The following is a 53,484-nucleotide window of genomic DNA, read 5'->3' as shown; positions in this document are numbered from 1 at the left end:
TGTAACTGTTTTTCCTTATTCAGCTGCACAGTGCATGGCCTGATCCTGTGCCTTCATCTGCAACCCTTCCCCTCTTCTTACACTGAAGCAGGACTGTGTTTAAACAGTCACTGGTCAAAAGTGAGACCACCACTAACCAGGATGGTGTCGCTCCACTCCCTAGTTAGCCACCTTACATCAAATGCAACAACTTTAACAAGTGGGGTGGAGAGCACCCCAACCCAAAACGCCAGCAGCTGGTGCACTCCCAGCAGGCCTGCGAACAAGCCTCTGCCCTGATAGAGGCTGTGTGAGGCCCTCAACCCATTGCAGGTACATGCATCGTAGCCACAGGAAGAGACTCCAGGCACTTCAGTGCCACCTCAGGCACTTCTGCCAAGGCGCACACACACATACTTTTGAGAATCTGGCCCCACCAGTAAGTCTGTGAGGACCCTTCGTGCAGCTTCTGATTGCTCAAAACAGCGTGTCTGTGGCAGAAGGTGGAAGTCAGGTGCAGAGCACTCAAACCACGGTCTCATGCATTCCAAACAGGCAAATTCCAAGTGATTCTTCATAAATTTCCAGATTCACAGGCTTAGAGGCAACAAAACAGAATAAAAAAGTAAAAATCAACCTCTATCAGGTAATTCATCCACTCAGAGGGAAAAAAAAATATCCTGACACTTAAGGAGAATCATCAGGGATCTCAGGGAAGAGATCAGGAAACTCTCAGAGATCTGAGGAATCTGGTAAGAGAGCAGAGAAGGGGAAGAGGCTGAAAGTACAGTATTTGAAGAAGCAGAATACTGGATGGAGCTGTTTAGTTCAGCAAAAACTTCAGTGCTTTAATCCCACCACCAAAGTTCTTGCTGCAAGCTGACCATATGCCTTCTACTAATCCTACATTTAAAGGTACAGTCTTCTGCCACCTGCACTCACCTTCTACATTTTTGATCAATTAAGTCTGATTTACAGGCACGGTAGTATGGAATAGATCTGGAGAGGTGCTTGCCGTGAGTTAAGGTGCACCAATGTAAAGGTATCCAAACCCCTCATTTTGTACCAGTGCACAGGGGACGTGCTTTCCAACTGCTCATCACAGACAAAAATCCTGTTCTTGAACAGGATAACCAAGAACACTAGAAAAGGACTAGCCATGTGTTAGTTCTGGTTCTCTAATGCTAAACCCCTGGCCTAATAGTAAATATTAATACTACCACCCACCCCCAGGAACATTCTCAGATGTTCTGGACTTCTTCTCTTTACACTGTGCTTCACTCCTCAATGCCAGAACATCTGCTCCTTCACTTGTCTCGAAACCCTCCCCCTTGTCCCCAGTGCAGCCAGTTCTCACCGCACAGGTCAGGAGCTCAGATCTTCCACCGTGGGTTAAGCGGCCCGCAGGCCATCCACCCCGGCCACAACGGTTTGCTTCAACACCCGCGTGCTCTCTTGCAGCAGCAGCGTGACACCCACGCTACGCAGACAGGTTAATGCACTTCAGGAGATATGCCAGTTTATAAAATGAAAAAAAGAGCAAGTATATATTTCATTAAGTCTCTAATTTTCAAAATAACCCTATGTGCAGCATTACTGTATCTGTAGTATGACTTCTGGGAATCTTGTGCTCCATCCTATCAAACAATAGTTTACTTCCTAATGGGAAGTGATGCTTGACTTGTTTTCCTTTATTTGTCCTGTTGGTTGCCAAGTTTCTGTCCAAATGCTCAAAAGATAAACTGTTTACAGGCACTAAACTGAAGGCAAGTCTGTCTAAAAGTGGGTGTCTGTCACGAGAGAAACAGCAAAGATTAGGTCTTTATGTAATCAGAGATGATGTCTGCGCATATGTGACCCGAAAAAAAGCTACTAGAGGACAAGTACAAAAATAAAACAAAGCAAAGAATAATTAATATTCATTATCTGTCACATAAGAAAGCTTTAGCAGGAAAACAAACAACCAAATACAGTACTTGGACTCTGGATACATGAGTCTCCCTTCCTTTCTCCAGCACAGACACATGCACCACAGTATTTTCTCTGTCCCTCCAATACCAGGAGCATTCAGCAGCATAATCTTGTGGAGAATCGCAAGACTCCTGGACAAATAAGATGCTCCAGACAACAACATTTGGGGGTTTCAAGGAAAGGGGTACAAGATAAGGCAGGCCAGAAGACATTGCTAACTTAAAGGAATGGTTCTGTATCAAATCTGAGCTGGTTTACTATACAACCTCAAAAAATTAAACCACCCAATTCTCTGAAAAATTATTAAAAAACTCAACTGTTCAGTTACGTCTTCTCAGTACAAGGGGGTTAGAGCAACCAGAAAGCAAAATATCACGATTATTTTCAGTAGTGGACAAACTAGTCTTACAAAATACAACTGTGCATTTTTCTCTGCAGAGGGTAATGCTTTTTCTTTCCCAATAGCAAACTCACAGTTCAAAGTATGTTATTAAGCTTTCACTAGTGTTATTTGGGTCTCAAGAGCACAAAAATTTAAGTGCTAGACAAGCTTTTACCAGATTATTATGGACTTGAAAAGAATATAGTCACTTAATAGAATATAGTTTCTTGCATCTTTTAGTAAATACTGGACACAGAATAGGAAAATTTTCTTCCCAAATACAGAGCAGGTATTTCTTTATTCAGTACCAGTGATAAAATTTGGTAAATATCATATGAAAAAAAAATCTTCTCCTTACACTTTGTTTACTATTAGATATTTCATATAATTTTCTATTATTTATATCCCTATTTTTTGTTTGTTTTCATACTCAATTACTTTGTAAGTACAGAAGAAGCATTTTTTTCTGCTATTACGCTGGTTGCACTTAAAATAAATGCAACTTTCTCCTTTCAATTTCTAAACTGGGTTCTTAGCCTATCTTGTCTGATTCCCTGTCTTGTATGGTACAGACATGCTACAAGAAATTTTTGAGAGACAGGCAGACATCTAATGATACACATACTATGACCAGTGACTAAGCCTTTTAGGAAATTGCTTCTTCTTCATACTGCTGGTTTTATTTCCCAGACACAAACTAGCAGGCACTCAGGAAAAAAAATAAAAATCAGTAAGAACAGTTTTGATATGCAAGAAACAGCTAAACAAGATGAAAATTCATGTTCTTTTCAGAGATAGGACCTACAGTTTTGTCATCTGACATTCATATACATTAACAAGCATTTCAAAAAGTTTTGGAAATTTGAGACAGATGCCAGGCCAAATTCAGCTGGGCTGTGGGAACAGCTATGCTCAAAATTTGGCAGGGTCCTTTGGCAGGGCCCTGCACTCCATCTCACCTGCCCAGATGTGCTCCTGACCCACCTGGGTACAGTCAGATGCATCTCGATATAGGGGCTTTTTTCCCCTAAGAATCTAACTTGTATGAATAACATTTTCTGCTTCAGCTAGTTCACACACACTGATAAACGTTTTGCCTAAATGTTCCCTGCTAAGTCTCTTTAGACAACAGCAAAGCCAGCAGTCTGGAGTGGAAGAACGAGAAGCTGACAATGCGCTGCCTTCTATTGCTGATCTACCGGTAACAGCGGCTGCATCCCACTTTTGTCACAGTCCAGGACGTGCAGGTCTCACCTCGTTATGGGGCCAGTGTATGCAAAAGTATTCCTGGTCCTCCAGTTTACATGTAGCTGGTGAAATCTTTAGGGAAAGAATGCTGCTCTGCCCAAGCTTTCGTAACAGCCAATAAATTTTTTTTAAAAATGTTTAAACCAATAAATACCAGTAAAACAAAATATTTGCAGTTTGTCAAAACCAATGAATTCTTCCCACTCTGAAAGCAATGGGTGATGCTTTAAATCTAGGATGCTGCAGCTTCTGAGACGGCATGATTCACCGAGCTTGGACAGACACAGCTATTACTTTCTTGGCTGTATTCTACAATGATGCAAGTAACGTCCACGCAGATGGAAACAAATTCACATGTCAAATAAAACGGGACCAAAAAATATCAAAGAATAAGGCATTTCAGTTCAAACTAAATCTTTATTCATATGGAAAATACTACTTTTCTTTTTGCAAATGATGCTAATAAATAAAAATACTCAGAAGGAACTTTGCTTAGAGTTAAGTGACTAGTTACAGCCACATGAAGCTTTTAATTCCCGTTAAAACCACGCCAACAATCATGCAGATTGGCTACGAGAAAGCAATATAAACTATATTTTATTTTGTGCAATCTTATCATACAATCTTAATGCTACCTTCTTCTAAACCATTTCACATAGATTGAAATGCAATTTCAAAACAAATATTAAGGGACATATTCTACACTTATTCCACATATGGAGCTGTGTATAGCTTAAGCCCATAAATGTATAATGTAGTTAAGCATCTAAAGAAGGTAAAAGAAAAGAAGACCCCATTCTGAAAATTCAGACAAGTTTATAAACATAAGAGAAGAAAAGCTCACACCAGTGAGTTCTCAAAAGACAAATACATTATTAAAGCATAACAATAAATTATATTAAATTTAATAATGTTCATCCTTAGAATGGTTATTTCTGAGGAAATACCACTTTAAAAACACACCAAAACCTTCATCACTAAGAGTTAAACTGTAAGTTTACATATCTCAATTTCCCACTTGGATGCAATTTTGTTTTGTAATAGGCTTCAACTTCATGAACATATTCTTTATCATACATTTAAAAACAAATTGAAAAATGTTGCGGTTAAGCTGTGCATCAAACACATCATCAAGGTGAGAAACAGGCACTTGACAGTATAATGTGCAAGGCAAAACCTTTACTGGTCACAGTATAAATAGTGTCTTCAGGAGAGAAATTAAAAGTTCTCTGCCCATCTTTGAGAGCAAAATATTGAGGGCTACTAGCAGATCTTTTCCTGTTCTTCCAGGTCAGCACCAACAACCAAACTAAATACTAGCTCATGCCTTAAAGGGTATTCCATAAACTATAAAATGCAGCATACTTTACCCAAGAACACTAATTCTTTCCTATAATTAACCTCAGCATACGTACTTGCCAGAGGCAAATACAGAGTTTACTCACAGACTAAATGATGCGATACAAATGCTAACCCTTTCTCCTCTATTAGTATTTTTTTTAATATATAAAATGCCAATTTTACAAATATATTTGCCAGTTACAAGATCCTGTTTTGTAGCACAAAACACTGGTGTTCGTTTATATAAACTTGAGAACAATGTCTTTTAACATCCTATTAATACCAGAAAAAAAACCAAAACCAACACCATTTTGCTACAGTTTCCCTCCAGGCACATCTCAACAGGAATCTCCAAAAAATAGCTGTGCAAGAACTGTAAGCCAGAAAACTATACATGAATTGGAAGAGAGAGGAGAAAGAGTGAGCTAAGAAAGGAGTAATGTGGCAGTAACAGAAACAAAGTACAAGCTTAGAAGAAAATTGCATGCATCCCTTTTCATCAGCATAAGCTTCTTGCAAAAACATGTTTACAAGACATCCATTATCTAAAGGTATAAGCTTTCTTGTAAAAATGCTGATTATCTCTGAAATAACAACTTGATCTTCTGACTGTACTGGCCATATTGCTAGGCAGTCAACAAGTTTTCAGTTCTGCTGCACCAGTTTAACAATCAGGAGAGAAAAGGCCTACTGTTCATTTCTTACGAAACTTTTGGTTTGATTTTTTTCCATGAATGTTAAAGTAGTATTTATATAAACAAAATGGAAACCAACTTTGGATCTGACATCAGCCGCACTGCTAATGAGAGACAATATGCTAGAAAGAGGCACTTTTAGTATATTCTTATATACATCTCAAATCTCAAGATTAAACACTTCACCTTCTTTTACCAAAAAATTAAAATATCAGTAGCTAATAAGACGGAGCTTTATAACAAAAATGCTTCAGAAGTTGTGTGCATGCACATACTTGCAATGGCTCAGTTACTCAGTTACCCTGCAAATGCCAGAGTATAATTCAATCACTACTTATGGGTCAGGGGGGGAGGAACAACACAGTACAAAACAAAAAAAGTTGTTTGTAGAACAAGGATCAGCTATTGTAAAAATGAGAACATATACCCTTCCATAAGAGGCAACTTATCCCTAGATTCAGAACTACAGATACTGAATATCGAGATGTTCTTATACTCTACTCACTGCTGCTTTCCAAATTTTCAATCATTTTTATTTTTGGCATAACATGCATCTTAAAAACTGAACAGCTTAGCTTTGTCAAACAACGTACAATATAAAAAAAACAAGCCTCTGGAAGACCCATTTGACCTGACTATTGGTGAATATATCCTGTGATGGAAGGAATTACATTAGAATAGTATTTTCCCATTTCATACACAGTATAGCACATTGTGACAGGTGAGCATCTTGGGTGCACAAGCTGAAGCATATGCTGAGGCTGAAGATTTGGAAAACAGTCTAAGTATAAGCATTCTCCCTGCAAGCAACAGATGAGTATTCTTAGTTCAAACGGGACAGCATCAAAACTAAAATTTTGAATCGCCCTCAAATACCAGAAAAAAAAACCAACAAATGGACCTCAAGCTAGTGGAAGTTCCTACATAAGGCAGTCAAATTTACAACCAGTGTATACATTCACTAAGGAATTACATTTTTTTGGTAAAACCAACAATCCAACATACTGCAGAGTCTGAATGTGAAATATAGGCACAAAATAGATTCTCTACTTTTTTTTCAGTGTGGAAAACATAGCTATTTAACAATGTAATAAGAAAATTTACTATCAGGTGAGCAAAAATTTGTAACAATCTGAATAAAACAAAGTACTGTATAAAGGTGCAATATTGAGCAGATTTGATTTTGGTTTAAACATACGAGTAAATCATGGAACCCTTCTCTTCTCATATATAAAGTATTTCACCTTACCAATATCATTCTAGTTCTTCCCAGTTGTCAGTAAGGTTACCTTTGCTTTGACGTCTAATACTAACCAGCTTTCCAGCTGATTTGATACTCCACCTGGAACTGTTTCCTGAGCTGGCCAGGTTTGTATATTTTGTGGAGCCTTTGGTTTCATCTTCCCAGCCTGACCAGGCTGTATAGTCACTTAAAGTAGTTGCTGCATCACTGGCAGAGTCAGCAGCGGTAATCTGCGGCGGTTCCCATCCCTCAATCTCATCTGGTTTCCTAGACTGGACATTCTGCTTTATCACCAAACTGTCCCAAAAACCTGGCTTCTTTTCAGACTTCATCTCTTCCTTTAGCTTTAGGTTTGTTCTAGAAAATAACAATGATGAGGTGATTAATGTCTTCATTTAACAATGCATGTAATAGTTACTAATAAACATTCATTTAATTTATCATGTTTATAGTAAGGAATGCTAGTTAGTCGTCAGCCTACAACAGTACATCCATTACTATCAACTTCAGGAAAAACACCCTTGTATACATGTAAACCTAAACACAGTAGAATCTTGCAGTGATAAATCAGAAGTGGACTAGGTATGGCCATTGCCTGTTATTAAAGAACTTACACATTACCCCACACCACCCCCAGTGAATGACTAGAATTGCCTTTGGAAATGTATGTAGTATTTTAGAACAACTTAGGACTTAAACCAAAAAATCACAGAAAACAAACCCAGAGGTAGGATAGTAGAAGAAATATGAAAATGTTTTGTCTACCAACAGCTTTAATGATCACTCACTATGTTTCTCAGTTTCATATACTTGTTATCACCTTTCCAGTTAAAACTTATACCCTAAAATGTACGATGTACACAGTATTAGGACTTCAAAGATACCAGCATTTTTTTCATAAAGATCTGCACAATATTTTGAAAACAGCTGTTCTGTATTTCTGGTAAGAACCCCCAAAATTCCCCTAGCAAAACCAAGACAAGACAACCTCTGTTGTAATTTCTCTCTCAAAGAGATATTTGAAAGGCTACTCTATTATATTTCTTATCCCATTAAGAACATTCAACCTATATTTTTCATATTTGCAGTGTGGAGTATTTAAAATACAGAATGTCAAACGTTTATGATAAGTTTATATACAGGGTTATGTATGTAATCAAATAATGAACCACCAGAAAAGGCCGAATACCAGTGGTGAAACACACAAGCTTCAGGGTTCACTGAGCTAAGTAGCAAGTTGAAAACATTATCTCCTAGTAGCACACAAACTCCCTAGTCACAAATAAAGCCACCATTGAAGTTTAAGTATTTCTATTAAAAAAGCTTTTTTCCATTAATGAAAGCTTGACACCATCATATTTAAATAGAAGCAACTGAACCAATACCTTTAAAATTACTTTCCCTTTACTGAATTTTGAATGTATGATTATTCAGAATTTTCATCTTGCTAAAGCCAGTCACAGACTCCGAACACTCTTCTCATATTTCGTGAGTTGCATTTTTCTTTAAAAGTAAAGTACAAATTGTGGTATACAGTTATAGGAAAATACCCCCAAACTTAAAATACAGGCAGTTTTCATAGTAATATTAAAATAGCTTTCCAAAGTTGTGGTAACTCCATTTTCATACTTCTGATCTCTTCACTGGGTTACTTGACTCTTATATACCTAGCATCTTAATAACACGCATAACATTGTACAGGGACAGTCGCTGGCAACTTCTGGGAAATTTTATTGAACAGGCTCAAATGGAAATGGAAATATATGTATTTATATTCTAAGCTGTTTAAATATATACACACACATGCACTCACCCCGCACACATACACATTTGCATACTGAAATACATATATTTCAAAGAAAACTGGACACAAAACATACTACAGCAAGTCTTATCAAAGCTAATATTTGGCTGGAACAGCTGTACTGATACGTGGCACATTTCGTCCTGTTTGTAACCAAGGTAGCTGGGTAGCACATGTAGGTAAAGCCTACATACACGTGTAACAGCAAAATAGTCTGTCCTGGGAAGAGACAGAGAAAACAGCGGTTTTCAGAAAACAGCTCTAACAGTCTGGGCAGCAGAACCATTCTGAGTAAACACCTCAGCTCTCAGGGAAGATCTGCAGATCCTGATATAGGTACTCCACTTAACCTCTTTAGGTGTAGACAAGACATCAAAAGAGAAAGTAAAACATGTAAAAAAAGGAATTTGTAAACTGAACCATAATTATCCCCTAAGAGGAAAGGGGGAGGGCGGGAATGACCCTTTTACTGAGAAAACTTTACTCCTTTTCTATAGTAAAAAAATATTATGCAGCTAAAGTCCCTTTTCTTCCAGACAGACCTAAAAAGGTTATCAACAATATCCGTCCTTTCCTAATACAGCATGCCTTATTCATTGTAAGCTTAACATATACACAAGTTTGAAATGCACATAAACCTTTCTCTGTGATTTAACTTCCAGGAGTTGAACACTACTGCTTCTCTGTCTACTATCACTACTTTGCACAGCTATTTTCCATTCCAGTTTTTGTGTACTTTAATAGCAGATAGACCAACTGGTTTTACTTACCCTTTGGATTTTGGAGACTTGCACCCTGCTAGCAATTGCTGTTCATCATCTTTATTGAACATAGACGTCACTTCCTTCCAACCCCGAAAACTTGCACCTTGAACCTATGCAGAGAAGTAAACATCCTCATAAATGTGAATTACAGACTTACAAGCACAGAGTATGACTGCCAGTGCTGACTCTGGGTGGCTGATAGGCAACAAAAGGCCTACCTCTTGTGTGCTGTGCAGCTGGGAGTGCAGCAGCTCCATCAGCCTGCAGAGGATGGCCACTTTTTGAAAAAGAGCAGGTTGGGTTCCTGCAGCAAGAGCTCTTTCCTGCTGAGCAAAGAGTACAAAACCTTGCCAGTTTGCAGAGGCTGGCAAGTGACGTCAGTGAGTACAAATGGGCCTGGATGCTCTTCTGCAGGCAGGTGCTGCTGGCTCCATTTTAGTGTATCACAGTAAGAAGGGAGTCCAGGCAGCTTAGGAAACAGTTCAAGGGGCTTCAGTAGTCAGAAATTAAATGAACAGTCATTGCTAGAAGGGGCCACAACAGACAGGACAGCCAGTTGAATTATGAAACTCTTAAGATCTAACCTGCTTTGCATTCACTGTTCCTATTTTTAACTCATCAAAACCTACTTCTGGCCCTGCAAGCAAAAAGGCTAAGAGTATTGGCTCACCAGTGAAATGTAACACATGGCATTGGTGCACTATAGTGTGCTCTTTAAATTTATTGCGACCATTAAACATGTAGAATAAATTATTTTTTCAACATTATTAAAGGTTTGATTTCTTCTCTCCCAAAGCAAAAACAAAAAAAAGGTATTGGCTGTTTTTATTTTGATAGCATGGTAAGGGACTCTAACAGAAATGCACGTGTGCCAAGCACATAGTAACAAAGTTGCTGTTCTTCCTCACAGGGTCTAGCAAGAATGGCAAAGTGACAGTCTAACAGTGTTACTCGATTACATTAAAAAATACAATGATACATTACGAAATATAATAAACAATCAAACCAAAATTGTAGTTAACACAAGTGAAGGCTAATTCATCACCTATTATACTGTTTTATCCTTTCTGTAGAACTCATCGTTGCCAATTAGTATCAATTTGACATTTAGATTTTAATTGATTACAGTTTATAATTGCTATGTCCATGTAGGCCTTAAAACATGTTAAACATCACCTAGAAATTGAGCCCAAACACAACATAGGGAAAATACTGGTAATGCCATCTCCTCACCTTTCAGAAACCCACAACTTCTACCATTTACAGGAGTAAAACAGCACCCTTATTATTGCACATTAGCCACGGAGTATTTCCATCTTTTGTTCTCCCATTTCACTATGTCCTACACCTTCACTTCTCACTCACCTTCCCTCAGCTACTCCGACTCAGGTCCATTTTAGGATCCACTTCTGGAGGAAGGTCTAACCTAGACTCACTTTCACTTTGGTTAGATACAAACATGGATCCAGCTTTGGGCAAAGTTCTGGAGAACTCTGAAGAGGGAAGGCTGAGCAAGCCCAGAGCAATTTCCAGATCTCACTCATGGGCCATGGACAGACTGGGTACATGAGAGCCAGGTTCACCACAGCCCAGGCCTCCGCAAATGCTTTGCCCACCTCTTCCTAAACCCATGCCTAATCTTACTATAAACAACAGCATTCCTCATGGCTTCACAAGAAAAGCAAAGGTTTCTATATATATTTTTTCCACTATGCGAATAAAGTGAGTATAGATTATAATAAGCAAACCCTCATGTTTAATTTAAACATACGCTTTCTATTTTTAATTATGTTAAAAATATGTAGACAGCTAACTTCCATTTTGTATCCCTGTGACAGACTCACCATACCCATCTCAGAAGACTGGTACTATCAATAGTATAAAACAAAACCAAACAAGCTGCAAATGATACCTTAAAACAGATACCTTGCTATACAAAATCCTTGTGTTTAAACTATCAGCCTCTGCAAGTAGTACTTAATATTTAATGCTTCTGTGGTGTAAATAATGGTTTAAAACCTCAATTTTAGTCTATAAAGGCCTAATCCTGTTACCCGTTTCTGTTGCTCAGTTAAATTGTGTAACAAGTTTAACATGAGGATTTGTTACTCCGATTTGGCTTCCTCTCACTGCAAAGTACTTCATCCACAATAAACTTTCAAAAAAAGGAAGAATCTCCAAGAAGTTAGCTGCTGAAGGAAGTAGTCTGTTTAAAGAAAGAAAAAAGGAAAAAAAAAAAAAAAAGGGCGGGGGGGGGGGAAGGGGAGAAACTCTAGAAAGCACTTAGCTTTTTGTATGTTAAAAAAATCCTTCATCTTCTGTTATCTTACTCAAACTCTAGTATTTCAGGCCTTTTTGGGAAGGAAACTTTGCTACCACAGCCAAACCCACAGCTAAAAGCAACACATAACAACTCTTACTGCCTTAATGCTATACACCTTTAAACTGGAAAAAGACCCAAAGATACCTCAGTGATCTAATTTTTTTATATATATATATATATGCTTGCCTTTCTTCACTAATGATGCTTCATTAAGCCACAGCCACATAATAAATCTGCAGATTGGGAAAAAAACAAACCACCTTGTTACTGGTTTTCAGATAACAATACAGAGAACTATCTTAACTTAAATTATATGTGCCTTTAAAGAACAGCACTGATGAAAGACTATTTGGAGATAAGCATTTATACACACACGTTCAATGTAAAAAAGGATATACCTACCCATACACCTTCTTTTGATCTAGAACATCTCACATACTTCACCGATACAACTCCAACCTTTGCTGCATTGGTTTGGATACCCAAGCAATCCTCTAGCCAAAAAAAACCCAACAAACCTCACCACCCCAAAACAATTTCATAATAAAATCCTGTTAATATCTAGCCACAAGTTTTGCATATTTTTAACTTTAGGTATTTTTAAATTTAATTTTATTAAGCCCAGTTCTAATTTACAGATACCTTTGAGAATGATGATTAGCAAAGTCCTATTCAACGTCAAGCAGATAGCGTGTGCAAGTCTCCAGATTAAAATTCTCTGCACTCTTCCTACCTGTATGTAAATCAGTACCTATGTACACATTGTGCCACTCCTTCAATATTTTCATAAACAAGTACTCCCACAATGGATACATGGCATTTGGTAGGTACATACAAGGGTAATAACCATGTAGCAGATTCCGATTTATTCTTCTCTCAACTAGTCCTTAGGGCAAATGTACACTAAACCTTTAAGACATACTTCCACCACTTATTTGCAATTTCCAAAGGAAACACTGCCAGGATAAGCTACATAAGAGCACCAACGTCCAAATAGACCATATTTTGCTAATATGTGATAAAACTTGCTGCACAAAGCCTACTGCTATTAAATGGACTAGGCTGAAAGAAACACCCTAAGTGCAAGAGTAAAACCAGAATCTCCGCCTACCATGCTTAAGCCTCCTCTTCTACACCTGCCTGCACCAGCGCTGATTTTCTGAAGCATCTTTTCACTCAACTGAAAATGAGTGAACAGCTCACTCTTGACAGTCTTTTCAGTGGTACCATACTTAAGAATATAAACTTTAGCAAAGGAGGAGGTCAAATACTTATTTCGCACTTCCAGAAGCTTTTTTTCTAACTACTGAACTGTTTAAGACACCAATCTTTCTTTCTGACTACAGCTGTCATGTAACTGTCACGTATTAACAAAAAAATCCCTCAAAACAGCCTGCTACATTCCTGTATTTCCTTCCAGTGTTATTTAAAGACTTTTAACCTACAGACAAGTACCACCACCAATGCAGCTGGAACAGGTACAGCTCAGGAAGGAGATTCTGAAGTCACCATTCTCTGAAACCATCAGTTTGACATACAGCAGCTGCAAAGCCAAAAAATGCTGGGAACCATCACAAAAAAGATTAGACAAATTCAGACAGCAAATCCATAAATGGATACCCTCTATTTAGAGGGATACACCCTCTAATATCTCAAACCAGTGATTTCTGATGTTAGGGGAAGAAGCTCTAGACACTGGCCAAGCTATGCTCTCCCTGAACAGCATCTCCTGTTGTCGCAGTCAAAAACAGACTGCCAGACTAGACGGGCTTGTCTGAATCAGCTAGGAGTTTTGTACATTCTTACAGAGCATGTGGAGAAAGATCCAGATCCCAGAACAATCAGCTTCTTCCTTGCAATGGATGTCACAGGAAGGCCAATAAGAAGAGATGACACTTTGTTAAGCTGACTCCTCACCACACCAGAGTTGTTTTATGTAAAAAGACTGAAGTATGTGAAGTATGAAAATACAGTACTGACATGGTCATAAAGTATCAGTCCACTTGCAGAAGTTCTGTAATTCATTTTTATGATGTAACTGTCTATACAAAAACTCAAAAGTACTACTCCTAAAATTTTAAAAAAAGTCACATACACAACTGACTAGTCTGTATCCTCAAACCTTTAAAATATTTTTCCATGTGTCAGTGAAAAAAGAAATAATCCAGCATCCAAAGTTCACGATCACAGAGCCTTCACAGCTGGAAGGGACCTTTGGAGACCACCTAAATCCAATCACACTGCTCAAAGCAGGGTCAGCTTGAGCAGACTGACAAGGATCATGTACAGCTGGGTTGTGAACACCTCCACACCTGGAGAATCCACAACCTCTCTGGGCAACCTGTTCCAAAAAAAACGTTTCTTCTCATGTTTCTTCTATTTCAATTTGTGCTCACTGCCTCTTGCCCATTCACTGAGCACCACTGAGAAGAGTCAGACCCCATCTTCTTTACACCCTCCCTGCTGCTGGTATACATGCAGAAACCTTTCTTGTTGCTCTTTATTTTCCTCACCAGATTTAACTCTATGTGGGCTTCATCTTTCCTAACCTCATCCCTGCATACTCAGAGAGCATCTCTATATTCCCCCCAGGACACTTGACTCTGCTTTCACCTCCTGTATGCTTCCTTTTTATGTTTGAGGTTTCTCAGGAACATCTTGTTCAGGCAGACAGGCCTCCTGCCACATGTTTCTTTCTCTGCTTGATGGGTCAAGCCATTCTTGAGCTTGGAGGAGGTGATCTTTGAAAAATCAAAGCTGACTGATACCACTAGAACAGAGCCAGGTGTACTATCAAAACTCCAGGTTAAAAATAAAAAAAAAAAAAAAAAACAACAAACAAACCCCTGAACAAGTGAAATGCCTATAAGGGACTGCTAAGAAATGAGAGCACTATAAAGAAGGACTAGAATTGTAACATCGGATGTTAGAAAGTCAAAACCTTTAGAGGACCAGGTTGGATGCTGCAGTTTACTATTTTTCAGAGATTCCAATGAGAAACAAAGCAGAAACTTCTCTAGATGCCATTTCACTATTCTGTGACGTAGCACTACAGACTCTCATACCAGTTTGACTATGAGAGCATAGAGTATGCCTATCAGAACAGCCATTAATAAAGTTTCTCCTGTATCTTCCATTTCAGATTGTGAAAATCTGTGCAGCACAATGCTCTGTGAAATCACCTAAAAGGATCAGTAGAAGTGAAATTACACATACGTTCATCAACTGGCAGACTACTGAAAAGCCATCATCGTCTGTCCCAATAGGCATCTAAAAAGCTCAAGCCCAGAGCACAGATTCTTCCCCTTCGGTAGAGGAAAATCCAGCTTATTAAGTACTCTTTCTCCACTATGAGAAAGCTGCCATTTAATTAGCGTATCTTCTGAAACTGGGAGTACCAGCAGTCAATTCTAGAACATCATGTAAAGGATGCAGTCTGTATTGCTAGTCAAACTGTCTGCTGTTTCTCCTCCTCGCTCCCTTCCCCTCTGCTTTGCTGATGCTTCAGTATCAGTGCCCATCTGTCAGACAGGTTCCCTGAGAGAAGTCTCACAAGATGGCAGATCTGGTTTATCAGACACTGCTGCTGAAAAGGGTCAATCCAGTCCATTGTCTGCTCACATTAACACTGCCTGCCTTACACTATGGTTTTGTACCTGTGTGATGCTGTGCAAAACCAATTCAACTCACTAAGCCTGCAGAAATGTAACTCATTCATTTTTTGCATTCTTTTGGGTTAGTGATAAGAATAAGCTCATTCAAAGATGTCAGACAGTCACCAAAGAATGTGGAAGCTAGGGGCAACAGCACATTTTTTGAAGCAGCAACTACTGTATCAGCTCAGGTACCCTCTGAAAGTTGCAGTCATCTGTCCACTTTCTTCCACACATGCAGCTTTGTACATACAGTATGGCTTCCCCAAACTCACCCCCTAAGCTTCACTCTGTAAACTCAACCTTTACAGTAAGAGTTTTCTGCTTTGTTACCTGCATCATTCAAGTGAATCAACTGTATGCAAATTGTGTATGTTGACTACAATTTTTGTTTCTTTCTTTAGATAAAACAGGGAACAAATGTCTACTGACAGTTAACTTTATAAAGTGTCCCAGAAAGGAATAGCTCCTCTTAAATTGGAGTCTCTTACAACATTTAAGCGTTTTGTTACCAAAAATGACAAATTCTGATGACTTACATGACTCTCAGCTTCCCATACTGGGTGAACAACTGAAGAGTCTACTGGGAAACAGTAAAGCATCACTAAGAAGACTTTTCAGTTAATTTTACTGTCAGAGGTACATAGTTCATCATCAGAGCTCTGCTAGTGGGCAAGAAGGTTCATGAAAAATAAGACTAAAAGGCAACAAACAAGAAATACTGACAGCTGGGTATAAATTAAATAAGTAGATCAGTCCTAAAAGCAAATTAAAAAAGTACATTGCACAAAAAAGTATATAGCTATAGATAAGCATACACTAAAGATGAAGACTACGTATAAATTTACCTGAAAAGTTAAATCCATCCATCAGATGGATGTGGTTAATATACATGAACAACTTATTATGGAAGAAAAAAAAATAAAAATCACAGAATTCAATCAAGTCAAAGTTTAACAGCAAGGATTTGGGACACTATCTTAGAGGTATCAGACAAAGAGTTTACATTTCAAAGCAAGAGATTCAAGATTGTTCAAATATTACTCTGACTCTAAAATGGTACTGCTTTATAAGTGGATACCAGTACTTCCAATATATTCCGGTCAGACTTTTCTACTTCCCGACTGCCCGGCCAGCAGGACTCTGGAGCACAGAAGTCATTCTCTGCGGGCTACAAGAAGCCACATGACAAGAGTCTTAGCAACCAAAAAGAGCAATTACAGGGGATTCTTGCTGTATACCTGCAGTGAGAATCAGCATGTTCAATGTCACTGTGTACTTTAGCAGCTAATCCCTAAAAAGTCACTGCTCAGCATGTATGAAATGAGATTTTCAGAAATTTATATTTTGGCCAAGTTTTAGCAGACCTTCAGAAGTATTTTCACAGAGGATTGACAACTGCTAAATCAAAACTCTCCAGCAAAGTAGAGGCACTCCACAAAACACTTGCAGAAATTTTTTATAAATATAAACAGAACAGCATTTTCCTCTCAACCTTGACTGAGAAGAAACAATTGTTTGTTCTACAGCTTCCCTCCCTCCCCCCCCTGAAAAAAATGAACCTAAAATAAAAAGCTAGAGACGGAATTTTCCATACAAGTACCTTACAGTTCTATAAAGTTACAACTAAGTGTTTTATAATTAAAAAAATGCCAATCAGCTTTAATTAAAGAAGCATTGTACCCACATTATAGGAAACCTATTCATAACATGTAAGTACTCAACAGAAAGTGAAAAAAACAACCCCCTCCAAATTTGTCTTACAGATATCAACACATTAGCATAGGACAGATTTCTCAACTCAACCAACTGCTGTTGTGCAGACCAACAGTTACTCTATTCTGTGATGCACGTGAGCCAAAATGCCAGGATTCGGCCCTACTAGAATGTCCCATCATCTCCAATTTCATTATTAACATGAATTATTTTGTTTCTCAAAACTTTGCATATTTTCAAAGCTGGCCTAGTAACAACTGTAGATGAAGTCTCTGATGTACTTCTAACTCAGAAGCTCAGCATGTAGATGAGACCCCAAAGATCAGCTTTGCAGAGGCCAAAGGGCCAGGTGCAGCATGAACAGATTCCAGATTTCTGCATTTCGCAGAGCACCACTAGAGGGTTCACAGTTCCCCACTTTGAGATGTCACCAGGCTTTTTAACCAGCTACACCTGCCTTTCAGGAACGCTGTGAAGAGGGAACTAGAAAAATTCAGCACTGCAGTTAGCCTGTCCTCACTGCTAAGTGGGCAGCTTCCTGCATGAGCAAAAACTAAGACCATTTTCCAACCTCCATCTCCAACCATTAGGACTAGCTCCCACTTCTGCACCTCCAAATGTAGGTCAAAGGCCTTCCTCTGCAAATAGGCATCAGGACTGTCTTAAAACTCAGGCTTTAAGAGAATGTGAAGGCTGTCTCCCTAAAGGGCAGACATATCCTTCATCCACTGCCCCTTTCTTCAAGAACTTCATTGTTCTTCACCATACAGCTTCAATATGGAAACTGTTTTATTCATGATAAAAAGGCCACACATGTAATTCATCAGCCTTTTATTAGCATATTAAAGATTTTGGAACTTCTGGAATATCACTGTACCAACAGCTTCTCAGACGACAGGACAACCAACTAAAATCACAGAATCATAGAATACCAGGTTGGAAGGGACCTCAAGGTTCAACCTTTCTTGGCAAAAGCACAGTCTAAAGTGCACAGTCTAAAAATACAGAAGTGCTTTCAGAAACAACAATAAAGAAAGAGAAGATGAGAAGGATAAGGTGCTTTTTTGTGAATACATTTTTAAGACAAGAGGGTTTTACTTTAAAACACAAAAATACTGCAGCTCAGTGGTTTGCTGGTGACCTTTTTTTTTTAAGTCAAAACACACACTTAGCAAGCCTTCCTGAATCACTAAGGGGCAAAAGAGTTTCAATATAAAAGAGATTAATTTTTAAGATTCTTTTCCTAAACATTCATCATCTAGCATAAAATAAACAGAAATTTACATTTTCATAAAAAAGAATAAATTTCTTCTAAAAAGTAGAAAAAAGTATAGTACAATGTGACTTCTATTTTCAGTAAAAATCATGCTGCATCTGAAGTAGAACAAAAAGAAGTAACAGAGACAGATGTTCAGTTTATACATATTAATGTAAAGTATTCTATTGCACTAATGAACCTATTTTTAAATGCTTTCCTCTATACCTATGGAATTTCAAAACAAGCTCTAGCATATCATAACAACTTCCAGTTCTTTCATCTTCTACTAATGTATTTTAAGAACATTAAAAAAGATTCTTGGACACATATCAAGGTAAAAAAATTTAACTTGTATGCCTACTTTTCTTTTCTGAAAGATATGAGATAAAGTCCTTAACCTCTTGTGGTCAGAGAGCCGGTTGAGCTATATATAATGGAATAAATAACCCAAATCCCTTCTATTTTTCATGTTTTCATTGACAGTTACAGCTAGAATTTAGTGCTTCCTTCAAGTTCACTTCAGTTATTCCTGTGGCTTCTTATTTTTATTTTGTATTTTAATATAATGTGGAAAAAAAAAAGATACCTTCCCCTCCCCATTAATGAAAGGAAATAAGGCATCTTTCTAATACTGCACTGCTGATATTAACTCATTGAGAACCCCATGACCAAGGATCATAATTATAAAATCATCAATGAAGTACATAAATATCCTCCTTAATCAGTCTGTACATGAAAAACAGGTAACTTCCTAACATATATTGATTGAAATATATATAAAATATTACACTTCCAAAGAACAGGTATTTACCTTTGTTGCAAGTTGTGACACTGAAGATGAAACTTCATCATGAAGAAACTGGTCTTTATTCTCAAAAAAAGGATAAAGATAAAAAAAGGCCCATAGTCAGTTTTCATTTGACAATTAGCAGTGACACATTTTAGTGTATTCATAAATGCTTTTATTCTATTCAGCCCATCATAAAATTGACAAAATGAAATCACAATGCAAAACTAAGCGAATACCACTAAAATAAGAAATGTGAACAAAACTGCACTTAGAATGAAGAATGCTGCATCAGATATAAACACCAAAATCAAACCCTTACAAAAAAAAAAAACCCAAAGAGAGATCAAGAAAATCCTTGCATCATTTTAGTACAATTAAAGTTAAAAATTTTATTTGAATCTTAATAATTGTGTCTGTATTTTTTGGGTCTACATTGGTTTTCTGAATACCATACTAGATGTGGTCTATGCACTGTCTGTAGGCTGGGGGGAGAGGAATGTCCCAAGATTATTTCCTCCTTCACATTAAAAAGCATTACATTTCTTATGTCAAGGACAGACTTTTGCCCCATTCCTTTTCCCTCCATTTGTAACTAGAGTTCTGAAGAAAAACAAAGAGTACTGAAGATGTTACTGAAGGTAATTCAGTAGGGTAGCATTTCTGTCCATCTCTTGAAGTAAGCTGGTGTCTTAGTATGCTCAGGCCATCCTGTTGCTATCAACGTTCTCTTCAAGACAGGACAAGATCAGTGCTGGGAGTACCTTAGAGGCCAAAGATAGATATAGAAAGTGGGGCCTAGTGTACAGGAATTCTGTAGTTTTAACTTTCTTCAGTCTGCATTTCAATGAAAAAAAAAAATGTTTTTTTTTCCCTCTACCTATAACTCCAAATACAAACAGTCTTCAAGTACAAAACAAGAACAGCTACCTGTAACTGAAATTATTTAACTCCAATTCCAAGAAAAAACAAAATTACAACAGAATGGTTTATGGAAAGTGTCTCTGAAGTGGCAGTTTCACATAATCCCCTGTATTCACTTCGGTCCATTTTTTGCTTACGTCAGCCACTTATTGTTCAAAAATTGAATTTATCAACTTCCTTTTCAACTGAAGTAAGTGCTAGGGAGTGGAGATGCTCTTTGCTCCGTAAGTTTTATTTTTGTTTTAGGGTAACTCCATGTGCACATATCCCAAGATACACAAAACACACAGTATCCCAGCTCCTACGCATTACCAAAGACCTCTTTCACTTTGCTAACAGCATCAGAGAGAGGTGAGAAAGCTGGCATGAGATGTTAGGTATTTCTAGTCATGTGGGGGCCCAGATGCATCAGCTTCATTTTGAGAGACAAGTTTCAAATCCCATGCATCTTTTTTTTTGTTATAGTTGTTTTTTATAAATATTTTTAATATATTTATATTTGCATACTAATGTTTCCATTTACTTTATAGGCAATACTTTATATTATACAAGGGACAAGGATGGAGTTCAGAGCGTTTCTAGAACCAGCATGAAGACCATCAGACCATAGTTCAATAGTAACTGTACGTGGAAATACAGTGATTTGTAGATAGATAGCTTTACTTGTTGGGGCAGAACACAAAGTCAGGAACTTCTATTATCATCCCAAATGAGAATATTACTTCCTGTGGATCTTAACAAGTGATTTACCTTCCGGATTTCAGTTAGCCGTCTTTAACACAGGAGGGTATTATTCTAGATGGTGTATGAAAAATGACAAGGTTAAGATTTGTGTAGTACTCTAAAATGAAATTCAATTACTTTTTCCCTTTTTCTTTTTTTTCCTTTCTTCCCTTTTAATAGAATCACTGGCAAGGTTTTAAATGGAAATGCCACACACATACCATTTCAGAAGTTTCCTTGTTTTTCCTCAATACTCTTAACTCTCAAACTTTTGGATGAGGTTTCAAAGCCTTAGACTTGATGGCATCTATGCTTGGACACAGGGTAAGAGCTAGATAATACTTCATCTGATTTGTCCAAATTTTACCAAAAAGAAAAACAAACAAAAAACAAGAACTAGAAAAGCCTCAAGGGGAAATATGGTAAGAGAAGAGATTATCTCAGACATCCAGAGCTGGCAGAACTACCAGTTTCAACAACCAACAATACTGTCTCCAGAACCAACAAGACACTGTTAGTACCTTCCAAAGAAATAACACTCATTTTATCATTTTAATTCTTCCAGCTCTCCAAATATCTTAAGAAGGATAATAAAAATACGAAAATGCATAAAGAGACTTCATGCTCTACTACAGAGAAAAGATGGAAGCATGAAGGCATACAGCATCTAGCAAGCCAGAGCACAAGGAAGCAAGAGTGCGAAGCAGCCTTCACAGTTCAAGCTTTTAGGGGAAAACAGAGATGCAGTGAGCACCTCATGTGGCCAGGGAGTCAGCACAACAAAATGTGAATACCATTGCTGATAAAAGACGTTATTCACAATAAACAGTAGACAAAAAGGGTGTTTATTTGCTTCCTTAAAAGTGTGACTGTTTCTGTGTTAATACAGTGCTACTACTCACGGACATACAAGGTGCTACCTCATAAGGAATGAGACAGTAGTTTGCAGTAACTGTGGTCATGCCGCGGAGGCTGATGGTAGGAAGACAACACAAAGTTAAAAGATACAAAATACAAAGATTAAAAGATATGAAACCCTCGGGAAAGCAACTGGTGAGAATTCAGTACCTAAAATACATTTTTTGGGGTGGAAGACCTATCAAGCATCCATAGTATCTTTTCAAGATACACTGCCTGAGAAAAGGAGACTTGGACCACTGCGCTTATGATGTCCAGCCATACATACATCCCACGTGCTCACAGTAACTCTTGATTGAAACTGGCCAGTGCGTTTGGATTCATCAGTCTCAAAGAGACTAGATTTCAAAATATTCTGTGGAAAAGCCATTGCTAGGGAAAGCAGACACAAGCAGACTAATGCCCCACATCAGGAAGGGAGCATGAAGGAGCACATGTGGGTGTTCAGTGCCAGCCATGGCCCACATTGCAGGGAGGAAACTGTGCACTGTGCAGTAGGGATGGGTTGTGTATTGAGGAAAAAAAAAAAAAAAAAAAAAAGGCAGAGGGAAAGAAGAGAGGGAGGGAGTGGAAGTAGACCAGTGCCACCACTGGGAAGAGCTGTGGAGAAAGACAAGAAGTGGTATACAAGCCATCTTCACTTATCACCCACAGAATAATTTGCAGTTTTTAGTGATACACATTAGTACACCCTCTTCTGATATTTATTCTCTACTTTTGTTACTGTTCAGAGATGAGAGAGCCTACAATTTGGTTTTTCACATTTTCTTTAGGGGACGATCTACTGTATAGCTACATGTAAAGAGTGAAGATGAGCTTTCGATATCATGCTCCGTAACACATGCTGATACTGAACACTTACAAATTATTTCAGTGTATTTTTATCTGGGCGGTTTACAGTTACAACAATTCATTTTTTACTTCAATTTAAAAGACAAATGCGGACCATATTATAGTATTTAGTAACTGATAGGTGACTGAATGCTAACGCTAGTGAGAAATGCTGATCAGCAACTTGAATAGCCTTCCAGTTCTGGCAGGGGAAGGTTGGTATGCACAGTGTGTTTTCATAAGGAAACAAGTGCCCTTTTGTTGGACATACTGCAAACCGTAAGGTACTCAAGGGATTAATTCAACTAACACACAAACCTTTTTGTACAGAGATCAAAATTGTAATCTACTTCCCTCAGCTTCCTTTGTGGTAAAGTAATTAATTAGTCTCTTTAGATCATTCACTTTCATAGTTCAGGCCAAGATGAATAACACTGGACATCAAAGAGTTAAGGCAAATAATAGCATCACCTGACCCTGCATGCCCTTCTTTTGCTCTAGTACATAAAATGGTGTATTATCGATTTTCTCTACCAGTTGTGGAACCTTCCTATCGTACACACTAGCTGTCAAAGCTGAGCGCATGTAAGAGTAAACAAGTTATTATTAAGAGTAGGACCTTTTGGTGCAAATTCTCACCCTTCTACTGACCTATTACTTCCCCTCTGCTTATCATCACATCTCATCAAGGACTGAGTGTAATTTGAAGTCTAGGTTATCATGCCTGTAAGTGCAAATTAGATTATGAACCACAAATGTAAGTGGAAAAAAACCCAAAACAAACACCACCTCAAGAGATACACTCCAGGGTAGAATTTAACACAATTCCCAGTATTCCACAAACCCCACTAAATAATTTAGTGATGGGATAGGGGAAAGTTAAAAAAAAATTTTTTTAAAAATCACTCAGGAAATCACAAACCTGAAAGTTAACCTCTGAAGTTGGAAAGATTCCCAAAACACTGATTACAAACCAAACAGTTGAACAATTGTATATACACAGCCTGACCAGAAACAGCACAGATTTGGAAGAGAAGATCACACTGACAGATCACCATCTTAAAATACAGCTAACAAAACAAACCGATTCCTTGGGTTTGAGTAGGGTCTTGCTATAACGTCAAATGAAACAAGACTAAAGCAATTACCAGCAGAAGTAGGGAGGTGATAGTCCCCCTGTACTCTGCACCGGTGAGGCCACACCTTGAGTACTGTGCCCAGTTCTGGGCACCTCAATATGAGAGGGATATCGAGGTGCTGGAGCAAGTGCAGAGGAGGGCAGCAAAGCTGGTGAAGGGCCTGGAGAACAAATCCTATGAGGAGTGATTGAAGGAGCTGGGACTGTTCAGTTTGAGGAAGAGAAGGCTGAGGGGAGACCTCATCACTCTCTACACCTACCTGAAAGGACACTGTGGAGAGATTGATGCTGGTCTCTTCTCACAGGTGATTAGTGACAGAACAAGGGGGAACGGCTTTAAACTCCAACAGGGGAGGTTTAGACTGGACATTAGGAAAAAATTTTTCACAGAAAGAGTGGTCAGAGAGTGGAATAGGCTGCCCAGGGAGGTGGTGGAGTCACCATCCCTGGATGTGTTTAAGGGTCGTTTAGATGAGATGCTGGGGGATATGGTGTAGGGGAGAACTTTGTAGAGTAGGGCTGATGATGGAGTAGGGCTCGATCCCAAGGGTCTTTTCCAACCTGAATGATTCTATGATTAATGCAAAAGTCACTCTGCTTATCTAATTTTAGAACTGAATCAAAAACAATGCAAAATGTACTCAAACATAGGTAAGAAGAAACTTATCAGCAGAAGATCAGTGGTATTGGGCCTCATTTTCTTTGCTGCACCTATAATATACACCAGAAAAATTCAGTGTGTGGATATATGCTTTCTGAGTCAGGAAACTGTTGAGACAAGTGATCAAATGTAAATAGGCACTGAAACGACTACACTATTTTCAACATATTCTTTTAACACGGCTGAAAAATAAAGCTGAACTGTACCTGAACACTCATACAAAACTGAACATGCCCTTTAAGGAAAAACGAGGTTTGCAATTTTAACAAATAAAGGATGCTTTACTCAGTCATACATAGCTTTCTTCTGGGACACGAGGCTATGTGTTCAGCAGACATAACTCCCGTGCTGAACCATGAATCGTCTCTGTTCCTTTCTGGCAGAGGTAGCCAAGATTGAGGTTAAGATCATTTCATTAGTCTTGTCCATATTTCATCTACTGCGAGATCTCAGTCTTCCATTTGTATGTCCCTAAAGCAAGTGAGTGAACCAAACTAGCCATCTGGGCAGATGGTGTAAGTTGAAAATTTCCTATTACTATCTCCAATGAAAAATATTAACCTAGGCATTCTTGAAGTCTGTTCATGCTCAAGAGTAATTCAGTATTTTAAACTCATTTTTCTCTTCTATAAAAAAATACTTTTCCACTCCAGAATGCTCACGACACTTAGAAGAACATCTGTATTATCACAATACACTATTTTAAATGCCACTGCATCTAAATAGTGACAGTGACTCCTATCCTGCAAGTTTCCTCTGTCAGTCTTTGGCAAAACTTGAAAATACTTTGTCCATAAAGAAAAGGAAAATGTAAAATTTAAGTATGTTAAAGAACTGTACTTTTATCTTGGGATATATTTAATAGACAATACTGATCTTGAAACATTCTCCTAAAATACAATTCATCAGACCATTTCTAGAGGAACTTATTTCACTCCACTATTAAAAAGTCCAGATGACTATTTCAGATAGACAACCCACCCAATGTATTTAAAAATGCTTCCATCTTCTAGGCCCCAGTCTTTCATAACTACCTATTATTTACCAGACCAACCGAAAGATGAAAAACAGTTTTCCTATGCTCTCAGCTTTCAAATTATTAATACTGAATAAATTAAAATTAAGATGATGCTCTTTCCTTCAGCATCCACAGCTCTCAAGAACTTGTTTAGCATTTTCACAAACTCTGTTTCATTCAACCACTTCAGTTACTGCTTCACATTCCATTACATTTTAAAATAGAGTATCTAAATTATTTCCATATTTTTACTGTCAATTGATATAAATGGCCAAATGAACTGGAGAAAATTAATTTCAGAATGTAAGTATTTACATAAGAATGTTTTTGTAGTCCTGCATTTTCTTGGCATTACAAAGAGAAACATCAGAACACCAGATTCCTATGCTCTCTGTTTTTACATCAATACATGAGGTTATTCTATTAATTGTTCACATTATTGTGCATCTGTAGTAAGTGGTTATAATACATCTTACTCAGACTTTGCTTCTCTGAAATATTTTTGGAAGAATGTTATTAAAGATGCAACACCTTAAAAATATTAAAAAAGCTCAGCTCATTAAGAATTTAGTTTTGCCCAATTTATAATATCGCAAATATGCTTCAAGAAATCGAAACAGCTGTATTAAGATCAAAATACCATCAGTGTCAAAGCTGAAACAAATAATCAATTTTACTTCAATTGCTTCAACGATTCAAATATTCCAGTGAAGTTTTCAATTTTGATGAAATTTCTGACTGAAAATCTGTCAATTATTTTTAACAACTTATCCATACTAGAAGTTTTTTCCGATCCAGAAAACAAACCAATGGATGCTAATTCAAAAGACAGTAGCTGACATACAATTTCTATTCAGTCGTGGTGTTTGCAATTAAATTATGTATCTTTAAGAAAGCTCTTGCATGAGTAGTGGCAATATTTTTGTAGTATAGTTTCTGCAAAACAGGTTGAACGCATTATTTTTGGTTATAGTGTTCACCAGCACATGCACTGCTTCCTTCTGACACGTGGCTTTTATCAGCACTTGTGGTGTTCACACAGACCCGTCCTGGAGCTCCTCACAAAGAACCAGTGGCAAAACTTGTTGGAAATGTACCTCTGACGATGACAGAACTCAAAAGATAGTCTACCTGGTAAAGTGTTCAGTAACTTCTAATAACTCCACTTATGTTATGGATGTCCCCACACAATCTGGCAAACAGTTTCTATAAAAGTTGAGGAAAAAAATTATAAGCCTATTTTTCCAGCGAAAAATTAGTTAGATTAAAATGATTAATTCTTTCTTAAAAAGCAATGTATTTCAGTTTGTATATTAATGGTAGCAAGGCCAGCACTGCTAGGAGAGTATGGCTCCAGAAACGTTGCAAAACCCCATAAAGATACAACAAATAACTTACGGAAAGTGCATCTCAAGCAGTGATGTGGTGGAGAAGATAGTGAGTTTGTGAATCAGTGAAAGGGGGTAATTCTGTGTTAGGTTGGAGGGGAGGAAGACAGACAAGTCTGCTGGCAAACGGAGGCTATCAGAGCCGATAAAGCAGAACTGGCTCAAGGAAAGATACAACAAGTGATAAAAATGACAAACCAGGGAGAGGAAGGGGATGTACCAAGAAAAACCTTGAAAGCAAGGACAGAGATCTGAATGTAAATGTCCTGAAACAAAGGAGGTCAGCTGAAGAAATGGAAACCTAAGGATGAGGACTTAAATGTTATGCCACAAGCAACAACATTAATATCAGCAATGGCATTTGCAGGGACTATGGGATGGGGAAACTCAGCGTAGATATTAGAAGCTGCAGAGGAAGTAATCACCATCAGGGTGGGAAGTGAGGGTCTGCACAAGAATGTCAGCCGTCTAGACAGAAAGAAAAAAAAAATAATTAAAAAAAAAGCAGATCTGGACTTCATGGAGGAAACAGCAGTAAAGTACTGGACACAAATTCTCTTTTGCACAATAGATAAAAACCACTGACAACCTTCAGCTTACAGGCTTGACTTAAAGATAGATACTGATGTTATCTACAGTGGGAGACCAACCAGACAGTATGTGCTTTGTAGGACTTCTAACAGTCAGAATAGACCAACAGAGAGGGGGGAAGAGGTGAGAAGCAGATCTGATCCAGGTCAACTGTGTAAAGACGACAGTATAAATCAGAAAATGAAGCACCTCAGCAATGACAGGGATTAAAGAAAAAAAGAAAGCCTAAAGCCCCAAAAGACACTGTCAGCTCTGCAGAGCTCCAGGAAGACTGTGAGAAAGAAACAGGACCCGCTCAAGAAACTGCTGAAAGATGAATGTAACAAGGAGGAGGAAAAGCAAGAAAGGCAGGCCAAGGAAGGGCTCAGGAAAGTCTTTGCTGTCAGTCCCACAATCTAATGTTCAAGAATGATGACAGAATACAGGTGATGGATTTTAGCCAGAAAAATGTCACTGAAATGTCACAAGAACTCTGATGAAAGGAAAAAAACAGGCTAGCAGAGAGGAGAAGGTATGAAGGAATTATAAGAGTACTGCAGGCAAAGTCTGAGACACACTGAAATGATCAGAAAGTGAAGGAAAGGCATTAGCTGGATTAACATTGACTGCTTTATTTTTTAATTAAAAAATACCCTTATTCAACATATTAGTAGAACATAAGAAATGCTGCTCAGCTCCCACCCATTCCTGCAGGGCCTGCCTGAGTTCAACTCATTCCAAGATGAAAGCCAGTATTAAAACTGCACCAGAGACTTAAACATCTTCATTAAAAAAGATAACTAAAATTCTGTATAGCCAACTTTAAAACATCCAGTGAGCAAGTCTAAACAAAATTCAGCATAAAACGTGTTTTTGCACATATTCTCTTTGAACATAACAGAAAAATACCATTGGGGAGAACAGATCAAGGCTGCGGATCTGAAATATTTTTACATGAAAGATAAAGCTTCAGAAGATAATATAGGTCAGCCTGACACCCATCCAGTACCCTAATATATAGATGTATTTTAAAGTCAAGCGCCATTTTATATCAGTTATATGCGATATTGACATAGCATTGACATCTCTGGGGACTGATTAGATGATAGTGGGATTGAATCAAGGAGAACTTAGCACAACTGCCAAAACATTGCCTTCTAGAAGTCAAAACCCAACATTTTTCCCTTTCCAAAAATGTAACTACAGTTGGACACATAATGACTATATTACAAACTGAATGCAAGTTTGGCATGCATCACTGTACATTTCTAGCATATTTTGAGAGACACACAAAAAGCACGTTAATTTCATTTTACACATGTGTACGTACTGTTTAGGTTTGTTGTTGCCTTCATGTATTAATTGTAACTTCAGCCAATAAAGCACCTTCATTGCATAAATTAAAAAAAATTATGCTTCAAAGCATAAATTAAAATTAACTTCTAAGATTCAGTCTAAAACTGTCTGGTCTAAAAAAAATATACAATAATCCAGACATTTATTTACACGAGTACTGTTTCAAAATTTACTTGTCTTTCTTATCTCAGGAAACAGCTTACTATTTTAAGTAAGTGTTAACAATTCAAAGTACTTGAACGTATGCAGAAACTTCTGCTAAGAAGTGGCCAGAGGCTGACAATTCCCTCCCATTGCAATTTTCATGTTCTAAAATTTGTTTTTGTTCTCCCCTGGAACAAAATCAAACCATTCTGTATTCCACAAAACCAGAACTGTCAAAAGTTCTCTTTTTAGATCAGACTGTTTTTCTATTTAAGAACTACAAACTTCTACAAATTCAAATGTCTGCTTGTTTAAGCCCAGCTCAGGCTTCCGTATCTAAACAGGATGATTAAAATTTCTGTAGAGTAACAAATGTTTTTTGGGTTTTCATTTAAACTTATAGTAGCCTAATTCTTTGTTGCTGTCTGCTACTGCAATGTCCTAATTATTAGGTTGCACAGTGAGAACTCCTTCACTCTTTCTCAGCTTTGAAGAAACAACATATAGCACCAACATTTCATTACACTGGAACGCTTTCAACCTGGTCTGTTTTAGTGACACAGATGTGACTAGCAATTTCTTTTCTTTGAAGTAAAGTTTCAGCATTATTTATAGCATAAATGGTAGAAGCTTAAGGATTTTCTTTCCGCTTGCCCATTAAAAATGAAAATAAAGACAAAAGATAGTTGGGGAAAATAACATATCATAAATCAAAGTCAAAATGTGATGACGACGATTCATCTTCTCTTTTACCAAATGACGTATCAGAAAAGAGCCTTGAGGAAATTAAATGTAACGCTGGGCTTTCTTAATTTACTAAAAAGCACTCCAACAAATTATCTGGATTTTGGCCCCCAAGACAGAAAATCAGGGAGGTCTTGCATTCTCTTCTTCTTGATGAGGTAATCCTTGATTCACAGCTTAAGCAGGCTGTACCGTTACAACTTAAACAGAGCAGAGGCTGAGGAAGACCGAGACTTTCTCATGCACAGCTAAGGTACCAAGAGGACTGCCCCCGTAACTCCTCCAAGCTCTCGTGGTGCTACTGTCCTCTAAAGTCAGGAGTTTGGGCGATGCAGGTCATGATGCAGCAGTAGCAAAGTACAGGTCATCACCAAATCCCCCTATGCATTACTGGATTTCACTCCCTGGCAATCATATTATTGGGAACAAAACCAAGTTCTGACAAAACATCAAAAATGTCAAAAACTAAAAGCAAGGCCCTCAAACTCTATCAGCTATAACAACCTGAATGAGCATGTTCAGTTACCTCACGCTTTCTCCTTGACACCTGTCTAAGCCGTGTTCTAGACATACTGTACCTATGGCTGACGTAGAAGCTGCCTTTGATAGATCATGAAAATTACAATGTTAATCAGGTGGTCATAGTTTTCCTTTTAGTGTGTCCTTCCTTAAAGTGTACATAAACTCTAAAACAACTACACATAAATGGTTTTTTGGGGGTTGGTTTGTTTTTTCTCCGGTTGCCAAATCATCTTGATTTTAAGAGGCAAAAGCCTGTGGTCTTCACTCCAACTTCTGTGCCACGCTATGCTACTTCCTTGCTAGCTTTTCTGAATCCTTTATCTTCAAGAATATTACATTTAGTGCCTTAGAATCATTTATTTTTCCCCTGCCACCTCCAACACCAAAAAAGCATCTTTTATTCCAGTGCCATTGGTAATAAGCATTGTGGGAGTTGGAAAGGAATTTTCTTAAAATTGATGAAAATGGTAAACCATTTGCACCAGAAATCACTGTCATCACCATTATTTATACCTTGAGACCACCACTAATGGAACAGAAGCTCAGCATAGTAAAGACAATTGGACAGGGCAAAAACCCCACCAAATAAACGAAAAAAACCCTGCCAACCTCTGTTGGTAAAGTAGAGGATTGGGAGAACTGTCAGGACAGAAGTCTGAAGAATCATCTTCTGACTAGGAGGCTAAGGTCAGGAGCCTCAGAGGGGGTTTGGAGCATTTGTGGTAGAGAAGAGAAGCAGTGAATAGTCAGTAGCATTTACTGGAAGCTTTCAGTGACCTTTGGTGTTCAAGGAGGGTTTCTGCAGGTAAGCAAGTCTAGGAGGGCTGTGGATAGAACAAGCCAGCAGCTTAGTGAAAACAGCAGAAGTTTCCAAGCACCTGAGGATAGGAACTGTAGGAGGGAGAGGTTAGATGTTGTATGAGACTTTGTGGGAGATACTTCAGGTCACCTCCAACACCACACTCCCCCTTCATCCCCTGCAGGGTGTCTCCAAAATGAGTATCTGTTCTTCCTCTCCCACAGAAGATCCTATTCATCCATATTAATCTTCACAGCTGCTGTCAAACAAGTAGCAAGAGCTAAGGCTCTTCTCTTCACTATGCAGGGGAAAGGACAAGGCAAGGCTCAACTGGGGAGCAGACTGGGGATTTTGGCTGCTGGACGATGGAGGAAATAACTGCTGCAGTTGCAAGTACTGCTACTACTTTCTTCAGCAGGAGCCATGCATGTTGACAACCTACAGCAGTTATCAACCAGAAACTCAAGCAGAAGGTAGATTATCAAGATACACTCTAGCTCTTCCAGCAAGGTAGGCAAGACAGCCATAGGGCAGGAAGTTGGGTGGGTTTTTGTACCTTCTTTCAAATACAAACCTCACCTGTCTGCAGCCCTGGGCAACTGCTTGCTTTAGATATGCAGGTCTCCTGCAACATCTCATACAACATCTAAAGATACTCTGTGGTCACAGCAGATCAGTTCAGCAACAAAGCCATATCGGCCAGCGTAACAGGCTTCTGAACTGGATCGATGCCTAATTGTTATCAAGTTTTTGAAAGCAAGTCAACAAACATTCTTTTAGCTGTTTTGCCCAATGCTCAACTGATACCCTTCCCTTCAGGTTGCAGTTGTTAGGCGACCAGTACTTTGAGGTCACTGCTGGTGTTTAACTCATCATTTAATAATAAAAGCTTTCAAACAAGATTGTGGCTATTCAGTAACAGCCGACTACCATTATTGAAACTATAGAAAAAGCAGTCCTGCCAAAACGTCAGTGCTCTACACAAACGCGCACATCCGCAAATGAAGATTACGTTCTTACAAATCACTGTTTATTGTGCTTAACGGATGGGTTGCAGTGCCCCTGCCCAGGGCTGGGAGAGAAAGTACCCTGCGGTATGAAGCCACTGGAATGAAGGACAGCAAGTCCCAGCAATGCCGGAGGCCGGCGGCTGGAGGAAAACAGGGGAGGACAGACCGGCCAGCACCCCGAAAAACTGGGTGACAGCTGCACGCCCCGCGCAAACACCCCCTTCTCCGACCACGGCCAGCCTGCCGGCACATCCAGGGGCGAGAAAAGTGATTACTCATGCCGCCGGAGAGGAGGGGAGCGGGAGCAGGGCGCGGGGCCGAGCCTCACGACCCCTCCCCGGGCCCCGCGGGGCTTCCCCGCCGCCCGCCGCCGGGCTCCGCGCTCCTACCTGGGGGGCCGCGAAGGCAGCGGCGGCGCAGGCGGCGGCCGGCGGCGGGCCGCGGGGACGCGTCTCCTCCTCCTCGGGCGAGTCGTCCAGCAGAACTTTGCTGCTCTTGTTGAGCTTCCACATGGCGGGCGCGGGGGTGGCGGCTCCCGCCTCTCTTCGTCCCGGCAGCGAGAGGGCCGAAGCGGGAGCGGGAGCTGCCTCCGCAGCCCCGGCCGGGGCGGCTGGGCTCGGCTGGGCTGGGCACGGCTGTCACCCCGCCGGGGGCTCCCGGGGCGGGAGGGAGGAGCGCTGCCTGGCGGTGCCGGGAGCCCGCCCCCCGCGACCGCCTCGCCTCGCCTCGCCTCGCCTCGCCCGCCGGCCTGCTGGCGGCCCCGGCCCGCTGCCCCGGCCCCGCAGCCCCGCCGCCCCGCCTGGCGGCTGAGGCAGCCGGCTGTGAGGCGGGTCCCGCCCGCGGCGGCGGGAAGGCGGGCAGGGGGCGGGGGCGACGCTTCCCCGCTGCGCGGCTCCTCACCTGCCGCCGCTCCCCGCCGGAGCCGCCGCCGCCCGCAGCCGCCGCGCCGCCGCTGCCATGTTTGCGGAGGCGGGGGCACGAGGCGGGGGGGGGGGGGGCTTTCTCGTCACCACGGCAACCGGCGCGGCGCCGGCCGCGCTCTGACAGCGCCGGCCGCCGCCCGCCCGGCCGGGCCCCGGGGCGAGGGTCGGCCCTCCCGCACGGCCGGCGGGAGCTGGCGGTAGGTACCCCCGGCCTCGCCCCGCGGGGAAAGGGCCCCCACAGCCTTCCGCCGGCACCGGAGGGGCCCCCAGCGACAAGGCCCCTCCGAGGGCCCGGCCAGGTCCCTCAGAAGAGGGGCCGGCGGGTGTTGGGGCGGGTGCGGGCGGTGCTGCCCAGGCAGTCTGGGCAACGCGGGGCACTTCGAGGTGGAGTCGGGCCTGTCCGTGGCGCCGGGGGGAACGGACCGGCATCACCTCAGGTGGTCCCGGGGTACCCACCCACCCGTGTACCCGCCGGCCCCTCTCCCCCACGGCCCAGCCGGGGTGCTGCCCCTCGGAAGGGCAGATCCCGCCGCACGCCTTCCCCTTCCCGCCTCCCTCGGGCCGCCGAGCCCTGCAGCCTGGCGCGTCCGGCTGCAGCCCAGTGAGTGCCAGTAGCTCCCGGTTCGATGGCTGAATGATCCAGATTTAACCCCGTGCGTACCAGCTGGCATGCTTGATAGTTCTTAGTTTCAAACAGACATGCTACCATACTTTTCCATAAAAATCCCCACCCAGGCACTCATTTATCCATTATTTTGGATTGTGAATTAGATGTCCAAAGAACCATGAAAGTATCCTAAAAAGCCATTTTGGGTTGTTCTGCTTGCTTAACAGTACTGTGATTTTTCTCTTGAAAGGCCGTAACCCTCAAGGATCCCTCATGGAAGACTTGCAAGTCTTGCTTTGACCACCTGATCTCTTTGGGGGCCAAGCAGCAGCAATTAGGCAGCAGCAATGCTTTGCTGAGGGTGTTTTTGGCTGCAATGTGCTCCTACCTGCTTAGCCAGAAAAGGGCTCACCCTGGGGCTTGAACGGCAGCTCCCGCGGCCGGTCGCTCCATGTGCTGCCCATGCGTAGCGTAAGGAGAGTTGCTTTAACTCCCCATCAGCGGCGTATGAACACCCACAGAGCCAAGGTTTACAAATCAATGAAAAACCACACTTTTTCTGTCATAAAACATCTTTATCCGTAAGAGCTAACTTCAGAGGCATCATGGTTTTAACTATAATCTCACTTTTGTACTAAGAATTTCTGTAATGATTTAGGAATGCCATGTAGCTAACTATAATTTATTACCTAACTGCACAAAAGACACATTCACTTCACTTGAACATGAAATCACAGAATTTATACCAGTGCAGTTTTAGCCCTCTTGTCTTGAAAATGAACTTCGCAAAATGATATTGATGTGCAATAAAGCAAGTATACAAGTGTTTGAAGGACTGGAAAAGCCTTAAGTTTTACAATAAATTTCCAAACAAAATCTTCATCTCATTTCAATCCCTTCTTTTGCAGGACTAGAAGCTACTAAGAAGCAAAGCACAGAATTCCCTTTCACATCTTGCGTTAATATTAACCAAATCTCAAGAGGGCAGGAGACAAAACACATTCTCAGTTATTAAAGACAGATCAGGTTTATCATGGGTTTCCTCTAGAAGGCCAGGTCAATTTATAACCAGCTCTTTAACCTCTCACGCCTTCAAGTTTATAAACAAAAATATACAGTAGGCAGAGCTGGATGTTTCTAATTTTCATTGATGCATCTTCGGGTAGCTTTAAGTAGTAAACAACCATTTCATTTGATTTGAGTTCTGTATTTAGACCCTTGAAAAGATCGAATAAGTTATTTATCACCATGTGACCCTATTTTAAACCAGTGCCTTCCTTATGCTATTTTTCTTACAGTTATCTGAAACAGCAGCTCTACCATTAGGCTTAAATCCTGCAAATACTCATGATCCTGCTCAGTTTTGGTCTCATGAAGAAATCCACACAGCATTCCCAATACACACAAATAGAGTTAACTACACGTCTTTGGTCTTTTTTAGTTTTATTGAGGTGTTGGGGTTTTTTTTTTTTCCTTAGGTTTTCTCTTAAAATTTTGGACTTTGGTGGGAAATCCTGGCTTTACTTTGGTCACTGAAAATCAATCCAACTGGACTTCAGAGAGGTGAGAATTTCAGTCCAGATTTTCTGTTTTTCTTGAAGACCCCAAGGCATGGTTGAGCACTATCTATTTTTTCTTCTAAAAAGAATATTATTTTCTGCTGATCTGTTCTACAGACTTTGTGCTTACAAATGTATTATTTCCTTTTAAAATTAATTATAAGCATCTAATCAAAAGATTCTTCAGAGTGAGAAGCTGACATTCACATCCTGGAACTGGCTAGGATGAAAAAGAATACAAAACACTGAAATACAATGTTTCTTCCTCCAAACAACTACATTGTCATGTTTCCCTAAGTTGTATGCAGGGGAAGGCTGTGAAATCCTGTTGAAGAAGCTTCTTTCATGGTATTTAAAATGTTATGAACATCTTTATAAATATCATTATGAGGAAAAATTGATGATTTTGCTTTTGTACACTGGTCCTGTCTCCCTTAAGGGACACGCACAAACAAAGCAGGGAAAAAAAAGTGAGAGAAGTAACAGAAAATGCAGCCTTTTTCTCTGACTCCCATGGAAGACTGAGCTGTTTTGAAAGCAAAGCCAGACAACATGGTTTTAGCAGCCATGATCTGGCAAAACATTACACTACTGAAAAACTTGTTTCTCCTTTGCTGTTTTACTCCAGGCTCTCACCCAGGGGAGAAAGGGGTGGAGAGACTAAACCAGGCTGTCAGAAGACTGAAAGCAAAATGCAAAAGGTGGGAAAGAGCAGTAAAGAGCTGATCCCCTGTGTCACAGTAAGTAACTGTATGACTCTTGATGGCTTTAGCGTACTCCATGCTGTAGGCCCTTTGGATATCGCCATGCTCTCAGGTACATGCACAATGGTTTCAGGTACTGTATCTATCCCGATAGCTCTCAGGGTTTGCCTTTCAAATCCCCGTTGCTATTCATGGCCTCTCATCACCCTTCACTTGTCAGACTAACCTTGATGTGGCTGCCAGTTCTGAAAAGTTTGCAAGCCGTGCAGAGTGAACACAGCTGCAGTGCTGCTGCAGAAGCAAAAAGAATCCCAGGGACAGTGAGCCACGTTGTGTTGAAGGCCACACATCCACCACTGCTGCTGCTACCACCGGCAACCTTCTCAGCTGCACTTGGCACTCAGAGTGTTTAACCAAGCTGTTGGAGACTATTGCCAGCAAGATGAGGTTCACCACTTCCCAGCTGTGTTAGGCACGCACCACGAGCATTAGAGAGACATCCTTCTCCTGCAGTGGCCCACTGTTAGACATTTTATGGTGAAAACTGTCTTCACGGCACTGTGCCAGAACATAGCACAGGCGCTAGAGTATCGGTATATCCTTTCCTGGATTCCTACCCCCTTTTAGAAGCAAGTGTTTTTCTCTTTCTGGAAGCTGATAGTGCCTAGACTGGAATTCATCTCATGAAATTTTAAATGCCTAGATGTCTAATCTCAGTTATTCTCCCTTTCTAATTGGTGAAGACAAATACTGTGTGTTTTTGCCTTTTTCATCTTAGCTTTCTTAGGTGTTTATAGGCATCTAGCTAAAACTGTACCAAAGTTCGCAAAAATAAGCAATGCCAGCGCTACATCTTCCAAACTGCAGAAGGGGAGGAAGTTTCAGCAACTAGCAAGAACAGAGTCCAGGGACAGCAAGACTTTCTAGTTCGTGTTTTCCCCCATACTTTCTAGCAGTTCCCTAGCAATACTTTAAGCTAAAACATGTGTAATATGTATGAGAGAATACATATTGTGTGATACGATACTCAACTTTTATGAATATGAATTCTGGATGATTACAGTATGTGAGTTCTGCAAGTCATCACAATGTCCAAGCTCATTCAAATAAAATACTTATATTTCAGTCTTCTATACACATGCATTTATTACAGAAAAGCTGGTTTAGAGCAATTTGAAGAAGGTTGCATTTTACTTTTTTGGAACTTAAGTGTAATTCCCAACTAAAGCAAATTGTAAAACATAGCAGTTTTAGGAGCCAGAAGACACCCCCAAATGGTCTAACCTTATTTTCTAAACTTTTATATGACTATTTTAAGCCTTACCAATAGAAAAGTGAGGTCCAGCCCTGTAAAGGGAAGGAAATCTTTTGTCTCTAGCCAAACTCCATTCCTATTGATAACAAAACCAATTTGATTTAAAATACTGACATGTATAGGAAAGCTGTTTGTGGCTTGGCATATAACTTAGTCAGTGTGGCACTTTGTCCAAAGAAAATGTGTGAAAGAGAAAAGCAAAATACTTCTGGAAAATACACTTATTAAAAAAAACTTGACAGCTGGTTGAATCAACTGGAAGTCAGTTCAAGAAATACCAAGAGTCTTAGAGGAAGCAGATTTAGTGTGTGCAAATGCATGCTAAATTAATTTATACTCTGTCATTGCGATTTATTATAGAGATTTTATGTCCCCAGGGATGACATAGCAAAAATAGAAGGCCAGAACTGATGACAAAGACTGTTAGACATGGAAAAATACTCTTACAAAGATAGATGAATACTATGCTCTAAACCAGAAATAAATAAGAGGAAACGGAATAAGCATACACAGAAAAAGACTGGAAAGGTAGAGACACCTAATAGAATTGCCTCTTCTCATTAGATATAAACAAGGAGGCATCCATTTAGTTGAAAGGTAATGCATCTATAACTGAAAAAGGAAATAGATATTTTTCAACTGTGTAATTGCACACTGTGTGAACTCATTTCCAAAGAATGTCATTGAAGCAGGATTCAAGAAACAGGAAGTTTATGAGGATAACAAGAACATCAGGTAACACAAGTAAAACCAAAAAAGCTAATATGATGTATAAGGCTCAGATTTCAGGGAATATGCTAATTTCCACAAGCTAGATGTTAATAACAAAGCTTTATGAGAATATATTCCATTATTTCCTACTGCAGGATTTCTTGCTGTAATGTAAGTCAAATTGGCAGTGACCTCTACTGGAAATATAATATTATATAAAGCATATCACTGCCTAACCTCTCTGGTCTTACATTTCTGTTATTTTCTACAAGTCTTTTTCAACAATTTTTCCTAGGCACAAAAGGGTTAAAATAAAATGACCTGAAACAGTGCTGTTCTCTCCAATACATACATTGGATAGACATGCACTCAGAAGATTGCAAGTGCTAAAATGTCATTGTCTTCAGGAAACAAATGTCATAATCTGAGGTGGGTGCAGTTCTCCATTTTTTGAGGTATGTTGTATGCTGTATTATGTTGGTCAGAAACATTTTTTCAAGAAATCTAGTGCTTTTACAATTTTGAATTACCAAAAGCTAATGAAAATGAAAAATTCCAAGACTAACTTTTGAATATTGAAACCACAGGGTACAGTGCTCATGAGAGAGATTGCCCAGACTCACTCAAGAATAGTAAATGTAATCAAACATGCATCATCCTCTAGACTACTCGGTGATCTGCTTTGCAGGAGAAGTAGTAACGAGTTAAACCTAAAGAAACCTCCCCAGCATTTTATTTAAAACAACTGTAAAACTTTGCTTGGAAATTCAGGTCATCTTTGCCTGGTGAACTGATGATCTCAGCCTGAAATATTCTCATGGATATATCAGCGTTCCAAACAGGCAAAGCTCTTTTAGTGCAGATGGGGCCTTCTGTTTTGTAGTTCCACTGTTATCTGAGCAAAACAAATTCTATTGGGGAAAAAAAAGGGGACTGATTTGCCTACACACAGCTATCTACCAGTGCAGCTGCTCTGGCCATGAATGGCATCTCTGCACTACAGGGATGCCAGGCTATAGCAGAGATGGCCTCAGTTTTCTTTGGAGACCCAATTCTTACCTGCAGTTTTGGTCCAAATTTACAGCACAAGGACTCAGGATTGCGAAGCTCACCTCCATGTTCTATCCTTCCTCAGAATATTGTGAAGTCATTTCTCACAAAAAATATCTGAAAAAACAGACAGAAGAAAGTGATTGGCAAAGAAAAATACTCCAGAAACATTCCAGTTCAATGCTTCTTTTGCTGGATGACATCAGCAGTGGAAAGATAGCAAAGGAAACTACTCAGTGTGGAAGGAGAATCTCAAGGCACCGGCATATGACTCTCCTGGGGCCAATTATTCTGCAAGTATTTCTCAGTGGTGCAGTGAGCACATAAGCTCTCACTAGACCATGCAGAAAGGAGCTAAAAGGTTTTAATTAAGTCCTGTTTAAATCATGTTAACCCATTGAAACCACCTTTTAGAACCAGGTGCTACCCAACGGTAGCCAAATTTTCAAACAGAAAGGGCTGGAGCTAAAAAGAAATACAAGGAGAACAAAATGAACCTCGTGAAGTTCAACAGGGCCAAGTGCAAGGTCCTGTCCATGGGTCAGGGCAAACCCAAGGACAGATGCAGGCTGGGCAACGAGTGGATTGAGAGCAGCTGGGCGGAGAAGGACTGGGGGTGTTGGCTTATGAGAAGTTCTACATGACCCAGCAGTGTGTGCTCGCAGCCCAGAAAGCCAACTGTATCCTGGGCTGCATCAAGAGAAGAGTGGCCAGCAGGTTGAGGGAGGGGATTCTCCCACTCTACTCTGCTCTCATGAGACCCCACCTGCAGTACTGTGTCCGGCTCTGGGGCCCCAGCATAAGGACATGGACCTGTTGGAGCAAGTCCAGGGGAGGGCCATGAAGATGATCAGGGGGCTGGAGCCCCTCCCCTTATGACGACAGGCTGAGAGAGTTGGGGTTGTTCAGCCTGGAGAAGAGAAGGCTCCGGGGAGACCTTATAGCGGCCTTCCAGTACTTAAAGGGGGCTACAGGAAAGATGGGGAGGGACTCTTTATCAGGGAGGATAATGATAGGACAGTGGTTTTAAACTGAAAGAGGGTAGATTTAGATTAGATGTGAGGAAGAAGTTCTTCATTGTGAGGGTGGTGAGACACTGGAACAGGTTGCTCATAGAAGTTGTGGCTGTCCCCTCCCTGGAAGTGTTTAAGGCCAGGTTGGACGGGGCTTTGAGCAACCTGGTCTAGTGGAAGGTGTCCCTGCCCATGGCAGGGGGGTTGGATCTTTATGGTCCCTTCCAACCCAAACCGTTCTATGATTCTATGAAAAAGTGGTTCCAGGGGACAAGAAAAGTTAAAGGGAAGGTGTGTGAGTGTCACAGACTCAAAAATAGATTGAGGGACACTGGAGGAGGGCAGCCCCCAACACCATCAATTGCTCCTGGAATGTGCCCAGAGAAGCAATGGATGCTGCCCACCAGTGCTCTCTTTGTTGACATGAGGAGATGAGGGACTGGAAGCAGCTGATGCTGTTGGCAGGGTCCCCTCCATCGAGTTTGGTTCTCCTGGTGGCATGAAAGGCTACTTTGGTCCTGTCCGGGAGGACACTGATGAATAGGTCCTGTGTTTATTCCCCATTGTGTTACAAACATCTCAAGTGATCATTAATGAAAATGTTTTGGAAGAATAAATATTCTTTAATCTAGGCAAGACTGAAATACTGTTGTGCAGTGAGAAAACCTACTTTTTTTATATGTCGTGTGTGATTTAAGGCAGAATTTTGTTTATTTGTAACTTCGACTCTTTCCCGACATTTAAAATGTTCCTTATTTGCTATATTAATAATAATGGGCTTTAGATGTGAGAAAACTAACTACATATTTCCTTTATAGTGCAGCTTCAGTGCAATGATCTGAAAGTACTCACTTATATGTTAGTGAATTAATCCTGGCAATGTATTTCTCAGCCAACATCTTCATAGCTGGAAACTGTATCTTATCTTTTTTGCCTCTTTTTCAAAGTTTGCTGATACTGGAATCAAATAACAAATCATGATTAATAATAAAGTGGTATATATTCTGGAAGCCAAAATACACAGATTTTTCTAGCAAGCTTTGTGAAATCCGTTACTAAGCAAGAAGCAATTTCCTGACTTTGCATTCTTGCTGTTTATCCACTAGACCACTTTCTTTTCTAGTACCACATCTACACTAGCAAGTATTGTTGCAGAACTGTCAACAAGTAGTGATGGATTTTATATATACAAATACGTTTTTTCGAGATCAAAAACTCAAATTATTCTCGTCTGAGTGATACAACCTCCCCAAAGCCACAGAAGCTTTTATCCAGCCTATAGCAGAACAGGAGCATACATGTTGCCTCATTTATGTTTTTCCTAACAATCTTCCAGTTCCACAAAGCCCTGTTCCCTCAAAGCAATTGTCCTGTTGCAGTTTTGATTTCTATTGCTATAGGATCAATGTGATATGAAACCTTCATATTTGAGAAATACTTTTCATTTTCTCCACTGCTAGCCCAGATTGCAGGCAGGCAGACTTGCAGACATTGCTTCACAAACTGAGAAGACACATGCTTCTGTCTGGAGAGAAAGAAAGAGTATGAATCTCCTCAACTCGGAGAGAAGGGAATGTGTAAGGCTATTTATGGTGCCACTGTAGGAATAGCCACATTTATGAGGGAAACAGAAGAGATGCAAACCCAAGGAATGAGAAGCAATATTGCTAAAAGACAAACATCCTTCTGGAACTGTAAAGGGATACTTGCTTTAGTATGGCTGAATCAGGCCAAAAGTCCATTTGCCCCAGCATCCTGTCTCTGACAATGGTGTTTAAGAAAAGAAACAAGGCACAGAGCAAGTTCAGGGTGATACTTCCCCTGGCATATCCTGCCAGCATCAGCTTCCTATTCTAGAGGCCAGCATCTTTGGTTTAATAAAACCTGATGGACTTTTCTTCATGAGTTTTCACTACGGATTCAACTTCTTACAGTGATGCATAAAAAGTATTTCCTTTTTTTTTTTTTTTTTTTTTTAACAAAAAAAACCCCACATAGAGAACTTTGCTTTTAAGCAACAGAACAAAAGTTAGGAATGTTAATAGCACGATGGGAAAGATAATGTGGGACAAGGTTACCCCAAAAAATCTAGTCATAGTCCTTTTGGTGGAACAATGCCATGCTCTGCAAAACGTCCCCCTGTATATGGCCGCAGGACAGCCCTCTAGTTACCACCCACCTCTGCACACAGCCAGCGTGCACAGCACTCGGGTATGCATTTGCTCTAGCAAAGACTTTCAGAGGATGGTGGAATTTATAGTAATTTAACTTTCTATTGCTGGCAAAGGATAAAGGTCTAGGCCAAACTACTAAGCATCTCAAGTCTTATTGCCATTATAAGATACAGACACATAATCTCTTGCCCTTTTAAACATTCAGCAATCTATAATCTGTGAATATGAGAATGCCACTGGAATACGGAATCCAGAATCTGAGAAATACGCTTAGTTACTAATTTAGAGAACTATAGAATTATACATAATATAGAAGCATACTATGGAGGCATAGAATTTTAGTTAAATAAAAGAATGCAATCAAATGCACTGGGAAATTAAACGTTTGAAAGGAATTGGAAAAAGTAACAATAATACCAGCTAAGAAACAAAACTGAGCCAATTGTATGACAGATGGGGTTAGAATTATGGCTCTTGAAATTATACCCATATATTTTCCATAGAATTCTGTAGCATAAGACTTGTTATTCATGGAAGTTGAAAATTCAGAATAATTTTAAAGCATGTTATTGTCACCTCAGTAAAGCAGTATATGAATCTCTTATTCAGAATGAGGCATTCTGCAATTAAGAATTTTGCTTACTATGCTTTGGAAGTCTTTAAAAAGTAGATTAAATTATATTTGCTCCTCATATATATAGCCTTACTATTGAATTGACCTTGATTTCACTTTGTTTACTTTGCTTCTGAAGTATGCAAAATTAAATTAAAAGTGCTTTAATTCTGAACCAGCGTCCAGAATTAAAGGGAGTTTTGTTAATACACTTCAAAGTCGCACCTGTAGTTAATTCAGATCATTTTGCTGAATGCTCCTACATAATCAAGGCTAGTGTGACACGCAAATATGGGAAACTTTGCTGTAGCCTTGGATAATGACAGAGTAAGGAAGAGATCTGTAAATATTTCTACAGAAGTCATTACTCAGTTTTGATTATTAATTAGTTTTCTAATAAAGTATGCAGGAGTCAGTGGCATTTGCCCAAATCTGCCTAGATCATTTGCCATTCCTATTCATTTTCTTTAGCATGAAAAAAATATGTTCCCATGTACAGGCTAATGATGCAAGACAAAGTTGCTTTTTTTTTCTATGCTTAGACCAACTTGCTGAAATCTTGGCCTTGTTGACATGGTTGAAAAAAGTTTTCACTGACTTTATCAGAGGTGTATTTTAATTCAAAATAACTTGCTACAGAAGAGAGAGAAAAAAACTGCATATGCACAGTGTAGGAGTAGCAATGCAATCTAAACAGGTATTTTAGCAGATTAGCTCTTGGTAAAACTTTTCTCTATGGATAGATCAAAAGATATTTGTAATTTGAGGTTTCCTAATCTGCCAATAAAAATACTAATAATCCACCCAACAGGTTTTATTCTCTCTTATGCCTTTGAGATTGATATTAAAAATGAGATTTTGTTTACCCAGTTAAATTTCGTGAGAAAGATTCACTTCAGTTTGAAAACCTAGTTAAAGGAGTGATTTTGTTTCCTCATAGCAGTAACACTAGATACATGAAAGATAACATGAAAGCAGACCCTGCATTTGCCCTGTTTCTTCTGGCAGAGACTTACCTAAAACATTTCTGAATGAATGCTTGAAATGAAGGTTGTAGATTTTAGTGGATGTTGGGCAAGGCTCTTAAACTCTCTTTTGGTAAAATTCAGATTATTTGATTTTTTTTGACCTGAACAGTTCAAATGACTCTCCAACTTCAAAAAAACAAAGAAGCTTGTCCAAACACTGAGGTACCTCTCACTTGATGACAAGATGAGCTCCAAAACTGGAGCTCCAGCCCTCTGAAAACACTGGTCTAGTCTTCAGGGGAGGTTTGGGTTTCCTGTAGAGTGCTGTAGACATAAAAAGTAGTCAGGATTAGAGTTTGAAGCAGAAGCATTTCCTAATCATGATATTTTTGTTAAAGTTAGTCCTTGGAGACCAGCTCATACAAGCAATTCTACCAGTTTTCTACATACTTTATCCAATTGTGTAGATAATCTGAATTTAGGAAAACTAGATGGCAGTTCACCTGGCTGAGTCTTTGCAGATATGCTTGTCTCTAACCTCACCTTCACTGACAATAGTTCTTTCAGCATTTAATTATTCTGAAACCAGAACTCAAATACAAAGTGCTCCCAAAATTATCAGGTTTTCAACAGTCGCTGCTTGTCGCTGTTCTCAATACACTAGCATATAAATCCAGTGTGGATCACCAAGGAAATTGGCAGCTTGCTACCTTACAATTTTCTTAGTATATCTCCAGTGAGACATAAATCTACAATAATCTAGATTTTCCACTTTTTCACAGCAATTAAAATTTTAGCTCCACGTAAATTTTTCCCCAGCTATTCACTAGTAATATGCTCAGTCATACTTGACAGAAAGGTCTACTGTAAAGCAGATACAGGTGAGATGATAGTTACTTTCTAAAAGCTTATAGTGCTTTGTGTGTGTTACGCTTAGCGTAGGTCAGGTAACAGAGACTACGTCCCTTATGTTTGGGAGTAAGGGAATATAAAGCTTGCTTCAGCCACAAGGGGTTTATTCCAATCTAGGAATTCAGTTTAGGCTAAAGCTGGAGAGATTCATACCGTCTGAGAATTTGCTTATGCTTTAAGAAGCTTACTTTGATTTAGAGAGTTCAGAGATTTTAGCAAAGGGTTCAATTAAAAGAGTTTATCTTCTGTGGGTAAATTTGCATACCAGTACTTATTTCTCATAAGATTTTTGTAACTTAAATTTGCATAGTTTTTATTTAGATTTAAATTAATGTAATTTAATTTTTTTTCATAGCTTTCCCGTCCTTTATTTCATCCACTGTTGATGAGTTTACATGTTTACATATTACAGTTATACTGTAAAATCACTAGCTTCTTTGAAATTCCACTGTATCCTCCTCCTGTCTTTAGTAGTCTCAATATGTACTTTGCATAAATCTTTTTGCTTTTACTATAATTATAATTTACTATCTAGTGTAGTTTTGCATTTGTTCAGGAATTTATGTCTATTGCTAGCAACAAAAAGCAAAAAAAGCTACCACTTACTTTGGACTGAGAAATTTGTGTGCTTCAAGAAAGGTGAAGATTGGTATCAAAGCTAGTAAGCTTACATTGCCTATGAGGACAAATGTTTAGATTTACAAATGCCATTGCAAATAATTCCCCTTTGTCTGTTGTGTTGTTGTATAGTGCTGTGATCTCATAATCCTGCTTCTGCAAAAGTATTTTTAAATCTTCATGTTAGATTTAACAATTGGCCCGTTGATCTTGAAGGTAAGCAGCCGTTATGCGTGTGTACAAAGTCAGTCATCCTGCATTTTGCTCTTAAGAAATACCTAGTAAATAAAGTTCCTTTTGAATTTCAAAGCAAATAACATCTGGTTTAGTCATCCTGTGCAAGGTTTCTGGATGAGTTCAGCAGCATAGGAGCCTGTAGTTGATCAGTTTGCCACTGCCTTTAAAGGCAAATCTTGAACTGTTTCAGATGGTGTAGGATAACTCAGCTATCAAGCCACCAAATTAATCAATTTATATATGATCGATTTTAATGCTTGTCTTCTGGGTTTTTTGCAAAGAAAGGCTTGACATCTTAATACAGTATTGCACCACATCTTTCTTGTGTAAGCTGATGAAAACCCAGCAGTGAGGTCATTTCAGTGGGAAAGCACATCCTATTAACTTAGATTGGGAGCTGAGTACCTCTTGTCCAACTAAATCCTAGTTTGCAATTCAGAAAGACTGCTTTCTAGCAGGAAACTCCCTAAGCATGGGGCCTGCAAGTTCCCTGTACTGCGGCATTCCTGGGTTTAGCAGCACCCAGTTGAGGGGAGATGGGAGTCTGGTGCCTGCCTTACCTACTCTGCAGCCTGGTGTTAAGAAGGAAACCATCTTATTTCTGCTAAGCTTTCTCAGGTTTTGGTTGCTAGCTTGCAGTAAGTCTTTTCAGTCTGCACAGATGCAGCAAGGGCGATGCCATCTGATGGGTGACTCAACATGGAGACCTAGTGGTGGTACATCAGTTCCCAGTTTGCTCAATGACCAGTGTGCTCATCTTAACCCACTGCCAGTATTCCTCATGCTACTGAAGAGAGCCCCCAACAGACCTGAGCCCACAGACATGAGGAATTCCTTCCATGTCTCTTCTATAAACCTTTGGCTGCTGCCTAACAGAGTTCATGCTGCCTTTGTCTTCACCACCACTGCAAGAAAGAATAAGAATTTTTTAGGGGATATGTACTTAAATATATAATATGTTACATATTTTTCTTTAATTACTTGAGACTTGTGTTCTGCAGAGATGTGGAAGCATAATTTTATTGTGTCATTTTTGAAAACTTGGCCATAATATATTATCTCTGACAATAAGTATGGCGATAACTAGGGAAGCAAAACAAAGGTTCACCTAATTACATAAAAGTCTAAAGAAACTGCTAGTCATACGTTTATGCAGAGATTTTCTCTATTAAATGAGGCCACAGGGAAATGCCTGAGTAAACAAATGAATTGCACTAGCATATGAATCAATAGATCTAGTCAATAAAAATACCCATCCTAGTGCTGACTCCCTCTATGAAAAAAGTTACTTTTCTCCTGAGGGTCTGTGGAAAAATTAATACAATATTAATAAAACCTAGCTTTTGACTTTCAGTACAATCTCAAGCAGGGGTTATAATGCTCACAGAGACCTCATGCCTAAATGATATTTGGGCTTTTTGTTTATTTGGGTTTCTTTCTTCTTTTCTGAAGGCAGGAGAAGTTAATAATGTTGCACAGTCTTAGATGAGAAGCACCATGTCTAAACTGTGCAAACGTATCTGGAGAGTGACTTAGAAGGTGAATACTCTTATCCACCCAGGGTAGGTGCATTTCTAACAGGTTATTCTGGGATGTGCTTACTAGAGATGCAAATTATGATGAATTACACTGTAGAAATGCAATATAGTCTAAATGAATATTGGTTCCTTGTGGTCCCACATCCCATGTGATGTCCATGTGGGGGAGTTCCTTGTTATTCCAGTAGAATTACATTTCTCCAGGAACACTGGCCTTTCGCTGCAGGCAGACATTGCTCCTGAAGCAACATTAGTTAGATCAGCACTGGAAAATGTCTCGATTGCAGGGTAAATGCCCATTTTTACCATTTTAGCTAGTAAAAACCAGTAGCTTTGCCAGTAAATTTTCTTACATTGATAAAAAGATACACAGCAGCTTAGTCAAATGTATTGGTTAATAGGACAGAGTACCATCCGTAGCACCAACTTGTAGTACCCCAGTAAGACACTTCAGTTTCACTTCCTACTCTAATTCTGCAACTGCAAGATAATGAAGGAGAGCTGTTGTTGCAGCGGTCTATTTCAGCCTCAGAATGAACAAAACTACTGGCCATAGTAAAAGAAAAGAGGTCACATTTTCTGTTTAATGGAACATTTATTCATTTTTTATGCATTTTTTAAAATGATTGTTAGTGTGATATTGTGATATAAATCTGCATGCTGTTAAATTTAAAATAATCTATAAGAAATCTGTCATGCTCATTACTATTACCCTTTTTGTTATCTGCTATCTTGTAATTCCCATCTATGAATGTTTAAGACATCTATGAGTAAGTAATGTTATAAAATGCATAAATATTCCAAGTAAATAGTTTTGTACTGTGTCTTACTGTAGTATTCATCTGCTAGAAAATGGATGTGAGTGTTTGACCTTTGGTATGGAAAAATGACTTACAGTGCCTTAAAAAATATAATTTCTGACAGAATGAAGATGCTCTTCATCACAGAGAGACACTGGTATTCAAAACTTTCTTGCTGATATTTTAGATTTTTATGTGATCAGTAATGCTTCTTTGTAAGTAATAATGTAAGAAAGGAACACTTTAAGATAACACTGCACTTATGTCTCAACCATAAGCCTGAGAGCACAGTGAGTATGCTATGCCATCAGAAATACTGGAGTCCTTTGTGATTATTTAGTCCAAGCAGAAAACAAATGTTTTTGTAGCATTTGCTCTTCAGCTAATGAACATCTTGTGTGGTTGGAGGTGTTCCATGAAACATGACCCTACAGTAGTTATTTCTGTTGCCCATTGCAGTGGTCAGTAGCTATTTCATAGTATCACAGAATCATAGAATCATTTAGGTTGGAAAAGACCCTTAAGATCATTGAGGTCAACCGCAAACCTAACATTAACAAGTCCACCACTAAACCATGTCCCTAAGTGCCACATCTACATGTCTTTTAAATACCTCCAGGGATGGTGACTCAGCCACTACCCTGGGCAGCTTGTTCCCATGTTGACAACCCTTTCAGTGAAGAAATTTTTCCTAATATCCAGTCTAAACCTCCCCTGGTGCAACTTGAGGCCATCTCCTCTTGTCCTATCGCTTGTTACTAGGGAAAAGAGACTGACACCCACCTCACTATAACCTCCTTTCACGTAGTTTTAGAGAGCAGTAAGGTCTCCCCTGAGCCTCCTTTTCCCCAGGCTAAACAAAACCAGTTCCCTCAGCTGCTCCTCGTAAGACTTGTGCTCTAAATGTTTCATTTTAAGCTATTGTATAGAAACTTAAAGCTTATGACTTAGCACTGCTGGTGGCTACCAGGATGCTACCAGGCTGCTGCAACATAACATTTGAGTCCTTTAGGGAGGCTTGCAAGTTGTGGCTTGAAGCTATTACGTTGTGGATGAAAACTGCATTGAAGCTTAGTGAGTTCTTATTGAGCTGGCATTGCTGAAAAGATTTTGGTTGATAATAATTTAACGTATGGTATAGTAACACAGAAAAAATATGTGCGAGTGTCATTAAGGTTATGACATTAACTGTAGAAAGGAAAAAAGGTGGAAAGGTAAATTTTATATTCAGTCAAAAATTGCTGTGTATGGTGTACAATGTGATGTACAAAGTGGCCAGCATTATGCATGGAGCTAAAAGAGTTGTTATATCCAAATACAGTGTAACAGAGCAAGGTAGAAATGTCAGGTTTGTAGATACTAGAGCTTTGTCTGGCTCCATTTTTCCTTAAATATTGATCTGGGTATGGCATGGCATGGGGCTATAGGGAAAAAAAAATCATTAAAAAAACCCACACAGGTGAGCCGTTCTTCTATATATATTTTTCTATGGAATCACTCAGTTAGTAAAAACACATTTTTCTGGTGATAAAAGCTACTTCATTAGTCTTTTTTTTTTCCCCCTCCTTGCAAATACTGGAAGGATGGAGAATCTGGCTTTTCTAAAGGTCTGCTGGGCTAGGTCTGCAAAGCAGAGCTCCTGACCTCCAAGATTTTGTAGTGGACCTGAGCTGCTCATCCCAAAGTGTGCACCAGGCTCACCTTCCCTGCACTGTGTTTCCACTGAAAGCATCCCCAAATCTGCAGGCTGCAAGGCAGTTACAACATGGCCCAGGCAAGTTCCCTGCAATGTTCCCCTGGGTATGAGTACACCTGGCAGGACATCCAGACACAGCCTTCCAGAGACAGAGCAGAAGTGCAAGACGAGGGGGAAGGGCAAAAAGAGGCTGAAAAAAAATGAGGGCAATTGAAATCAAAGCTAGAGAAAAGCAGCACAATCAGATCCTCGGTATTATAAAGCACCTCATTCTGCTCCCTTACAAAGCTGGAGCAAGAGAAAGATCAAAATCTAATAAAATCTAGAATACTTGCCTTAGTCCTGGGAAAAGGGAAGAAAGCAGATAAAATAAACATCAGAGAATTAAAAGTTCAGATGACAAAAAGAGAATATGAAGTGTTTATATATTTGTTATTTCTGCAGTTACTTATTTTCTGTTTAAATTTGGTTTTGTTTTGTGACTCTTACCAAGTGTCAGTTCATTCACTTGCAGAACTGGTATACTACTTAACTAGCAGAAGCCCTGCCCTCCAAATATAAATAGGTGAGTTACATTCATTCCTTGGCTCAGTGTTTCAGAAGTGCTTTTTGAGATTCCTAAGTAACAGGCACAGGACAGCTATAAAATATATTATTATTACTCTGAGCTTTGGTGAGGTCATGTATTAAGGACCTGACATAATGGAAATAATGACAGTGACCCACTTCAATCAAATTCTGTATTTCTCATGTGGGAAGAGTTTTGACTGAGAACTTGCAGAGTTTATCCATAAATGTGAGCACAAGGGAAGACTGTGTTAGCATATTTAAGGAGGGGAAAAAGCATGCTGAATATCTTGAGATCTAGATACTATTTAAAAAAAAAAAATAATCCATGCTTAGACACCTAAAGGGGATGGAATTTAAAGCTGCTGAACAATTCCAGATGTCACCATCTTCAAAGGATGTGAAGAATACTGCAGCCCCTTAGCATCAGGAAAGAACTGGCTTGATACTTAACTATGGATTCAAGTAACCTCAGACATTCAGTTTTGAAGATGCTGTCTGAAACATCTGGGTATCTGAAACACCACCACCCTCTCCCCCCCCAGATCCTCTATTAGTAGCAGTTAACCTTTTCTAAACCTTCGAAGATCTATGGGACAGCTTTCAGTAAATAGTGGTAAAACCATGAGGTTTCTTCTTTGCTATGTGGTGAAATAACTCCCTAAATGTCATTCTTCTGGATCAACAGTTGGCAACACTCTGGCAGGAATACTAACTGCCAACGTAAAAATGTTGGGACAGAGTCAGCAGACCCAGCACACTGTAAATGCTGAAGCTTGTGGAAAGAAATGCAGCGTGGGAGTAACCTTTTACTCCCTTCTACATACTTGTAGGCGCTTTCTGCCCTTTTGCATAGTTGTAAGCGGTTGAACGTAAAGTGAAGCACTGTCAGAGGAGCAATGTTGGATCTCAATGCTGGAAGCAAGGCAGAGCAGGTGACTCCATTTGCTTAGCTGTCAAATAGTTTCAAAAGTACCTTTAGCCATAGTGTGTGGGGTGGGCGTTAAATGCGATCTGTTTGTGCTGCCCAGAGTATGGCTGAGTGAGGATGCTCATTGACTAATACTGCAAGGTGAGGATTTTCTGCCTTAAAGAGGCCCTATGCCATCCTAACTACCGCAGAGACAGTCTGGGCTTAGGGGTGAATTCATGCTGGGTCAAGCAGAGGTGCTCAAATTAGCTTTCAGCAAATCTCGTGTACAGGAGGCATCAAGTTAGTGCAAAGATCAAAATAGACACTCCTGAGATTTATATACCAATAAATAGAAAATACCCCTCTGCCTCACAGTATGTCTGAGATTTGGTCCTTCCCTTCAAGGCTTAATAGTCTATGGAGAACAAAAGAGACAGCGAAATGCTTACTGCTCTCTCTTTATTGCCTGATACCTGGTGTTTGAAGTGGATGACACCACCTAAGTGAGTGTTTTTTACCTCTGTACACAGATGACTGAATTAGCAGCAGTAATAATACATCACACGCATTCATTTCCTGCCGACTCAATGAGGAAATAATATGCATTTGTTGCCAATAAAATATCCCAGCAAGCCAAGCCAAATGGATCACCAAATTAATCTGAACACCAGTATGATGTTTCCTTCTTGTGCGATCAGATCCCCTTGGTTTTAGCCTTTCCTTGTTTTTGTGAGGTTTGTTGGTAGAGCTTAATATCATTTCCCAAACTGCAAAAAGGTGGAAAAAAAAGAAAGTATCATGGTTTTTGTCAATATAATTTGTTGATATAATTAAGTCTTAAAAACAGCACTCCTAGCCAATATTACCATAGCACAGTGTTTTCTAGGCTCAGGTTTAGCCTTTTGTATGCAACTGAGAAGCAACAGCAGATTTGGTCACATTGACATTTCTGCTGCTCCACCTCAGGTGTTCCCACAGGGACAGGACATCTTTCCTCTTGCAGTGCCAGTCAACAGAGCAGTTCTGGTGTCTTTGAACACATGCAAAAAGGGGATTAAAACCTCTGAAGTGAGTATGTTTGGTAACATGAACTAACTAGGCATGTTCATTGCTTCCTTATATGGAGCTAGCAAAAATTTCAGTAGAGGTATATAAGTACTTCATGTTTGAATTACATTAAAGCCTGAAAGAGCACCCTACTTCGGTACAAAAGGTTCAGTTACATCCAGGAACAAAAGAAAATACAAGGGGTTTTTTTACAGGGTAAAAAAAAGAGTTTTCTTGCATTTTTTTGGTAAAGCTCTACAGGATATCTTCCAGGGAAAACCAAAACTGGAGTTATAGGAGTGTGCAGAACAGGGAGTATGGTTTTATAGCAAGAAGAGGAAAAGAAGAAGATACGTTCAGGGCAGACTGATAATTAGTGCTGGATAGAATACATCAGAACTAGACTTTTTGGTTTGTGGGGTTTGTTTTTTTTTTTTTAAGAAACAAAATGCTATCTGTATTTGCATTCCTGTTCTACCAGAGCTCATGAAGTCTCCCTCTACCATCAAAAACTGTCCCTGTCCCTGAAGGACCAAAGAGACTTCTTCCAGTGGAGAGGGGCAATCATACACGCATGAGCTGCGGGGCTCTGGGATGATGGCTCTGACCAATCAAGACCAAGAGAGCAGTTTCTCCCCCACCCAAGTTGGTAACCTGACCACCAGCCCAGCTGGGAAGGGGTGGCGCTCTGCTCAAGGGCAGCTCCATGTGGTTTGAATAGTCAAGGTCACTGAGCTGGACTCCAAACCCCAGTGATTAAAGCCCTCACCCTGATTTGAAAGGAAGTAGTAATCATCCCATCCACTTTACAGGACTTTTTCCTTTCCCACTCCCCCACCATATATAAAAAAAAGTGCTTTTGTGACTGGGCAGATACCTTTTATTCTTCTGAAAACCGTGATTCAAAAAGCAAGCATCCACACAACATTTCCTATCCCGCATCTCCAAGACAGATCGCATGAAGCACAATGACTGGTCGTCTTTGCAATTTCAGGCAATAATTGGGCCACATTTCAACACGTACACACACACTCAGATGTACTTTATCAAGGTTCATATTGTTTTTGTACAGTTTTATCTCCGCACTGTTACTATATTGCTCTGGTAAGTGCACGGAATGCAAGGGAAACCCCACCCCTATGGTGGTGTTACCGTCTTGTGTTTTTCAAAAGTATCACTTAGTTATGCCTCATATGAAATATGGTGTGAAATCCCTCTGAAAAGACGGATACGTGCAAGAGCGATGGACCATGGAGGAGAAAGCAGTGAGGGGAGGAGTGCCACGGTTCAGCAATGTAAGAGATGATTGAGGGTTTAAGTCTTTTTGTTAGCTGGCATACCATCCCCCTCACTGTTTCTGATATCTGCCATCCTCAGGATCAGGTAGAGGGACTCTACCTGTGAAGAAGACCTCACTTTTATTAAACGTAATGAATGGGTTGTACCCTACACACTGAGATTCCCTTTTTCCAGATAATAATGGGTGCAGTAATGACAGTAGGGCAATTGGTGTCCCATAGAACTTACTAAAGAAAAAATCTGTTTTTTTTCCCCACCATCTTTAATATAGTTGAGCTTTCTGTGGATGCCTCAAATGAAAATGATTTAT

The 53,484-nt window shown here is 39.7% G+C and overlaps 1 protein-coding gene across 3 annotated transcripts; it reads right to left on the bottom strand.

Annotated features, from left to right (window-relative positions):
- Window positions 1-3,977: 3,977 nt before the first annotated feature.
- Window positions 3,978-32,795, bottom strand: TDRP (testis development related protein). 3 transcript variants are annotated; one of them, XM_074819953.1, is made up of 5 exons: window positions 32,300-32,795; window positions 19,189-19,248; window positions 9,646-9,750; window positions 9,434-9,537; window positions 3,978-7,216 (listed from the first exon to the last, which is right to left on the bottom strand). In XM_074819953.1, the coding sequence occupies exons 1-5, from the start codon at window positions 32,420-32,422 to the stop codon at window positions 6,871-6,873; spliced, it is 738 nt and encodes a 245-aa protein (XP_074676054.1). In that variant the 5' UTR covers window positions 32,423-32,795; the 3' UTR covers window positions 3,978-6,870. The 3 variants fall into 3 exon arrangements, with proteins under 3 accessions (XP_074676054.1, XP_074676055.1, XP_074676057.1); XM_074819954.1 differs by lacking the exon at window positions 9,646-9,750; XM_074819956.1 differs by lacking the exons at window positions 9,646-9,750; window positions 19,189-19,248.
- Window positions 32,796-53,484: the final 20,689 nt, after the last annotated feature.

Source organism: Strix aluco, chromosome 3 (genome assembly GCF_031877795.1).
Source record: "Strix aluco isolate bStrAlu1 chromosome 3, bStrAlu1.hap1, whole genome shotgun sequence".
NCBI lineage: Eukaryota > Metazoa > Chordata > Aves > Strigiformes > Strigidae > Strix > Strix aluco.
Note: the sequence above shows the minus strand (reverse complement) of the source record. Positions and strands in the feature narration are given on the sequence as shown.

What these genes read in the sequence shown, in the direction of transcription:
- TDRP (XM_074819953.1), bottom strand. Translation starts at nt 32,422, where the DNA reads ATGTGGAAGCTCAACAAGAGCAGCAAAGTTCTGCTGGACGACTCGCCC. An exon ending in TGTCACAACTTGCAACAAAG is followed by an intron (nt 9,751 to 19,188) that starts GTAAATACCTGT and finishes TTTGCTCAGCAG; the next exon opens with GAAAGAGCTCTTGCTGCAGG. An exon ending in AGCTGCACAGCACACAAGAG is followed by an intron (nt 9,538 to 9,645) that starts GTAGGCCTTTTG and finishes TTCTCTGCATAG; the next exon opens with GTTCAAGGTGCAAGTTTTCG.